We start from the raw sequence: 72,089 nt of genomic DNA, 5'->3' as shown, positions 1-72,089 counted from the left end.
GCTAAAGGCAGTTTGAACATCTGACATTTCCATTTCTATACAAAGCTCTAATATGTGTTGAATCATTCTGAACATTGTGTTGCGAGGATGTGAAATTAAAGATATTGTACAATAGTTTGGTGCTGATATGTAGACTGACCTATTCCAATCTGATAGCCATTTGTCTTCAAATTTGCTGGCGTGGTTTGGCTAGAACCTTCACAAATTCTTCTGCTACTGTTTGTTGTATTTGTGTAGATATTTCATCAATTCCTATGCCTGCCCATCTTAGCACTGAACCAGTTTGAGGCAATGATTGAGGCATCAGGCTAAAAACTGAGAGACTGAGCTTTAGCCCCACCTTAGGCAGAAAGCCAGCTGGGTGACCCTGGGCCAGTCACTTTCTCTCAGCCCTAGGAAGCAGACAACTTGTGAAAAACCTTGCCAAGGAAACTACAGGGACATGTTTAGGCAGTCTCTGAAAATGGAATGAAATAAAATTGAATGGAAGAAAAAAAATCTAAGTAATGACCAGAGTGATGATATAAATTATTGATTCTTGCAAGTAGGGAATATCTTTTAAAGTACCTTGGCTGTTGTCATATATACTACATTTAGAATTTCAATATAGTTCTTTTATTTTTGTTTAATCTTCTTGGAATCACTTTTTATCTGTCCATTAATGTTCTTTAGCATACCAGTTTGGAACATCTGTTTGAATTTGGAGATCTTTTGGAATTTTTTTCTTATTTTCCATGTCTGCTTCTGTCTTTGATGACTTTATACATGTCATTGTAAGATTTCTTCTTATCTCATCTGACAGCTCAGTCATGAGATCTTTGACTTTTTCCTTTTTCTTTTTTCTTTTGGTTTTGGTTTTGGCTTCTGTTCTCTTGTTCTCTTCCTGGCATTTTGCTCCATTTGTTGTGACATCCAGTTTGCTGTCTTGTTTCTTGACCTTTGGCAGTTTCTGTTCACATTCATTCTTAACAACTTCTTTGATTTCACTCTACGGTTTCTTTGTTTTCTATCAATGTAGTTCAGTAATTCCTGGTTCTTCTTGAAAATGCTGGGCATATGCTCAAGATCATACCATGGAAGCTGTTTTGCAGTCTTTTCCCAGTTTAATTTGATTTGGAATTTACACATGAATAGTTCACAGTCTGTTCCACAGCCAGTTTCTTGGTATGCCTTTGCTATTATAAGTGAGATCTTCTACCTCCTTATGCCAATAATATACTAATTTAACTCTGTGTACTCTATCTGGTGATGACCATTGTCCATTTTAGGCAAAATGTTGATTGTTGCAAGACTATATTAGCCACCGAGAAATATTTGCATTGATGGACACCGATTAAGTCATTCTCCTAACTGATTTCTGTTTCCTAAATCATACAGTCCAACTACAGTTTCTTTCATAATGTTTCCTATTTAGCATTCCAGTTTCCATTCACAAGTAGTATCTTACAATAGTCTTCTTCAAATTGCTTCATTCCCAAGAAAATGGGAGCACCATTCTCAATATTCCCAGTTTTCCTGGACAAAGACTGGTCAGGAATTTTGAAAACCATAGTTTTAACACATCTGGAGGGCAGCATATTAGGGAATTTTTCATCTGCAAGAACTAATGAAAAACAGACGTAAGAAAGGGAGAATGTTATATTGTTTAACTTATGGAAAAAAATTGCACAAAACTATTACAGAGATAGCAAGACTGCCAATTGAATGAATGGAGCTATATGCAAGATTTAAAACTCTTCATGCTCTTGCCAAGGATTTCTTCCTTTCATGTTTGTAAGCCACTGATTCCCAGTCTTAGTCAATTAAGACTTTATTTGTTGTATCAAAATGTAAGGTAAATCCTACCTATTTCTTGTCATACACAATTTCTTCAAAGGCATTTAAAACAAAACTATTTTTTCCAGAATTGTATTGGTGGCAGGTTCACAATAAAATATTCAGTTCAGAAAAATTAGATAAGATAACCTGTTTTGTCATATTTTTTACTGCGGGCATACTGTCACACATTAAAAATGAAATTATGTTGCTTCTCTCAAAAGAAAGCATATATCTACCCATACCCATACATAACATACATGCTATTACACACACACACACACACACACAAACATAAATATATACCTATACCCATATGTGTGTGTGTGTGTATATATATATAAATACCCATATGTGTGTGTGTATGTGTGTATGTATATATATATATATATATGTTTTCTGAGGTTTTCGCGGGTATTTGTATGTAGGTCTTTGGTTGTTCGGGTTTTCTCCCGCGTAAAATTGGAAGTGTCTTGGCGACGTTTCGACGAAGTCCCATTCGTCATCTTCAGGCTGGTGTTTTCAACTTCGTGCTTCAAGCAGCAATGTGTGGTCTTAGCTGTTTCTTCCTTTTAACTGCCAGTAGGGGTATGAACTGATTGGGTGGGAGCTTGGCTGTGTTCTGATTGGGTGGAGGTGTGTTCTGATTGGTTAGGGGATTGGATGTGCTCTGATTGGCTGGGGGGTTGGCTGTGCTCTGATTGGCTGGGGGTTGGCTGTGCTCTGATTGGCTGGGGGAGTGTTCTGTTTGGTTGTGCTCAGGTTAGTCTGAGTTGCAGAGGGGTTTAAGATTTTGGGCTGCCTTGCTATTTTTTGGCTTCGCGTTCGTGGTCGTGCCTCCTCTTCATGGAGGGTGTCAGTTTGCTTCATGTATGGATTGGAGGGGTTTAAAGTGGCTAATGATGCAGCTGTGGTCTGGTTTCTGGTTTGTGGTCGTGCCTCGTCATCGTTGTGGCTTTGGGTTTGTTTTTTGCGTGGATGTGTGGTGGTGACCTCCTGTGTGGTTTTTGTGAGTGTGGGTCTGGTATCATTTTTTGTGTTAGGGAGTCGTTTGTCAATAAGGGCGGGTTTCCAAATGGCTGGTAGGCAGGAGGTATCATCTCGCTTGTTCATGCTGTGTGGGCGTTTTTCTATCTCGATGGCTTCTCTGATTATTCTGTTATTAAAATGTTCACTTTTGGCAATGGTTCTGGTATTTTTAAAGTCAATTTCATGTCGTGTGGCTTTAAGGTGTTGGACCAGGGAAGATGTTGGTTCCTCTTTTTTGACTGAGTTCTTATGTTTTTCAACGCGTGCACTTATTCTTCTGTTGGTTTGTCCGATGTATGTGGTGGGACAAGTGGTGCATGGGATTTCGTATACTCCTTGATTTTCTAATTCAATTTTATCTTTGGGGTTTCTAAGGATGGTGGATATTTTTCTGTTTGTGCAGAATGCTGTTTTGATGTTGTGTTTATGGAGGATCTTACTGATTCTGTCTGTGGTGCCTTTTATGTATGGGAGGAGGGCTTTGCCGTTTTCTTGTTCTTTGTCTTGGATTTTAGTGGGGGTTTCTTTTTGGATTAGGTTTGTAATCTTATTTCTATGGAATCCATTGGATGTTAGTACATTGGTGAGAGTGTGTAGTTCGGGTTTTAGGTGTTGTTCGTCAGCTAAGTGTTTTGTTCTGGAGATGAGTGTCTTGGCTACAGAGTTGGTCTGTGCTGGGTGGTGGTGTGAGAGAAGGTGCAGATAGCGGTTTGTGTGTGTTTTCTTCTGGTAGATGGTGTGTCCTAGGGAGCCATTGGATTTCTTGTAGACTAAGACATCCAGGAAGGGAAGTTGGTTGTTAGCTTCTGTTTCCATGGTGAACTGTATTTTGGGGTGTAGGCTGTTGAGGTGTGTGAGGAAGTTGTCCAGTTTTTCTTTCCCATGTGGCCAGATTATGAAGGTGTCGTCTACGCATCTGAGCCAGAGTTTGGGTTTGTGATCCGATTTTTCTAGAGCTTGGGTTTCAAAGTGATCCATGTAGAGGTTGGCAATGACAGGTGAGAGGGGTGATCCCATGGGTGCTCCTTCTGTTTGTTTGTATTTTTGTCCATTATAGATGAAGTATGTGTTGGATAGGCAGTGGTTGGTCAGATCTAAGATGTGTTTGGGGGGGTTATATTTGTTTTGAATAGCTGTCAAGGCTTCTTTGATAGGCACTTGGGTGAAGAGGGATATGACATCGAAGCTCACAGTAGGTCGCTGGGCTGTAAGTTTTGTTTCTTTATGATCTCTATAAACTGGAATGAGTTTTTTACGTGTGAGGTGATGGATTCTGCATAGGGCTGTAGTTGTTTGGCGAGAAATTTGGCTAGGTTTTGTAGAGGTGAGCCTATGGAGCTGACTATAGGTCTGAGTGGGGTTCCTTCTTTGTGTATCTTGGGGAGACCATAGAGTTTGGGGCATCTGGATGATTTCTCTCTGGGAATGATTCTTTGCTGGATCTCTTCGTTAATGGGGGAGGCTTTTATTTTGGATCTGGTGGTTTTTTCCAGGTAGGTGGTGGGATCTGTATTTAGGGGTTTGTATGTGGAGTCTTGGAGTAGGTTGGTTAATTTGGTTTGGTAGTCAGATGTGTTCATAACCACCGTGGCGTTGCCCTTGTCTGCTGGTAGGATTATTATGCTGGTGTCTTCTTTCAGGTTACGTAGTGCTGTCTGTTCCTCTTTGGGTAAGTTGCTTTTGGGTGGCTTGCTGGTGCAGAGGATGTTGGTGATTTCGAGTCTGATTCTGTTAGCGTCGTCGGGGTTGATTTTGGTCAGGCTGGTTTCAACTCCACATATAATGGTTTCAGTGGGGATGTGTTTGGGAGCGACTGCAAAGTTGAATCCTTTGGAAAGGACATTGGTTTCGGCTTTGGTGAGGATCCTATCTGAGATGTTATGCAAACTCAGCAACAAGATCCATCCCGCACTTTGGGACAAATCCAAACAACTCACCGTCTGGAGAGCTGAAACACAGACCACCCTCAAGACAGATACACACACCAACAAACTCCGAAGACTCCAAGAACGCCAGAAACAAACCCCTCCTCCCTCACAGCCACACATGAAACAAACAGTGCATAACATCTCAGATAGGATCCTCACCAAAGCCGAAACCAATGTCCTTTCCAAAGGATTCAACTTTGCAGTCGCTCCCAAACACATCCCCACTGAAACCATTATATGTGGAGTTGAAACCAGCCTTACCAAACCAACAGAAGAATAAGTGCACGCATTGAAAAACATAAGAACTCAGTCAAAAAAGAGGAACCAACATCTTCCCTGGTCCAACACCTTAAAGCCACACGACATGAAATTGACTTTAAAAATACCAGAACCATTGCCAAAAGTGAACATTTTAATAACAGAATAATCAGAGAAGCCATCGAGATAGAAAAACGCCCACACAGCATGAACAAGCGAGATGATACCTCCCGCCTACCAGCCATTTGGAAACCCGCCCTTATTGACAAACGACTCCCTAACACAAAAAATGACACCAGACCCACACTCACAAAAACCACACAGGATGTCACCACCACACATCCACGCAAAAAGCAAACCCAAAGCCACACCGATGATGAGGCACGACCACAAACCAGAAACCAGACCACAGCTGCATCATTAGCCACTTTAAACCCCTCCAATCCATACATGAAGCAAACTGACACCCTCCATGAAGAGGAGGCACGACCACGAACGCGAAGCCAAAAAATAGCAAGGCAGCCCAAAATCTTAAACCCCTCTGCAACTCAGACTAACCTGAGCACAACCAAACAGAACACTCCCCCAGCCAATCAGAGCACAGCCAACCCCCAGACAATCAGAGCACAGCCAACCCCCCAGCCAATCAGAGCACATCCAATCCCCTAACCAATCAGAACACACCTCCACCCAATCAGAACACAGCCAAGCTCCCACCCAATCAGTTCATACCCCTACTGGCAGTTAAAAGGAAGAAACAGCTAAGACCACACATTGCTGCTTGAAGCACGAAGTTGAAAACACCAGCCTGAAGATGACGAATGGGACTTCGTCGAAACGTCGCCAAGACACTTCCAATTTTACGCGGGAGAAAACCCGAACAACCAAAGACCTACATACAAATACCCGCGAAAACCTCAGAAAACATATATATATATATATATATACATACATACATATATATAATTTGACACAGGAGAAAACCCAAATAACCAAAGACCTACATACAAACACCCGCGAAAACCTCAGAAAACATATATATATCACTGTCCATTTTGAATAGATAGCAGAAAGAGGAAGCTTGAGACTTCACAACATTGATGCTATATGGAACAAAACTGTGATTGAATCTGAATGTTCTGCTTCAGATAGCACAAAGCCTTCTCCCAGAAGGTAACAACAAGAACAGGTCATGAAGAGGATGTATAGCAGACATGTCAAACACAAGGCCTGGGGGGAGGATGCAGCCCACGAAGTGGTTTCATGTGGCCCACGAAGCCATCCTGGAAACAGTGAGGGAACGGCCTCCGCTGCCTTGGCCCTGACCCAGGCCGGCCGGGAGCCAATGTACAATTTTGCGGTGGCCATCGATGCTAAAGCGCATTCAGTCTTAGCTCCACAAGGCTGTCTAGAAACAGTGAGAAACCAGCCCCTGCCACGTCAGCCTGCCCCTGGGTGCATGCTGGGGAGGTGTCACCCTTTGTGAGGAATGAAGAAATGGACCATACCTTGGTGCTTGCCCTGGTCCCACCCCCTTCTGCCAGAGACCCTCAGATCTATCCCACTCCTGCCCAGGCCCCCACAGGCACCCTTGATGCGAACAATGTAGAGCTGGCCATGCCCACCCAGTAGGCCACATCCACTCCATCCATGCCCACCCAGAAGGCCATACCCACCCTGGCCACACCCACCTGCCCCCCCCCCAGGGCAACCACAATGCTGATGCGGCCCTCAGTGAAATTGAGTTTGACACCCCTGATGTATAGCATTCCAGATAATATTGCAAACTTTGCTAAAGCATCATTTATATACTCTGACCTGAATAGAAGGAGAATTTCCTGAATAAAAGTAGCATTTCCTTATGCAAGGACTCAAATATCTATTCTTGATAACAGTTCAGTCAAGGAGCCACAGCTAGAGATGATCAAATGGGGCAAAATGAAAACAAAGCAGATTGCAAAGTTTTCAACAACTATTGATAGGGAATAAATTCTGGGTTCAGGGTCTTGGAGAGCAATTATAATGGTAAAGTATCAATGAGTTATAGTATTTCTACACTAGTCTGAATCAGTTGTTAAGTTCGAATCATAGGATAATAGGACTGGAAGGGACCTTGGAGGTCTTCTACTTCAGCACGCTGTCCAAGGCAGGAGACCTTATTCCAATCTAGACAAATGGCTCTTCAATCTCTTCTTAAAAACCTGCTCCAGCTTTTGGGAATTGGACCCAATGTGCCTATTACTATTGATGCTATCTTTGTTTTATTTCACCACAATCATTCTTCTATTTGAAATAGAATTTGAAGGTCTTTGTATTTTGTGATTTTCTCCAGTTCTTCTATTCTGCTATCTCCAGGTGTTTTAGTATCCTCTACCCAAACTTCTTTTTGTTTATCTTATCAATATTGTTAAGTCTGGGATGTCATTAGGCAGATCTGTTTGAATTCTAAAATCCAGGAGCACTTTAATTTCTTCATTTTTTATTACTTTGTCTATTCTGTGGTTCCACTATTCATTGCTTGCAGGCAAATGGTATTTTTAAAAAATATTCCATGTACCATTGTTACCACTTTGACATGCCATTGTTTGTAGTCAGTCTGTGAAATCTTCTTCCAGCAGCTAAGTGATCTGCTGTTTCTTCAGCTTATTTTCAGAGGTAGCATTTGCTGTTGTATACATTTGGCTTGGTCTTGTGTAGCTAGAATTAGCCCTTCTATTTCTTTCTTCAACATTCTTTTTCTTAACCATCGCCAAGTCTGGTTATCCGCTTTGCTGATAATTTTGTGTGTGTGTATGTGTGTTTGTGTGTGTGCGCGCACGCATGTGTGTTTATGTACTGTGGCCATTTAATACTTTGCCTTGCCATGTCTCTTTTCTTCATTTGGTTTTTCTTATAGGCCAATATTCAATAAGCCCTCATGGTGCACAATGTATGATGGTATAAGCTATAAAAATGATATTATTCATTGCTGCTGTTTGTTGGCAAAAACAAAAAGAAAAGGGGGTACATGTAATACTGGATAAGCATTAAATTCATTTCAATTTTCTACAAGCAGAATTTGACATTAAAACACATCCCACATCATCAGGAATAAAGCTTTCTTACTTATGACAGAGGACACTACATAAAGACAAGTTCCATACTTTTCCCAAATGGCCATGCCACCATTTTCTCCCACTTCATTACCAATCAAGAAAGTCATGTGTCAAATGTTATACTCTTTAGTAAATGTGAAAATGATGAAAAATCTCCAAAGCTAGAGAACTTTATACAAAAAAAGTGAAGTATGCTATGTGGTAACTATAAGTGCCCAGATATCTGTTGATTTATACCACCATTCAGTGTCCACTCTGACTGACACAAGGAATAAATACTATAGAAATTAATAAATAAAATCCATACATAAATATAACTCTATTGCTGTTAAAATGTTGGTAAACATTTTAAATAATCCAACTTAAGGGAGCAGCACAATTCATGGAGAATAGAATTTAACCATCATGAAGTATTTACTGCAGGCCTGTAAATACCACAGAGATTTCAGGCTTTTGCTTTGGGAGGACATTTTCCAGTGACAGTGACTGGCAGTTCTCATTGAGTCTGTATATTGGATAAATAGCTAATCTGTTTAGGTTTCTCCCTCTGTTAAGGCAACCAGTTTATTTATTTTTTTAAAGGCAAGCAACAAGATGTGCAAACATAGTTTATTAGAAGCTATAGAAGTAAACTGCTTTCAAGGGCTGCTGAAGGAAATGTTCTAATAAACTCCCCCCCCCCTTTGCTTTTTTTCACAGGCAATAGTTAAATCAGTATAGCATTTCTATATATTAGAAAAAACAACGGCAGAATATACCCACTTTGGATTTCTGTAATCAGAAAGCAGTTAAAAGACACATGCTTCTGATTTCCGGTTTGCCATCATGGCTGCTGGAAGGCGATCTCTGTCTCCCACGTTTGATTTCGCACTGGGACCCTGGAAAAGCAATGAGGGGATCCCTGCTTGATCGCGGGAGGGTGGTAGCCCTTCCACTCGATCCAGGGCAGCTCTCCAAACCGGTGAACAAAAGACTGGCCACAGAAATATGGCTTGTCACTAGGCTGCAGACAGCCAAAGTCAAACTTACCACCAGGCACTCCAAAGCAGTGCAGATGAGACTGGGTGAGATCTGAATCTCTCTTTAATTCCAAGTATTTTTTTTCTCCTGCAAAAGCTGCCTAAAGTATCTTCCTCCCTGTGAAGAGAGAGGGAAGGGAACTTTTATCCCACCCTCTAAGAATAGTGGCGACTGACTATCCAGGAGAATTAAAACACTGAAAGAATAATCTTAATCTAACTTTATTTATATGCATTTAGAATTTGGGGACCAAAAGATTTCTTATCCTTATCGAAGACCTTGGTTTTTATTTACAAAAAAGAAATAAAATTGGAAAAAGGATTATAAAAAGTTTGGACTAAAAAACCTTAAATGGCATTGGTGACATCTTGTGGCTAAGTTTGATATTACAACTTGTTATTGTCTAAAGGAGACTTGTCTGGAAGCCCAGACTACAAATAAGACTTTTTCAACCTTGACAATTATCGGCTGTGAGAAACTCAGCTGTGTTCTATACTCAGTTATAAAATTATTTTCATTCTCTGTCTTTAAAGCTCTTAATTTAACACACTACTAAGATAATATGGATGAAGACCAGGCACAGATTCTCTTTATGTTAAAAGCAATACATGAAACCATTCTTTCAGCTTGTTATGAAATAAGATGCTACAGAAAATAACAAGATGTCAGCTTAGATATACGAACTCAAATTTTGAGTACAACTAAAGAATCAACTACACAAAACATAACAGAAGAAGTGGAACAATTAAATACTATGACAGATGATTCAACTGACCAACAAATACAGTCAACGGAAAGTCCAAAAAAGGGACTGACAACATTGAACATGGAAAAGACTTTCTATATAAACCAGAAGAAACTTGAGAAGCAAGAAGAAGAACAGACCGAAGGGAAGATAAACATACCAGGACAATTTTGAGGATCTGGAATAATAGAGAGACGATTTATTAGCCCTTCCAAAAAAAATGGCAACTGGATGGTCTCTTTTATTTCAAATAATATATATAATAACAGAGGGAGATCTATTTGATGACCTAAAAGCACTGACATGGAGGGCGAGATGGCAAAGGAAGAAAGCTAGAATAAGACTGAAGAAAATTGGGGTTTTGGTTTATCAGCGAGGATTTTATATTACTAATTAAAATAGAATATACTTAAACAGACAAGATGCATACTTTGAATACCAGATTTTGTTATGAATTGAGATAAAGAAAACTTTGGTCATTTAAATATTGATGGGAAATTAAAAATTGGGGAAAACAAATAAATAGGATAATGATTGTTTATAAAGATTGAATGTAAAAGTAATTAAGATATGTAATAAGCTAAAATTTTATTGATAAATGTAATATGTTTTTATTTAATTGAGATAATAAGAACTGTATTACCTTAAATATGAGATAGCAGTTAGCAAGAGAAAAAGAGGAAATATTTGATGTTGAAATAAGGAAATTTTGGTCATTAAATTTAAGACATTTGGAAACTAGTTGAAAATAAGAAATGTTATATTGTATTATTAATTAGATGGTATAAGATGGTGGGAAATAGAATATACTCAAATAGATTAGATGTGTATTTTGAATATTAGACTTTGTTAAAAATTGTGATAAAGGAAACTTTGGTTACCAAAAATTTGGAAATTATATATATCAAATGTTCAATTTAAATATTGATGGGAAACTAAAAATTGGGAAAAACTAACTACAGGACATTGACTGTTTATAAAGATTGGATGTTAAAGTAACTAGGATATGTATAAGCTAAAAATTTATTGATAAATGTAACAATGCTATCTTTACTTAATGGATGTAATAAGAATTATATTAGTTTAAATATGAGACAGCAGATATTAAGGGAAAAGGAGAGGAACTATTTGATGAGGTAGTTTGAGATTTGTACTAAAGATTTTTGTATGTTATTGAATTATTGATTAACCCAGCCGCCACGTTGCTTTTTAAATACTTAAATGTAAAATTAGAAAATCAATAAAATATTACAAAAAAAAAAAGACACACACTTCTGCTCAGGAAAAAAAGGACCAATTTGGAAGGAAGAAGATCATGACTCTTGGGGTGACAGAAAGGATGCATCAAGGCTAATATTCTTGTTGATTGTGATGAGGGTTGTGCAAAACGCTCTATTTGGAGTTCAAAACAAAGCATGTCTTTTGAGCTCTAAACAGCTTGTTCTGGTCACTCTGAAAGCATTTCAGCTCAAAAGAGCTCTATTTCAAGTTTGAAATAGGATTTTTGTAGTTCAAATGCAGCTGTTTGGAGGCTTAAACACTTCCAGAATGATCAGAGGAAACCATTTCAAGCCCATATACCAAATCAAAATTGTTTTGACCTCAGCGTTTCAACATATTTTCAATATAATCTATTTCAAGAGAAAAATGTTTTGCAGAGTTCTAATTGTGATGTGAAGACCTTATCAATCTCAGTAACGTCTGCATTTTATCCAGATAGTCTGAGATTGATTTGTGGCCTGCAGCTGTCTAACTTCTTCAAATTTAAGTTAACAAATACTAACTTGCTATTATGAAATTCTATCCTTACCTAAATTGGATCACTGGCTATTCACTGTTACTTTGGGATTTTTGTTTGTTTCCTTGTTGACCTACTCTGTCAGAAAACTACATTAGCTCAACATTGGTGAAAACAATCCTTATAACAAAATTCATCTTACTGATTTTACTTGGCCACTACGGGGCTGCGAGGCACTCTTTTGATCTTCTGCATACAGTATTCTAATTTTAGGCTCTAATGCCATTCCTATTTTCCTCATCTCTTTAAGTCGAGTTAGCCTAATGAAAAACTGAAACAAGATTTGCTTCTAGCCATAGGGCTGTTTTCTGTAGCTAAACTATTTTATTCTAGGCTGAACAGGATGATTGTGGTCTTTTGTTTTCTACTATAAAATATACTTTATGTTTAATGTTCATCAGTGAACATAATCTTGCTTTCATCAGTGTGTATTTTTAAATCACCATAGGCACTTGATGGGTGTTACTTGGGGGTTCTGATTTACTGATAAATTGCCCCAGTCTAGAAAGACTTCTAGTTCCCTTTCCCAACATGGTGGGGCACAGTGCCTTAACAGCATATGGAGCCCCAGCCCTCACAGTTAAGCACAGCTGCATTCTGGATTGTAAAATCTTTTCTGCTTGATGGGTCCTGCTTGCTTACATAGATTCCAGGAAATGCAGGCATGATGAGTCTGATCTTTTAGACACTCAAGTTCTGGTCCTTCATCGTGGTAGTTGCACTTTTATACACATACTGAGTTGCATCAAGCCATTCAGTTCAAGCCAACTCATCAAGAAGCTCATTTGACAGACCCTCCTAAAACTGATTAGCCAAACCTGCATTGTTCCAGTCCAAATCATGAGCTAATAAACTAATGGTATTGATGTATTCAGCCACCAGGCCTTGCCCTTTCTTCAGTTCATAAATGCACCTATTGGCAGTCCAAGGTTTCATGGGATATGTGTATATAATCTTTAATTGCTATCTACATCCATCAAACTAATCTAGCAGAAGCCTCTACTGTAGCAAAAAAGGTGTGATCCTTTTAGCATCAGCTCCAGTTGGTCATCCATTCCACACATATATAATCATTTTGGAAGTCTTCAAAATATAGGTCTATGAAGAGTATGTATTGTACAAAGAAAGCTGGAAAATGATTGTGCAAGTCATCACATTTCTCTGGCGTGGCTACTAGATATATCCTCAATGGAAGAGGAACAGCTCCTACATTAGCTGTGTCAGTAGCTCATAGGCTATTTATGTAGCAAGTATTAGCAGGCCTAGTTGAGTGCTTTCAATTGTGTCCAATTCTCAGAAATTCTATATTCCAGAAAGAAGCTGTACAATGTCATTGTCTAATGTTGTACAGCTTCTTTCAGTTGTTTATTTTCTGGCTGATGTCTATGATGTCTATCCACTGTGTTTTTTGGCAGTCTTCTTTCCTTTCATTGATGCTGCATAACTGTTTTTTCCAGTGAGTTTGATCACATGATATGGCCAAAAGAAGTATTGGCAGAATTTTGTGATTTTGCCTTCCAATGATATGTCTGGTTTTATATGCTCCTGTACTTGTTTGTTACCTTTGCTGTCCAAGGAATCCTCAGGACCCTTCTCCAACACCACCTCCTGTCTAGCTTTTTCATGGTCCAGCTTTCATAGCTGTAGGTAGCTGTAGGAAGACATGATAGTACAAACTAATCTATATTTAGATGCCAGACTGATGTCTTTGCTTTACCATATTTGATTCATGCTAATAATTGCAGTGTGACCCAGTGCAATTTGACACTTCATTTCTGGACTGCATTCACTGCTTTGATCAATTTGCAATTGTCATTATAACATTTCTATTTCTCACAGTGATCACGAGCTTGGCCTTTTTGACATTCTGGAAGAGACCAAATTTCTCACTTTCTTCTTTTATCCTTTTGATCAAATGTTTTAGGCCTTCTTTGGTTTCTGAGATGAGAATTGTGTCATCAGCAGATTCAAGATTGTTGATGTTCCTCATGATCACTTCAACAAATAGGTTGAATAAGAAACATGAAATATTGCAACCATTAAAACACTTCTATCTGTTGATTAGTTGAGTATTTTCAAGTGTAAATTGTTCCACTGTACTTTCCAAGTTTCTCTTGGGGGTGAGAATGGAAACAAACTCCTAGTTCAGATTTCAAACTCATACACATTGCACAGTTTTCTAGATGATAAGAGTAATTTACTCAAAGATGAGTAAATAAATGGCAGATGAGGAAGGGAATGCAAATCAAAACAGACTCTCTTGGAAGAGTCCCTGAGTTAATCATATTTTCAATGGGAACACTCAAAAGAAAAGTTAAAATCCAGCCCAAAGTTCAGTGAGCCAAGCCTGGTTTGTCAACCAGTCCAAAGATTGGAGTTTCAAGTTTTTTTATGCAAGCAGAATACACAGGAGCAACAGAGCAGGCAATCAGACAGTTATTTCCAATGGAGAAACATGGGTCAGGTTGTAGCCAGCTATCTTTAATTAAGATAGTTACTCCTTTATGTAGCAAGAACTCTCATTAAGCATCTTCACTCTGTTCTCTATTTTACTTGCTGAGTCTGAGCTCTAATTCAACCTGGGCTCATAGCAAGAATAGGACTGATCTTGACCCAATATCAGTTTCTGAACCCACAGAAACATGGAAAATAGGGGCTGGGCAAACCAAAGGGGACTTTATAACTGGGAAGGTTCCAGAGGGATCTGAAGTAGGAGTGGCCTTGAGGGAGACAAAGTTGGCAGAGCTACATGATAAAAGTCTTTGGAAAAGGAGCTACTCATCAAAGAAGCAAAGGGAAATACAAATGAGTATGAACAGCTAAGCTCCATTACAAGAGAGATGTTTTTGCTACAATGGCCCCTCTATGGTATCTTAACTGACATTGCCCCCAAGTTTGGATTGAATTATGTTAGTTACACAGTTGAATGTCCTGCAACCTGCTTCTCTGCTCTTATATGCTAAATAAAGTAGGTAGCCTTCTTCATAATCCAGAAATGTTCCATTATTTTGGAGAAGATAATAAAGTAAATGTATCAGTCTTGGGCACAGAAAAGAAGACAGATAAAATATTTATTTCTGAAAAGGGAAGCAAACTCTGGTTGAGTATGCTTAATAGAGGAAGTGGGACAAGCATGACAAGAGGATAAGAGTTTGTGACAACATCTCAAAGGAAATTAGCTGAGAATGCAACTGAATATGAATGTGAATATGAATCAGGTATGGTGGCACAAGAACTTCAGGTGAAGAAAACACTTTACATCTTGAATATGTTTCTTCAAGATACCTGATATCTGTTGACCCAGTTACTTTGGGGCACATCACCTCAACTCAACTCTGTAAGTTTTTCTCCAAACATTCAGTTCCTACATCTGTTTCTTCCAAGACTCTGCCTAATTGCAAGAGTGTGAAAGGTACTGGCTCATTTTGAGCCCAAGGCACGCTGCCTGTTTTACTTGTCATGCTGTCTGTTTTTAGAAATTACCAAAAATCAATCTCTGTTTAATTTCAAATTCTGCCATAGGGATGAGAATAATAACTGGAAGAAACTGTACGATAAAGTCAAGAGCCAGGAGGTCAGTTCCAGTGTTTGTAATGAAAAGATTTTGCAAATGCTATTTCTGGAGAAGGAGCTAACAGTAATTCTCTTGAGAAGACTATACAGCCAGACAAGAGGTCACTTAAGGTATGGTAATACTTAATAGACATTTCCCTGTATCTGACAGCACAGGATTTTTCCATTCTTAGTAGCCCAACACTCCAACCAAGCTGCAATCAACAGACATATAAACCCAATCTATGGAGCTCTCAAAAGACATAAACAAAAATCCAACTTTACCAATTCAACTTGCCATACAACCTTTGTGACAATGCCCTAAAACAGTGGTTCTCAACCTTTTTAATGCCGCGACCCCCAACCAGTCATAAGTCGAGGACTACTCAACCGGTCATAAGTCAAGGACTACTCAACTGGTGCAGCATCGTTTGCAGAATGGGACTTTTGGCGGGCTCAGCAGGGCAGAGACAGCCTGGACAATTCCTATTGGCTTTTGAAAGCCAATAGAATTAGACTCTATTCAAGAGAGTTTATTCTATTGGCTTTCAAAAGCCAGTAGAATAAAAGGGAGTAGCACAGCTAAGGAAAAGGGGAAAAAATGGCGGACTGCGTTGTTTGGCGACCCCCATGAAATGGTTGTTCGACCCCAAATGGGGTCCCGACCCACAGGTTGAGAACCACTGCCCTAAAAACTGTGTTTCCCTCAGTTATTCATTTGCTTGAGAAGGCTTGTTGTTTTGCCATTATTTATTGCATCAGAGGAAATGAATTTTAGTAACCATAAACTTATTAAAACTGCTTGTGGCCCGTAAGAGAATCCACTGAATTACTTGATCCTTTATTCAGTGAGAACAAACGTGCAAAGGAAATGAAATAAAATATGATAAGTCATATAGGGATTCACAGCCTTACAATTGAGAAAGTAAGACTTTGCTTAAAAATTCATTGGAAATGTAATGAAGCTCAAATGAAAAGTGCAGGATGCTTTTAAATACTATGACTTTAGTCTAGATATGTTGAGAAAAGATCAGACTATTGTGGATATTTTAACAGCGGAGTGTAAGGTGAGGATGAGACTCTGGTGGGCTCATTATATGCATATACAAGTATTTTGTACATGCAAGTTAATCAAAGAATAAAGAAATTTGGTTTATTGTAGTTCGAGCCCTCTAAAAGGCAAGCAGACGTGGCTAGATACCAGGTCTTGTTGTGGAATGGTTTCAGGTGCTGCTGGGCTGAAGACTATCTGAATTCACTACAATCTGCTCCAAAACAGAACATCAGGGTATTGAATTAAAAATAATTACCTAAACAAAAGAAAGTATTCCCATATGGGGTATTGAAAAAGCTACAGAGAAAGAAATCAACAATCAGATGTATCTATTGTTCTCTGAATCTAACTTGTTTGTTTTCATGGCTCTGTGGATTTTCATAATAATTCCATATATCTTTCTACTTGTTTTTCATTGAAAATACTTCCTTTAAGATAAAAGGGGGAAAGTAGTTATCTTAAGATAGCTGAGAAAATTAAGGCAGTATTTTAAGAGCCAATTGCACTGCTGAGAGACTGCCTATCTCCAAGTACATCTAACATCTACCTGTCCCATCAGGTCTGGCAAAAAAAGGCATATTGCAGAACCCATCCATGAAGGAATATCATTTGATAGGACTCAGGAGGAAAGCTTTTTCTGCTGTGGCACCCAAAGATTAGTGTGTGGTTTCAGCAGTTTGCAGCTTCTAACCAACTTTTAGGAGCCCTGGTGGCACAGTTGTTAGAATGTAACATTGCAGGGAAACTCTGCCCTCAGCCTGAAGTTCGGTCTTGATAGGCTCAAGATTGATTCAGTCTTCCATCCTTCTGAGGTCAGTCACTTGATCCAAGAAAATTACTTTGTTTGCTTCGTTGTTGCACTGATGTTTTTTTTTTTAAAAAAAAAAACTTTGCAGAAAACCTTCCTGTTTACTTAAATAGATACATGTACTGATATCCCCTTACAGCTGTGGCAGCTGTCCAATGTCTGTTTCATTCTATTTCCAAGAGTTTCCTAAATCTCAGGAAATCTTTTGGGGTCAGGGGAACACAGGGAATATTAAATACCAGGATTGTATGAATGGCATCCCTTTTCCTTAATGCAAAGTCACACATGGTATGTATTACTGATGGAAAATCAATGTATTTGGAGAATCATACTGCATTTCCCTACCCTGGAAGACAGTATAGGCTGCCAGCATATGCAAGCATATCCTGTCTATTTTAATGATGACATTTCACCTATAAATAACTTATATTGACACTCAACATATCTTCATTCCCATTATGCAATTTCCTTTCGCAGTCAGCAGTTCTGCAAAGCAAGGAAAAGCAATAAGTAAGCAACAAAGGTTAAAGGCATAACAAGAAAAAGCAAGGAAAATATAGTTAAATCTATTTTTCCCCAGTACCATTCCTGAAACTCCTCCACACCTTTTTGTCTTTGCAAATCAGCCATGCTTCTAATCTATCCACCCACCATTTCATAGGCTTTTGCACTTTAAAGTTTTCACCTCTCTCTTTTTGAAGATTTTTATCAGTTCTATCCAATTACAACTTTCTCATTCTTTCCTTTCCTCTAAACTTCTTCAATCCACCTATAAATGAATCCTCATTCTTTATGACCAAAACAATTTGAAACACTTGTTTTGTACCTACGTATTATTCACTTTTGCATTCAGTTTATTCGTCAGTTATTCAATCATTTTTGACCATACCTTTTTTTAATGTATCACACGCTTAGTATCCCATTCCCACTTTTATTCAACTTTCTTTTATGTTTCTCCTCTTATAATTAAGTGGGCAAAGCATCATGTTACGCACACCCATGTTTGCTTCTTTTAACAAACATTCATTTCTTCCAATTAAATGCTAAATATCTATTATCTTTTGCACAGTATTTACTCAACCTTAAAATTTATCCTTTTTTCATCTTTAGTACTCGCATTCATCTCCTTCTCTAATATTTTTACAATTTCTTTTAACTTGCAATCATGATCTGTTTCTGTGTCAACTGCAATTAACTTGATCTTTGACATACTAATTTTGATGTCCAAACTTCTCATTCTATCACGTTATCTGATCAACAAACTGTTCAGGTTGTCAACCAATCACATGATAACATCCCCATACAAAAATATGCATATTTTTACATCTCAGCTACATATATCTAGCATCATCACAAGCATTCCTTGTATACTCAGTAAGCAATGGGATAGCACACCTGTTTGTCTTACTCCTTGCTCAACAACCAACCATTCACCAAGCATTCCATTTAATTACATGCATGTTTTATTCAAGCATATTTTGTATCCATCACATTCAACAACCAGAATTCATATTCATGCCAAGCATTCAATATTTTTAGGTTGTTCACTTGAGTTCACTTAAATCAACAAACATGGAATAAACTTTCTAACATTAGTACACTCAGTGATGTATTGAAGAACAAACTTCTGGTATGCAACACTCTCTGACTGGTATAAAATCTGAAATATTGCTCTCTGTTACCTTTTATACTCTCACAAAGGAAAAGTGTGATACTCATCTTCCCAGATACACTGAACAAATTAATACCATGAGAGATTTTTGCATTTGTGCTTACTAACTTTCCTTTTGTACATGGGGGAATGTTAATAACAACTTTGTTCTTATCATCAGGCACAGATGCAGTTTTTGCATACTTGTTAAATATATTTTTGTTTGTTAAATGTTAACATATTAAAATATGAGTTTCCTAAAAACCTTTTCCCAGTCTTTCTGCAAATATGGAACTATCTGTGCAAAACATTACTGTATATCAAGAGCTGAGTAACATTAGCAGATGCTTAACATGGGTGACAATAGCATAAATGGTAGCAGCTTATAAATGATCCTCACACAAACCTGTATGGACTTGTTCCTTTGTGGAATCAGTGTTGATGGTGGTTTCACATAGAGATTGAAAGATCTTGCCCATTCTTCAGCTACCCTAGTTAAGGAGGCTTGTGTTGCTTTTTACTCTGTGCTTTGACCAAGAACTGAAGTTAAAATGTACAAAACTTTGCCATAGGAAATACAGAGTCAGCTCCATTCTCAAGGTTCCAGAGATCCTATTACTGCAAAAGAGGCCAACCATCCTGTGGCATGCCTTCTCTTTATAGAAGCTCTTGGCTCAGTAAAAGTGAGAGCAGATGGTCATAATGACTTGGCTGAGAAGAACTGTCAGCACTGATCCTCCCATCTCACATGATTTTAAAAATGCCACCTGGGAAGTGCAAAATGTCTTGCCACACGCATACTGAATTACTGTCCATGCCATGTTTCTTGGCTATGGTATCCACAATGTGCGCCTGTTGCACTTTCTGCATGTTATATAAAATAACTTTATATTTTAAGTTAATCACATGTTTTGTTTGCTTGCACCTTGAAGGGTTGGTACTTACAAAGCAAGCAGATTTGATGTTATTTATTTGGCTGCAGGTATAGTTGCATACATTTCTGAAAAGGAAGAATATAAAAAACATGCTCAGTATGAATCACACAACAGAAGCATAAGTTGGAATCATGCATGCATGCATGCATTAATATTTACATAAGAAATTTCTCCCCATTTTAATTAATAAATATTTCCACCAGTTAATTTTATTTATTCATGTCATGCTACATTTGTATGCCACCTGCTCTATTAATTATATAGCACTATCCATAAAATCATAAAAATAACAAAATGAATATTGTAAATCATACACTATGTAACTCCATGCATTCTAGACAATTACCTCCAGTTAGAGATCCAATTAAGTGACATCTTTACCCCCAAATATTAGTTAGAAAAGGACTATTTTATATCAAATTCCAAAATGCCTGCAGTTTTCATCACCTTCCAAGATTAGGGACCATCCTTACTTCAGGAACTGGCATAAAGGGACTGCTAAGGAGAAAGCTTTTTTCCAAATGCCATTCCTTTAATGTCGTGATGGGGGCCTTCTTAGTGTATCCTCAGCCAGCATGTGCTGGGCAAATAGATTTTACTTGGGTCCCCAAACTAATAAGGATCCAAGCTTAAAGCACTTTATAAGTAATAAGTAGAACCTTGAAGTACAATTGGCAATCAATGCACCTCCCACAATATTAATGTTCCTCTGCTATATCAGTATTGGCTATTCAGCCTATCGGCAGCTGCCTTTTATAAAGGCACACCATATAAAGCAAATTAAAATAATTCACCTTCAAGAAAATAAGAACATTGATAACTCTTGTCAGAACCTTTTTTTGTAGATTGCATGCTGGACAAAGGCTTGCAAAAGTCATAAGTTCAGGAAGATCCCAAAGTTGCACAGCTGCTTCTTCAGGGAGACATGACTAAGATAACTAGAATCAAGGGTGTTGCAGTTCTGGATCCAGGGAGTTTCCAAATAAAGAGCTCTCTCATGCTAGATTTTATTCACAACCTGTTCCATCCCATCCAGTCCCATTCATGGATTCCAAGGACTGGATCAGGACTTCTACTGCATTTCCTGCTCAGCAGAGGTGATTATACTTCACTCTGAATTTAAAAAAAAAAAAAAACCTCTCCCAGTAGATTTATGTAGATATTGAAAAAGAAGGTGGGAAAACTGAGCACTGAGGCTCATAATGTCGTAGCCAAGGGCCTGATCTTTCCATCCTCATTAACACTGATTGGATCAACCTTTATGCACTCAAGAAGCAAAATAACCGGAAAACAATACCTCCAATCTGCAACCCTCATGGGTATATAATGATCAACAGTATTGAATGTCACTGAAATATTAAGCATGATTTAAAAAGATGTACTCCCTCCATATAAGTCATACAAAATTGGAGATAGTCCAGTATTGGCTGAATCATTGACTTCTTGAGAAGGGTGACTTATCCTAGTTTTGTTATTATGTTCATCAAATACTACTACTACTAATAATAATAATAATAATAATAATAATGTTGGAAGGGACCTTGGAGGTCATCTAATCCAACCCCCTGCTCAGGCAAGAAACCCTATACAAATGGCTGTCCAGTCTCTTCTTAAAAACGTCCAGTGTTGAGCATTCACAGTTTCTGGAGGCAGGTTGTTCCACTGATTAATTGTTTTAATTGTCAGAAAATTTCTCCTTAGTTCTGAGTTGCTTCTCTCTTTGATTAGTTTGATTAATTGCTTCTTATCCTGCCTTCAGGTGCTTTGGAGAATAGCTTGACTCCCTCTTCTTTGTGGCAGCCCCTGAGATATTGGAACACTGCTATCATGTCACCCCTCGTCCTTATCTTCATTAGACTAGAGTAGACGTACCCAATTCCAGCAACTGTTCCTTATATGTTTTAGCCGCCAGTCCCCTGATCATCATTGTTATATTGTTATATAGAAAATGTTGTGTAGGATACAAGATTGTTTTAGACTTTGCTATCTACCTATGCAATATATAATTTTTTGTTATGTATGTATATAATATGTATTATATTTAAAGCTAGAGTTTTAAGGACAGTTTTAATTACCTCTTGAAAGGACCATTGTACTTAGAGTGATGAGGCTGTTGAATTTATCAAATTAAACACTGATGGATACATACTGGAAAATGAATGTCACATAGAGCACTCATAAAGAAGGACCAATCAGGAACTAGGATTGTCAGACAGTTCTGAAAGGTGATCAATAAGGAGCGAGAAGGAACCGGACAACCTGAATTTAGTTGAAAATTGAGAGGCCTCATCACCTGCTACTCATTCAATAAACATAATAATTTATTAAATGTGTATAGTGGCCAATTCCAGTAACTCAGGCTGGTTTACAAATTGTTAAAGCATTTAAAAACAAGGAAACAGTAAATTCACAAAAGGATAAAGATGGCCAAAATGATGAAACCAGATAGTCACAAAGAAAGGGAGGAGGGCTTCAATCGTCCTCCCCAAAGGTCTCGGCAAGAGCCAAGTTTTCAGGAACCTCCTGCAGGTGGGGGAGGGAGGCGTTTGAATCTCAAGGGCAACCTCCTTCAAGCCAAGCCTTCAGGCCCTTCATTGTTCTATATGGAAGAGTCTCTTCTGGCTGGTCATCCAATTAGATCCAGATTATTTTTGAATAAGACTTTTGCTAAGTGGTATTTCAAGAAGGAATATATAGTGCCTTCTATTGGAGATTGAGAATTTTACCTTGCTTATAAAACTGGTTATTGCCTGTTTTGTTTAGTTAAATGTTTTACTGACTCTTTCATTCCATTCCCACAGCTATTTGAATAGCCTCATACTAATAAAGCAAAGCTGAATTCTAATTTAGGGTTAAAATAGGCAAATAACATGTGCATTTAGTTGTTAAAAGTATAGTTTCAACTGTCATTATAAAAAACATTGACTAAGTCTCAAGAGGGAAATAAATTAAAATATCATATTTTCTGACTATGTAAAGTCGATTTAAGATTTTTTTGGGACAATGAGTGAAAAGGTGTTCTAAAACCTGTTTCAGGTACAAAATGAGGTTTGAACTGGTGCCTGTAAGAAGTGTGTGTATGTGTGTGTGTGTGTGTGTGTGTGTGTGTTTTAAATCATACTACAACTTGAGTTCTGCTTTGTCATCCATGGCTTGTTGAATCATAGTCAATGATTATCTAAATTCTTAGGCTGCTCATGAGTATTCACAAACATAACAATGGAAACAGACATAACCTAAACTATTAGGTTAGTTCCAGTGAAATCCAGCTTGGTGAAAATTCAAACTGAAAGAACTTCTCCAGCAATTCAAAACACAACCATATAGAAGAGACTGTTTTGGAATTAGAATTTAACCAATCTAAATCTAAAGCATATTCATATGTCCATACATTTCAGAAAGAGATTTGGCAATTCTGACTTTTCCTGCATTTTCTTTATAGTCTCTTCTATATAGTTGTGTTCTTTTCCAATCATGTCATCTGCAATTTATTGGGGATTTAGCTGTGCCACACATTGAGGAACAATGCAACAAGAATGCAGAAATAAGTAGAACTAATCATGGCCTTTATATCTCCTGATGTGAAAGTTTTACACTATCTGCTTTCCAATTTGTATGGTATATTACCTTGTCTTATACAGAAGCAGAAATAGCTTTCCAATATTTTATATTGGATTTTATATATATATATATATATATATATATATATATATATATATATATATATATATATATATATATATATCTGAGGTTTAGGTCTTTAGTTATTCGGGTTTTCTCCCGCGTCAAATTGGAAGTGTCTTGGCGACGTTTCGATGAAGTCCCATTCGTCATCCTCAGGCTGGTGTCTTCAGCTTCTTGCTTCTAGGAGCAATGTGTGATTGTAGCTGTTTCTTCCTTTTTAACTGCTAGTGGGGGTATGAGCTGATTGGATGGGAGCTTGGCTGTGTTCTGATTGGGTGGAGGTGTGTTCTGATTGGTTAGGGGCTTGGCTTCCCATGCACTGCTTGTCCTACCACATACATCAGACAAACCAACAGAAGAATAAGTGCACACATTGAAGAACATAAGAACTCAGTCAAAAAAGAGGAATCAACTTCTTCCCTGGTCCAACACCTTAAAGCCACAGGATATCAAATTGACTTTAAAAAGACCAGAACTATCGCCAAAACTGAACACTTTAATAACAGAATAATCAGAGATGCCATAGAGATAGAAAAACTCCCACACAGCATGAATAAACGAGATGATACCTCCCGCCTACCAGCCATTTGGAAACCCACCCTTATTGACAAACGAGTCCCTAACACAAAGAATGACACCAGACCCACACTCATGAAAACCACACAGGATGTCACCACCACACATTCATGCAAAAAGCAAACCCAAACCCACACCAATGATGAGGCATGACCACAAACCAGAAGCCAGACCACAGCTGCATCATTAGCCACTTTAAACCCCTCCAATCCATACATGAAGCAAACTGACACCCACCATGAAGATGAGGCACGACCACAAATGCGAAGCCAAACAACAGCAATGCAGCTCACCATTTCACATCCCCCTGCAACTCAGACTAACCCGAGCACAACAAAGCCCCCACCCAAACAGAACACTCCCCCATCCAATCAGAGCACAGCCAAGCCCCTAACCGATCAGAGCACACCTCCACCCAATCAGAACACAGCCAAGCTCCCATCCAATCAGTTCATATCCCCATTAGCAGTTAAAAGGAAGAAACAGCTACGATCACACATTGCTCCTAGAAGCAAGAAGCCAAAGACACCAGCCTGAGGATGACGAATGGGACTTCGTCGAAACATCACCAAGACACTTCCAATTTGATGTGGGAGAAAACCCGAATAACCAAAGACCTTCGTGCTTGTGCAAACAAAGTGTGATCAGAGCTGCTGTCTCTCTATATATATTGGTGGGGGTGTGTGGAGTGCTGGCTTAGTTGCTGTAGGTAGATTGGTTGGCTATGTTGGAGTTATTGTTTGTGGATTGTTTGGCTGTTTTGTAACATCCTGAGTAGTTGAGGTGCTGGCTGTATGCCCATTAGTCTTTTGTGTTGTAACAACCTGGATAATGGGTTGTGTGATGACATCCTGAGATCTAGTGTAGTGATATCCTGAGTTCTGTGTTGCACCATCCTGGGTGGTTGGCTATGTTGTAACATCCTGAGCTTTAGCGTTGTAGCCTCCTGAGTTCTGTGATGTGATGTCCAGGCTGAAGGCTGTGAAGTAACATACCGGGCTTTGGTTTGGCTCCGAGTTTGCGGTCTAGCTCTGTGTTCATGGCGTGTGTCCGTTTGCTTTGTGTGGAGGTTGGAGGGAGGTGCAGCAGCTGGTGATGTCATTGTGGTTTGGGTTCTGGATGGTGGTTGCATTTTGTCTGAGGGATGGGTTTGGGCTTGGGTTTGGGTCTGGTGAAAATGAATGGTGGTGGCATACTGTGTTGTTCTGGGTCCGGTGTCAGTTTTCATGGCTAGAACTCGTTTGTTGATTAGGGCTAGTTTCCAGATGTCTGATAGGCAGGAGGTATCATCACGTTTATTCATGTTGTGGGGGTGTTTTTCTATTTCGATGGCTTCCATAATTATTCTCTTGTTGTGGTGTTCAGTTTTGGAGATTAGTTTGGGTCCTTCAAAATCAATTTCATGTCCTGTAGCTTTAAGGTGCTGGAAGAGGGAGGACGTTTTTTCTTCTTTTCTGACTGCGTTCTTGTGTTCTGCAATGCATGCATTTATTCTCCTATGAGTTTGTCCAATGTATGTGGCTGGGCAGATTTTGCATAGTGTTTCATAGACTCCTTGGTTTTCTAGCTGGATCATGTCTTTGGGGTTTCTTAAGATGTCGGCTATTTTTGGGTCGGTGCCAAAGGCTGTCTTGATATTGTGTTTGTTGAGAATTTTGCTGATTTTATCTGTGGTGCCTTTGATATAGGGGAGGAGGGCGATGTCGTTGTACTGTTCTATGTCTTGGTTCTTTGGGGGGTGTTTCCTTTTGGATTAGGTTGGTAATAGTATTTCTTTGGAATCTGTTGGAGATTAATACGTTTGTGAGAGTGTGTAATTACACACAATGACATACCATTCCTATACAGCTTGTTTTAATAGGGTGCATGTTGTATATTTTTCACTTGCAGATTTTAAACTTTTGACTACTATACTCAGTTGGTATATGCTTCAAGTTCTGAGCTGTACAGGAATTGTCCTGATCATATTCAGAAAGTCAGATTAGAGATAACAGGTACCCATGAAATTAAAGACATATACCAAGAAATACTTTACAGGTAACAAATGTCCAACAAGTAAAGCAAGCTTTCTGGATATTCCCCTTGCACCTCTACAGAGCAAAGTGTCAGTCAGAAAATGAGAGTTAAAGCTTCCCTTAACAGACTCTTCCAAGCTCATATTACCCTGGAAGTCTTTGTTCTACAGTTGAAGCATAGCAGGAGAGCTGCAGTTAATTTAGTCAGCGTCTTTAAACAGAAATGGAAAAAGCTTCCTTTCCCAGCACATTTAATTGGTGACTTACCAACTTAACAAGACAACTTTATTTGAGATGGCTGCCTTGTAGCAATGTTTTCGGATTGAATTGGCTTGTCAATCACTACAAAATGACTATAATACTGTATACTTCTTGCTAGATCATGACAGTCTTTTCTTGTAATAACAGCAGCAGTGATAATAAATCTTCAAATAATAATTTTATTTATTCATGGTTTTATAAACCATTCTAACTCTGCATGGCATACATCCTAACATTGTAAATAAGGTTAAAAACATAAACGTATATTTTTTTAAAAAATCAAACATATCAACATAAGTAAACATAAACACAAGGAGCATCATTTAATTATAAAATTATATATCAGAGGGAAAGTTTTATGACAACCAAATTTCTGATGCCTCCTGTAATAGCCAAGCTGAATCACCTTTCTGAAAACAAAGAGGAACAATCTGCACTTCTGAGTGAATTATGTTCGACAGAGGTGGTGGGGGCGCACTGATGGAGAAGGATTATTTCCATGACTCCCACAGATAATAATCCTAGAGCATGAAGGGAGCCTGTTTACCACGTCTTATTAGAATGGTAGATACTATTGGGGATAAGTGATCCCACAGATGCCTACATCTTGAGGGATGAAGGGCTTTTAAAATGATCACCCATAAGTTAACTTTCAACCAATGAAAATTTCAAAGTAGCTGTGTTCTATGAATAAATTAGGTAGCATCCATAACCACTTGAGTCATTGCATTCTGGATCAGTTGTGTCTTCTAAATGCTTTTCAAAGGTACTCCATGCAGATTCTATTGCAACGATCTAGATGAAAGATGAATAAGCCCCCTCCCCTAAGTTAAGAGCCCAATTTATATATGGCAGTATGATCCAGAATTGAGAATGGTCTCTCCCTGAAAATGGATGCCTCCAACATGCAGCCATTCCACCTAGATGGGATAGAACCTAAGCTTTTTCTTCCCCATCCAGTCTCTAAGTCAATACATTCATATTATCTGTTCGATGAGGAATTAAAGTTTAGAGTTGAATCACATCTGTGTCCAGATCTTGTGTTGATGCATGTGTTTGTCAAGCACAGGAAATCAGGAGTCCAGGCATTTCAAATGAATATATAGGCTTATTAGAAGCGTAAGCTCTCTACAAGAATCTGAACTACTAACAGTCAAAGCAAATTGACAGTAGATAAGAGATAATGGAATTCAAAGTGGGCTGGACTAAGATCTCCTGTGGGCACAAAGAGACTCAAGACTGATGGTACAACTCTTTCCTCGGGATTAGACTGGTCATCTCCTACAGCAGGCATGTCAAACACAAGACCCAGGGGCCAGATGCGGCCCGCAAAGTGGTTTCATGTGGCCCGCAAAGTCATCCTGGAAACAGTGAGGGAATGGCCCCCACTGCCTTGGCCCTAGCCCAGGCTGGCTGGGAGCCAATGTACAATTTTGTGGTGGCTATCTATGCTGAAGTGCATTCAGTCTTAGCTCCACAAGGCCATCTAGAAACAGTGAGGAACCAGCCCCCGCCATGTCGGCCCCGCCCCCCAAGTGCATGCACCCTATTAAATTAATTTGGATGATATCCTAGATTAGCTATAGATGATGGAAATTATGTGACCTTCTACCATGAATAGGGCACTGCATGTTTCAAAATGGAAGAATTGTGCCAGACCTTGCACAAGTGCAGTACTACTCTGATATTAGTTAAAGTTAGTGTTGCTGCCAACCTTTGCAGTCATTCCAATAGGATATCATGATGAATGGTATCAAACATGCTAAGAGATCAAGTAGGAACAAGAAGAGTGCCACCAAAGCAATAAATGTAATTTATATTCTATGACTAGATCTGAACCCTGAATAGAAGAGGTCAGATGCGTATATATTAAGGTTACATTACAAATTACTGGTTGAAAAAAGAATACTTAGCCTTAGCCAGATGAATATCCAAATTCAGATCTCATGTACTACAAGAAGAGATTCAAAAATGCTTCTTGGATGAGAAGCAAAACATCTTCAAAGAAAAACAAAGACCAGTTGCCTTGTGAAAAAGCACCTTTGGGTCAAAAAAGATGTGTTTAATTCCTGATTTTTGATCTAAAACTAGAAAAAATGAGTCTTTCTGAACCAAGAGTTATAAATATGCCATAATTTAACATTTAGACTGAAGAATTCAATGAGAAGAAAAATTTGAACCCAGGTTAGGCAAATCACCACAGTCTATTCTGTGCCTTTTTCACACAATACAACATGATTACACCTTTAGAAATCAAGACAACTTGTTTGAAAATGACTATTTAATAATTTCATCTTTTTATTCCTTTCAACTCAACAAAGTGTCGTAAAGAAAGGACTTAATCATTAGAATAGCCTTTCGAAAACAAACCAGAACAAGACCACATTTGGTGCAGGAGGAGAAATTGACCAAAGAAAGATTGAGTTAGAAAATGGGCCAGATGTGGCTATGAGCTTTATAACCAAACATTCTGGAGAAAAAAAAGTCCTCTGATTCGTCCATTTGGAAAACACAAATTGAGAGTGGCTTGGAATCCTGGGAGAGTTGCACTCTGGGTTCGGTCTCACTTCCCTCAAGGTCACTGATTCATAGAAAAGCCTCTGCTGCTGTCCTGTGTTATATAGGCTTTTCTATCAAACAACACATCTGCACACAATCTGAATAGCCCTTCGGAATAAAATGCATACTGTGCAAAAAAAAAAAAAAAAAAAAAAAACCAGAAGGATGCAATATACTGCATCCAGTTCTGGTCATCAAAATATAAAAAAAGATGTTGAGACTCTAGAAAGAGCAGAGAGAAGAGCAAAAAAAATATGATAAACAGTTGCAGAAAATGGGTGTCTAGTCTAACAAAGAGAAGGACTAGGGGTGACATGATAGCAATCTTTGAATATTTGAGACAGTATCACAAAGAAGAGGGAGTCAACCTATTTTCCAAAGGACAAGACAAGAAGTAACAGATGGAAACTTATCAAAGATTGATTCAACCTAAAACTAAGGAGAATTTTCTTTACAGTGAGAAAAATTAATCAGTGAATAGCTTGCCTTCAGAAGATGTGGGTGCTCCATCACTGGAGGTTTTTAGGAAGAGATTGGACAGCCATTTGTTTGGAATGGTATAGGGTTTTCTGCTTGGCAGAAGATTGCCTAGAAGACCTCCAAGGTCCCTTCCAACTCTGTTATTCTAATTTTTTTTATACACTTACAAAAGGGTGTCACTAGCTTAAACCACTCTCTTACACAGAAGAAAATGCATTTCCCACAACCATTGCTGGAAAAGGGGCTAGAAAGATTCCAGAAGTTATGCCCCACATACTTGGTCTGCCTTTTTTTTTCCTCCAAAGGTTTTCTTCATTCCTTGTGGAACCTAAGTTATTTAAACCCCTTCCTGTTTACCCAGGATATCAAGATACAAATTGAATGTATATGTAGGATAGATTTATTCATCGTGCATCCTGATAGCTTCCTCTAGTAACTAATGCATCTCCCTGGGGCTTATTACTACCTCGCCCATAAACAACTAAAATATATATCTTTTTCTTTTTTCATCTGAATGTTAAATTTCTTCTTTAAAAATTCAGTCTGCATTCCAGAACAGCAGAATTCAGTATCAGAGCAACATCTTGTGCAATCAGATTAACATACCATGATAATAGACACAAATATCAACAATCCTAGGCATAAATAAACAAGTTCCATTGAATCTGGGAGGAATTATTTTTTCCAAATAAATATGCTTAGGACTAGGCTAAGAGCTGAAGCAACATGATACTTTTCACAAATATAAAATTACAGTATGCAGTCAGAACTAAGGACAAATACAAGTGGAAATGTTTGCTTACTCCTTTCCCTCTTTGATTATTTTTTTGAGGGGAGGAAATTGCTCAAAGTTATTTCCTGCAAGCTATTTCTCACAAGCTACATGGTGAGAGAAAATATGGGTATAATCCTGGTTATAAATGGAACATAAATCATGTAATACAGTTTTCAGTCTATTCTCAGAATCAGTCAAATGTACAAAGAGCTTAATGGGCTAGCAAATAAATTCCGCTGAAAGGTGTTTAAGAACTAGAGTTGTGCAAAACTTCAAAGGAGTTCTTCAGTTCAACAAAATATCAACTGAATCATTCCAGCCAAGCATATTTGTGAATCAAAGCAGAGAACTGTATGAAAGCAGTGAATCAAATCAGCAACTTCAAAGCATTTCATAGCCTTTCGAAACACTTCACAGACTTTATGGCGTTTCTGTTGCATTGAGGAGGGGGACTACAAACAATATTTAATATTGCAACTTAATCCCATATGTGAAGACAAAATAGAGGATCAAGATTTGTGACTTTGCCATTAGTAATTGATCAATGAGTTTTATCACCTTATTAAATTTGCTACCTGTCAGAAAGCTCATTTGAGACAACAAAGCTAACATTGCATTAAGCTTTATTCCCTTTTTCAGCTCTCAATCACAAAGAGAGCCATAACTAACCTCTCTTTTGTGCTATTGGAACATTATACTTCTGTGCTAGATGCTGGGAGTTCATTCATTTTTTAGCATTTTGAACAAGGGTGTCCACTGGATACAGGATCCAATAAGCAACATGACTGACACAGCATCAGAAGCCAAGACTAATTCTTTTTCTGTGTGCATCACTATCATGCATGTGTACAAAGTGATGAGGATTTGATTCTGAAACTTCATCCACTGTTGTGTCAGTTTTGAGGTCTCTTGACTTCGCAGAAGCTTTTGACTAAGAGTTAACGCTCAGCAGTCTAATGTACACTCCTGGGATAAAACTTACTTTGATATTCTGTATGATCAAGTGAGATTTAGGCTATTAATTATTAACAAATGAAACTATGCTAAAAATCTATCAATTATTAACAAATGAACGTACACTAATACTTATAGGCCCTGGGCTAAATGCATATTGCTTTTAAGATGTGGAAAGGCTACAAATGTCTTACTCTGGGACAACCACTTTCTCTGTGGCCTTCCTATCTCTATAGTTTTCTCTCTAAGGCAGATTTACACTTTCTATGTGGTTCGTCATCTATATGAACCTCTTACCAATTCCTTACTGCAGGAATGGAGGACATTGTTCCCGCCCATTCACAGCCCCTTACAAAGGCATCTTGTGGTCCAACCCTTATTTTACCAGAGAAAATTGAGATCAGCCCTGATTCCTATTGGGACTGCAGAATGGGGAAGGTTAATATTTGCACACCTTTTCTTAAATGCACTTAGAAGATAGCACAATACTTTTCTTTTATATACACACTCATTGTATTATGTAAAAGGAGTCAGGGTTTGGCAGCTGTGAAACAATAAATTTCACACTACAGATTATTAGAAAAAGAAGTGGTGATAAAATTGTTCAAGCCTTAATGGTGTTACATAAATCTGTTGTATCACGTTTTTTGGCATACTATATTTATACTCTAGAGTTGGAAAAGGTGCAAAAAAAGAGCAATAAAAATTAAGGTGTTGGAACAGTTTCCTTAACAAAATAAGACTAAAATATTTAAGGCTTTAAGAAATAAAAAAATAAGATAATGTACTAGTAGTTTATAGAAATAAAGATACACGGTATGGATAAAGTGGATGTTTTTCCTCCCTCAAAGTAGAACCTAGAATCTACTGAGAGAAAGAATGAGCAGCAGGATGCATAACAAACAGTCGAAAATATTACTGCACATAAGATTTAATTGACGGATTTGTGATCAAGGCTACCAAATAGCATGATTGAAGGATTAGAAATGTTTTTGGATGATAGAGTATTTGTCATGAGGATCATGTGTGGGGAGAAACTGTGATGGAGGCTGTTGCATTCATGCCCTGCTTGGAGACTTCTGGGAGGGTCCAATTTGGTCCTTATGGAAATGCTGGACAAATTTTTTTAACTTTCATTTAATTATACAATTCTATCCCCAGGTCCTGTGAATGCATAATTGTGAAAAGTTGGTTAAAACTAGTTAATGGCTTTCTGAAATTCTTTGTTCATTTCCTTTCTTTGATTTTTATTTTTCTTGGTTTATGCTTCTGTTTTGTTCTTTACAATTTCCATCATTTCTTCCAACATTTAATTTCTTCTGTTTCTTGGTCTTTGGCAGTTTCTTTTTACATTCATCCTGAAACATTTTCAGTTTCATTCTTTAGTTCCTCTGGTTCTCTATCAGTGAGGTTCAAGACTTTAAAGTAAATCTGATATTCTCCTTGAAAATGGTAGCATATGCTCAAGATCACATCATACAATCTGGTTGGCTTTGTTCTTCTGTTTTAGCTTAAGGATAACCAATTCATGATCTGCTCCACAGTCTGCTCTTGGCTGCATCTTTACTCTTATAATTGAGCTCTTGAATGTGAGAAGTGGTCATTGTTGAGTCCTTGGCGGGAAGCAGACACGAGAAGCAGTTGAAGTTCTCAGTTTCCTTTATTCAGCGTTCAGCTTACAAGTAGATGGCTTCAGCAGCTCCCAAAACCTCCCAGCTTCTTATATAGACGCTTCCCGGGTAAATGTGTTACTTTTCCCGCGCCAGCACCCGCGCATGCGCACGGCGCTGGCGACAGCCTGTCTGGTCCCGGGCAGCTTTGCACCTGCCCGGGACTGCCTGCAAACGCCCGAGCCGTTTGCAAGGCTCGGGACATAACACCCCTTTCCCCCGGGCTAAAACTACTACCAACATATAAACATTTATTTTATGCAGTGTTCTGCTTCTCAGTGCTCCTATCGTTACCTGGCTTTTGTTTAGCCAGCAATGTTATGTAATCCTCTAAGTATTTAGGAGACTTCTTTGCTCTCTGTGACCTTCTCAGCTCTGGGTTACTAGCATGAGTTCCCTGACTGGAGGGAGATGTGAGCCTGTTCTCCTTATTTTGCCTTGGTGCCTTCCAAGGACTGTGCCCCAATGCCTGGCCTGCTTGCTTGCCCACCGGGCTCGTCAGGCCAGGGCTTCTGTCACTTTGTGACCTGGTTGACCTGCCTAGCTGTAGACCCTCGGGCCCCTTGAAGTGATAGCCACTGCTGGGCGTCTCTGTTGAACCTCCTAGGTCCGTCCAAGACCTGTCAGGAGGCTGACCATTCCCTGAACCCCGTTCTGTGTCCGGGCTTGTGTGGGTTCCTGTACTTTCCCAAAACTCAGTTACTCCCTGATTTGGGCTAGAGGTGTTGTAGTCGGGACTTGGTTCCTCGACCACCTCCCTGTATTTTTGACCCCCTGTAGAATTTGGGGTAAGGTCAGGCCAACCTTGGGGATTGTGTGCCAGCTCTCTTGCGGGGAATGATTTGTTGGGATGCCCCCGGGTATCCTCCGTGACTGGAGTGCTGTGTGATGTGTGTGGAAGGTGAGTATGCCCCCGGGGTGACTCCCTGGCTGGAGTAGGCGTGAGTGCCTGTCCTAAGGATGCTTCTTCGCGAAGCGCAAAACCCTACCCTATTCTGGCTGGGGAATCTGGTACCTTTCAGGCGCGGTTCTTCCTGAGGTTGTACCTTTCGTCGGCCCAGACACACAGCTGCAATGTGTCCTTGTTTGCCGCATGCCCGGCAGGTAGCGGAGCGGAACTTGCAGTCGGTTCTCCTGTGGCGACCTCCACAGCCGATGCACTTGGGCGGAGCTGAAGAGCTTCCCTTCTGTTTTTCTTCCGTCGTGGGGTGGAGACGGTCGACTTCCTCATCCGGATCCTCCTCGGAGTTCCTTTGGGCGTCTTCCTGGTGCACGGATGCAACCTCTGGACTGTTTCTGATCGGCCGCATGTTCTTGATAGCGCCGCCTGCTGCTTCTTCTGCGGTGACGTCCCTTAAGGCATCTTGGTAGGACAGTTCTTCTTTAGCGAAAAGTCTCTGTTGTAGATCTCGATGCCTTAACCCGCACACAAATCGGTCCCTCAGTCATTCTTCGAGGTCTTTGAACTCGCAGTGCTTGGCGGCCTTCCGTAATGCGGCGATGAATTCTTTGGCCGACTCGCCGGGCCGTTGATCCCTCTGCTCGAAGGTGTGGCTCCATGCGATGACGGACATCTTGGGGTGGAAGTGCTCTTTCAGTAGCTTCTTCAGATCTGCGTAGCTGACAGACTCTACTGGAACAGGTGCTGCAAGGTTTTCTGCGATATCGAAGGCGTCTTGACCGCAAACACAAAGCAGGGTGGCAGCCTTCAAGCTCTCTTCCCTCACTTGGTTTGCCTTGAAGTAGTTCTCCACCCTGGCTACGTATGACTCCCACCGCTCTGGATGTGAGACGTCGAATTCCGAAAGCCTTCCGATTTTTGCCATCTTTAGACCTTCAGGAGACGGGTCTATCAGCCAGCCTGCCCCCGAATGCGCACCGGATTGGCGGGCAGCTGCCGAGTCGACGCCGTTCCTTTCCGCCGCTCAGGACTCCTTGGGTACGCTTACACTTCTTCCTTTCCAGGTAGTGCAAGGCATCCCACCTTCGTCGCCAGTGTTGAGTCCTTGGCGGGAAGCAGACACGAGAAGCAGTTGAAGTTCTCAGTTTCCTTTATTCAGCGTTCAGCTTACAAGTAGATGGCTTCAGCAGCTTCCCAAACCTCCCAGCTTCTTATATAGACGCTTCCCGGGTAAATGTGTTACTTTTCCCGCGCCAGCACCCGCGCATGCGCACGGCGCTGGCGACAGCCTGTCTGGTCCCGGGCAGCTTTGCACCTGCCCGGGACTGCCTGCAAACGCCCGAGCCGTTTGCAAGGCTCGGGACATAACAGTCATCATAACTTCTAGAGGTTTTCGGTGCCATTATAACTTTTAGCGGTTACTAAATGAAGGGTAGTAAGTCAAGGATTACCTGCACAAATATTTATAGTCCCAAGCTACAGCAAAGTTACTTGAAAAAAATGAGCTGGTAGTGGTTAAAGCTTGGGTTCTCTGTGATCAATTATATAAATTCACATTTGATTAATGAACAAGGGATACAGAAGCACAAAAATATGTAACTATGTGGAACAGTCCTTTACTCATCCTCCAAAAACCACAAGCCAAACATCATTAAACATCCAGCTCTAGATAGAGGCCCAATATATATTTAGAAAGGATTCTTAAGCTAGCACACTCTCTCCCCACTACACTGGCTGGCTAAACTAGGTCAATCATAATTGCTAAACCATATTGCCTATGTTCCTTCTCAGATTTTAGCTGGCCTGGAAGACTGCAAAAAGGATTGGTTGAGACTTCAGCCTTTTTTATGCTTAGCCTGAGTGGGCACTGCAAATTTAATCAAATACACAAAATGTCACAAACATGGGGGAATGCAGATATTGTACTAATGCTGTTACATCTTGGGAGATCTGGTCAGCTTCTAAAGATAGTTGAGATTGCATTGTTAATTGTTTGAGATGATTTGGACAATATCAAAAACTTCCATTTCCAAAGAGCATCCAGATCATTTCTTTCCTTTTTGCTATATTTTTTTTTATTTCGCTGATTTTCTACCCAAACTAGCTCACCCTAAGCCTTGTTTTAAGTCCAAGCATTGGTTTGTCAATCAAGGAGAAATCCTTTTAGGGAATGGACAATTTTCACAAAATAAATTCTCCGATAGCAACAGAGGTATTAGCAGGATTATATGTGGGCAAGGACTTCATGCTGAAAGGGCAGCCAGAAAAGGAAGAGGCTTAAAGAGGACATGATCTGAAACTTGACCCTCCCCTCCCCATATTCTCTCTCTCTCTCTCTCTCTCTCTCTCTCTCTCTCTCTCTCTCTCTCTCTCTCTCTGTTTGGGAAATGGATCCCTGCTGGGATTTCCTTTCAAAACTGACTTGTAACCTGATTTAAGGTCAGATCATCAACAAGATCATCAACCTTCTGCATGTGTTTCATGCATGTATGGGTGGGTGCATGTATTGGGCATAGGGTGAAGCAAAAGGTGCACAGTGTTTGTCCTTAGAGACAATATAATCAGTAGCTATAAGGGAGAAGAGGCAATGATCTGATGGGGACTATGGAGTTTCCAAATGTTCATAGTGCAGTTGCTCTAAAAATGCTTCTTGTAGTCCAATCTGAGAAGAGACACACCACTGCTGTGCAAAAACTGCAGGAAGACAAACAGGGGGGAAGCCTTGTCCTACAGCAAAACCAAGGTAAAAAAAAAAAAAATGCATTGACTGGGGAGTTTGCAGTGAGGGGTTATCTGTACATCTCCCTTAGTAAGTGTTACCTTAGCAGAATGAGGGGATTGGGGAATGAAAGGAAACAAAGCAGGTTGGGGTTTTTTAGTTTGTTTGTTCTTTTGTTTTGTTTTGCATACATATATATATATATATATATATATATATATATATATATATATATATATATATATATATATATATATAAAACATGCAGATAGCCCAGGTTCGAATCTCAGAAGAGTAAGTTTGGCTGATGAGGGTTAAAGGAACCCGAAATAGCTATACCATTCTCTCTTTATTCTTTGTTAGCAAAAACCTATATATATATATATATATATATATGTCTGGATAAACAAGAGTTTAATCAAAAAGAGGAATATTACTTAGTCTTAGCTCCTTTCATTTTTTCCTTTCAGTCTTATTTTTTTCTGCCAGCCTTTGGATGGAGGCTACAGGGTGTGGGGCTGTTTTAATAGTGTGTAAAGCAGCACATCTGTATGGCAATGTTCTCTGTATGACAATGCAGCTGGGAGCAATACAAGCATACAGCAAAACATAGGACTAAGTGCAAAAGAACACATTGAGGCTACTGTTGCAAGGATTATGAATGCAGATAGTCCTAGCTCAATGTGAGATTTTATCAGAGCACCCGGATCTGCACTGTAATTTTTTTCTATATCTTTTTATCTACCAACTGGATTTTTGCAGCATGGGCCTGATAGTCCTAAATTTTATAGCATAAGATTCTATACCTCTAAAGTTTAATCCAGAAATCACTCTTAATTTGCAGACAAAGCCAGTGAGGGAACAGACTGAAATGGGCAATGATTCAGTAATTCTATTTCCAGCTGCTGCTATAATAAACAAAGAGAAGAAATATCTCATGTGTCTATATAAATACGATTGTATTAGCGTGCATAGTTGTGATTAATAAAAGGGATATCAGAATGACACATTTATAGCTTCATTCAAATCAGAAGCCTAGATTGTGTTTTGCAGAGGGTATAAATTTTAATAGTGACTTAGCAGATTTTATAGTTGTTGCTGCTGCTATTTTTTTCTATCTGATTTTGGAATTAGGCAAAACTTGCATTCCTATTTGTATCATGAATACTATTCACTGATTAAGTGACATGCCACTGAAGTTTATACAGATTTTCCGTATTATTGATTTTACTTCATAATAACTTTCCTGGTGAGATAGTTTAAGGTGAGAGAAAGTCCAAAGTCCAAAGTCATCCAGAGAAATTCATAATTGAGCAGAAACTGGAACCTGATTTTCCCTTTCCTTCTCTATAACATTAAGCCACATAGGTTCCTAAAGCTTGTTCTTCTATCCATCTTATTATGGGGGTGTGCAGGGTGTCCACAGGGTACAGTCAAAAAAAGTCTCACTTAAAAAACAGGCAGAGCTTTTATTGCAGAGTCTTAATTGCCATTTTGGCTTTTTTGACCATACCTAGTGGATATCCTGCAGGGGTGATATGTTTTTAAATTAAAACAATTAAAGCCATCAGATGGTAATTCAATAATATCACCAGAGATAATGTTGCTGATGGTGGGATGAAGGTTTGTTTGTTGTTGTTATGAGAGAGACAGACAGACAAACAGACAGACAGAGACGGATGGAGAGAGAGAGAATATTTAGAGAGTGGTGGCTAGTTAGACAAAATGAATTTATTTAACTCAACAGAGCCTTAATGCCTTTATTTTTTAGACTAACTTTGCAAAAAGTATAAATGTAACTTTTTAGAATCAGAGAAACAAGAGCATCAACAATTTGCTGCTGAATTTCATCAACATAATCCTAACAGACATTGGGACTGCAAAACTAAGGTTGGGGCCTTGGGCTGGTCATCCCATCTTTTATTAATCTTTTGTGAGACTGTTCTTAAATCATCATGTACAGTTCCAGACATGCAATTGTGTTTGATTATCAAAAACTGAGTAGAGAAAAGTTTTTCCTCCTTTGTCATCATTAAAATCAGAGTAAGGTGTCTTTCCATGCAGAGTTAAAACAGCTGTATTCCTAAGACAGTTTATGTGATTTAAAGGCTTCTCCAGTTGCTTTTTCTGTTTTGTACAAATATATTATCTACATGGCTAGTCATGGCTTCCCTTGTGGATACAAGTAGAGGCTATATGTGTGGAAACAACTGGAAAACATAGATCTTTCTGAAGGATGTGACTGGTTTAATCGTTCAAAGAGAGTGGTGTGCTCACATCATCTCTTTCAAATTCTTTGCATAGTCCTAAACACTTTTTTATCCAACAGATAATTAAACTGTGGAATTCACAGCCAAAATTATGTCAAAATAATAGCACATGCATCTGTGAATGATATGGCAGTCTCTAAATTTGATATATAAAGGAAAATAAATAATGATGTCATCTTGCAAATGGCGTATTATGTAATGACACAAGCATTGATGATGGTGCTATGCATGTTGATATTTGTTTCCCACTATCCCTCTGAACTGTTCATTGTACCAATAAAGATAATTTTAAAAGCAGACCAGTTAAATTCATGGAGAATAGAGCCATCAATGGCTTATAGTCTTCATAGTGAATCTTATCTCTGGAATCAAAAGCAGCATTCCTTAAATGCCATTTAATAAGGATCAACAGTGGAAAAGAGCCATAACCCTCATGTGAACTTCCTGAATGCTTCTGTTGGCTACTCCATGATGCAGTCTTTCATAGTAGGGATCATAAGCAGGACCCATCTCATCCTGTGGTGATAGATTTATCTGTGTAAGGATGCTTTGTCCTCGGTTTGCCCTGGCTTTCTTCTATGCTTTGCAGTTGGAGAATATTTTGCATAACTCATGGCATAAGGAGGATAGATCAGCCTGGAATAAAATTGTGGTTGCTAGCCATTCCAATGGGGGTGTAAATAACTAATGAATAACTAACTAGTGAAGAAAGGCTCATAGAATGATATAGCAGAAATGTTTTTAGTATATAAATCTACTAAAGTCCTCACATGAGGGGAATTAAAGCAATCACATAAGGATGATTATTTATTCTATTTTACTAGTAAACAGGGAAGCAATATGCTAGCCTTATATAATATGAACAGATTCTGTGTTGGTTTGGGCTGTTGATTATAAAGAAAATGTATCACTTGCAGTGTATCCAGCTATTTTGATGTTCCTTCAGCAGCTGATTCAGCCATCACTCCCAGTGGTCTGCTTGGGTCAGCTGCAGCAGGCAGGATCAATCAAAGTGTGCCAGGCTATGTGTGTTTGTTGCCAAACAAGGAAAAGCCACAGCAATGGACACAGTGGAAGATTTTCCCTTGAGCCAACACGTTTCAGAAATGATCCACTGGGAGATTCTGTTATTGTTGTTTCTTGCCAGCCTTTTCATTTCTAATCCCTTCCAACTTTTTTTTATTATTATTATTATTATTATTATCATTATCATTACTATATATATATATATATGTGAATTTTGTTTACAGTAATAAAATCTAATAGAAACTGAAATTAAAGAAATCATTTGCTTCAGGCATCAAGTCACAAGACATAGGCACCAAATTAATCAGGAGCATTATGTAAGTTTATTTGTTAGTTTGACAATAAGAATTTACATCAACTTCCACTCTGTAAATAGTTTCTAATAATTTTTTGTTGCATAATTATCAGAAATCTTCATGCATTTAGTGGGAAGGCATCAATAAATCAATTTTGGGTATTATGGTTTGATTACAGTACTTGTGAAGTTTGACACTATGAAACAGCCAGTGCTCTTACAGTATTTCTGAATGCTCTGAGGTAATTCAGACTGAGCCATACTGTAGTTAAACAAACACATGACTATCACACACTGCAATGATAATTTATCATTCATGGCCTGAGCTATCCCAGTCATAAGTTATGTAGTACCCAGAATGGAAAATGCATTTTTGGAATGCTGCAGCTTCTCTTTGATGATTATCAGTATACAGTTGTTTGAAAGCATATACTGCTTAATGTATTCCTTTATGGAGACTGAGTTTAGCAATGTTATATTATTCTGTACTTTATTTTGATTTATGCATTAAAATATAAGATTTTAAAACATAAAAAACACATTTTGGCACTTCCCATATGTTCTTCCAAAGCACAGAGAAGGTTTGGGTTCAACTAACTCTCTTGGTAAACTCCCTTGATAGAAGGTCTGGGGGCTAAATTGTATGATGAACAGTTGAGGGAGTTAGATATGTCTAGCCTAGCAACAGGAAGGATTAGGAGGACATAATAACTGTCTTTTTAGTACTCGAAGGGTTGTCACAGAGAAGACGGGGTTATTTTCCAAAACACCAGAGGGAAGAACAAGAAGTAACAGCTGGAAGCTTGTTAGAGAGAGATCCAACCTAGAAGTAAAGAGAAATTTTCTGATAGTGAGATCAATTAATCAGTATAGCTTGTCTCCCGGAGTTGGTGGGTTTTCCCTCACTGGAAGTTTTCAAAAATTAACTGGACAACCATTTGACCGGGATTGTATAAGGGCTCTTGCCTTGCACAGAAGGTGAGACTAGAAGATCTCTGAGGTCCATTCCAGATCTATGTTTCTGTGGCTACCAATTGCATGGATCCATCCTTAATGTACACAATTACATATAATAAACCTTTTCATGGCCATAATTAAAATGCACCTCCATTTCTATGATCTGCTATTTGTGCAACTTGATTGTTAACCAAACCCCACCATTCAAAGAATTTGCCTATATTTGCTCAGCCTAGCACTATCACACATTAAGGAGATTGTTAGTTTTCCATCAGAAAATGATACTTGGAGGAAGAAAAAAAAAAAACCAGGATAATCCATGAATCCTCTTTCTTAACTTGACCCCATTAAACCCTTCGAATAGCATCATCTTTAGCCTTGTGGTTGAGGAGGAATAGAATTCAGCAATTAAAGCAGCAAAATATACATAGCCAGGATAGAACAGCCATCTGGTCTAGTCACAAAACAAGGCAAATTTAAGAAGTATACTCTTTGACTTAACTCCAAAGCAAATCAAATGTATTATTTTAATCAAAGATCAGCATACCACTCTCCCCTGGTAAAACTGATAAAATAAAATTCTTGCAATGAGTTTTGACTACTACTCTAGTTGCACTAGTTGTTGCCATGCTTTCACAGCAGCCACACAAAATTTGGGTTTTGTACTGATCGTAGCATAGTTTGAGCCTCACAAAGAGGATTGGGATGTATTGCATCAGGAGCAATGTGTAATCCTTACACAAAGTGCTTTTTTTGTAAAAAAAAGAAAAAAAGAAAAAAAGAAAAAGAAAGAAAAGAAAAAGGTGCTGGAACTCACACATATCATATAACTCGCCTTGCCTACCCTACAAGGTTCCATCCAAAAAAGGTGCCGGAACTCAGTTCTGAGGGTTCTATGATAAAAAAAAGCCCTGCTTACACAGATCCCCTTAAAAACTGCAGTAAAACATTACATGTTGGATGGTTTCTATTTCCTAAGAGTCATAAGAGCAGATGTGTTCTGTTAGTGAGCATTTGCTGAATATTCCCTATATGGAAATACAATGTGCCTAACTTTAAAAAATGTCTTTCTGAATCCAGGGAAGTTTAACCTGTCTAAACAGTGTGCAGACTGCCATGGGCCTCTCATTATCAGGCAGGACAGTTCCAGGAAGGAGTGCTAACTTTGGTTTGGTATTCAGCATCAATCAACCTTTTAAAGACTGTCTTTTTGCCTGATCAAACCTTATGATAGCAAATCTGTAGTGAGCACAGAACACCCCCGTCTTTGATTTACTGTTAGTATCCATGATGAGAAGTGGTTGCCCTTCCAAATTAACAGAACCAGACCATTAAGGAAGAATGTTACCTCCAGTCAATTTGTAATAACTTCTATTTTGGGCACTCCTGTTCTCAGGCCTACCTACTGTGTCAGTTCAGAAGGTAAAGAAGATGATCTTGACGGAGTGTGTGTGTGTGTGTGTGTGTGTGTGTGTGTGTGTGTGTGTGTGCAGCCTGGCTGACAAGAGGTGAAACATATTTTAAATCTAAATAACATTTGGAAGTGGCTTAGGCAAAGACTAGGAGGAGGAGATGCAGCAAATTAGATTTGCAAGGTTCTGCCATTAGTATAGCCAATCTCAGCAAAAGTAGTTTTAATCTTCCTGGGGAATAGATTTCTTGATTGGTCTACCCAATGGGTAGACTGACAACAGTCTTGCAAATCTGATTGTGTTGGACTTAAAATATTTTCATACTTTGTTGCCCTCACAACAGATCTTTTGTACTTCGATCAAGGTCATCTTCCTTACTTTCTATAGTTGGGGTACACTTTACAGCTGATAGAGTGGACCTTAAACATTTTCTCTGTGTAGACTCAAGAGAATCTTTCTACATAAAAAGTCCCACTTGATCATCATATAAAGTTTGGGCAAGGATTTTAATATTAAAAAATTTTAGGGATGCCTTATTAATTCCTTTGGTTGCTTATTTATTTTAGAGGACTATTCCTTATCAATACAATATTTAGATGCATAGATTTTCTCCAGATATTAGGATGAAAAGTTTTTCCTAAATTTATGTCCTGAAAATACATTGATGATACCCTTCATCCTCCTCCATTGCTTAAATGTCCACGATCACAGAATATTGATCCTCCAAAAGGATCAGTTTTTTTAAAAAAAGAACTGCTTCTGAGGAAAAAAAGTGAAAGCTATGGTTCCAATTTCTCTGTGTAATTCCACAATTTAACTGGTCCAGTTTGACTGAGTGCTTATGAGCCATCAAATCAGTGTCAATCTTTAGTCATCACATAGATAAATTTTGTCCATGATGATCTGTCCCTAAACTGATCCTTCAGATTTTCCAAAAGTACACTTCTCACCACAGTAACTGAGTTCATCCCCTTTGGCATCTTCTTCTTCTCTTTCTTTCCATCTTACCCAAACCATTTTCCAGAAAGCTAGTAGTTTGCATAATATGTCCAATGTCATTTGTTGTCATTTGTGCCTTAAATAAGAATTCTAGGTTGATTTGTTTGATGGTCTATTTATTTGTTTTCTTGGCTGTCTATGTTGTTCTCCACAAAATTCAAAACTATTAATATCCTTTCCAATTTTCACTATCATACAGTGTCACAGGGAATATTATTGCCTGCCCTGTTGTGATCTTTGTAGGTGCAGACATATTAGAACATTTGAATATATTTTCCAAGGTCTTCATGTTAGCATATTCTTTTACCAAGAAAACCACAAAGATAGGAACATTCACACACAAGTACATAAAACTGGAAATAGTATGATTACAAATGTTATTTGTCATCTGATTTGGCTCTTAGATATATAGAAAAATTATGTTTCAGGAGTAACCATTTTGTAATGAAAAGCCAGCTTGTTTCAGCATAGATGCTGAATAGAATGCATTATGTAATATAGTCCTTGAAACTATTCAGTGTGTAACTACTGTATATGTAGCTATGTGTAACTAGGTAATTGTATAAATAATAATAATAATAATAATAATAATAATAATAATAATAATAATAATAATAATAAAGTTGGAAGGACCTTGGAGGTCATCTAGTCCAACCCCCTGCTCAGGCAGGAAACTATACTATTTTGGACAAATGGCTATCCAGTCTCTTCTTAAAAACTCTCCAAGGGCATATGTAAAACCTTGGTAAACCACCTTGTCATAGCAAAAGCTGAGAAGAATGCAATTAAATAGAGTTTTGTCAGTTTGTTTAAGAATAAAGAAGAATCTTATTATACTTTCACAGATCAAAGCATGGTTCAAGAAGGCACAATACTTCAGTTCTTATTAATTTGGAACAAATAATAGATGTTTACTATAAAGTATAAATATAACCTGAAGACTCTGCTTTGCACTTTCTCTTAATGCCTTGAACTTAAACTGCATGAACTTCATTCACCTTGTCCTCATTTCTTGCTAGTTTTTTAAAAATTTCCACATAAACTAGGCATCACAAATAGGAATGCTCAAGAGAGATTTAGGAGCATTTTGTATATACTTCAGTAGGCTTTTTTTTTCTATCTTGGGGGCCATAGGATCTGCAAAGGATTTTCTAATCCACTACAGATCTAAGGACTGGTGAACTGATGCAGTGTAGTTGGAATGCCTTGGTAAAAATAAGTATTTCCAATGGCAGATTCCTGCAAGTTGGAAGAGAATCAGCCTGAAGAGAACATATAAGTAAGCAATTGGTTAAGGAATTGGAAGAGCCTCCTAAAGGAATCCCTGGGAGAGTAGTAGATTTTAAGTGTGGAATGTATGATGTAAGATATTTAATGCTTGGAAACAAGAAACTAGAGATGAGTTTATAAAGTAAGGGCCACTGTTTTTGGTGATTGGATTGAATTGAACTGAAACATGAGAGCCAAGTGAGGTGGCATATTTTATTATGGTTGTTTATAACCAATGGCCACTTCTCTTTTAAGAAATCATGGCTCGTTATTGTCCCCAGGAAAGTTTGCAGAATCTTAAGGTTTACAAAATTAGAAATAAGATTTTACAACAAATTTAGGAAGATAGAAAAAGAGAGAGGAGGCAAGGCAGGGCAGGGCAGGGAGGGGAAGAGAGGTGAAGGAGAGGGAAGAAACAGGCAGAAATGAGAACTAAGCACACTCAGTAATCATTAAATGTGGAACATAGTTATGAGGTGACAATATACACCAAAATTAGGTCCAGATCCTATTTGTTTCTACTCACCTAATTTAATACTGCTTCTGTCATTTAATGTTTTCTTTTTTCCTCCAGGCTATGCGGTTCGCAAGCAACAAGTCATTACAACCTGCTCACCTCAAGGTATGTGGCAAACTAGCAAATGAGCTGATGGTTCCCTATGTTTCTGCAATTTTTATTCTCTAGAATAACATAAAAATTGTGAAGCACTTAAAAAGCTTTGGAAAGCAATGGGAAGGTCTGTAAAGGCACTGAATTCTGTTCATATATTCTAAATGAAGTGGAATTAATTTTGTGTCAAAGAGATGGGGTTATGCTTCCTGATTTTATTTAATTAGTTCCCAAGCTTCCCTATCCAGCAGGAAATTAACAGAGAAAGACATTTCTGTTGAAAGGGAAATTGAAAGGAACCTGCTGACAGAAAAATAGTGCTATGACCAGATCCTGGATCATGCAAGATTGTATTGGCATTCAAGCACAAACAGGCAGAACTTCTCTTAAAAGCTTGCTGGAATGATCAGGCCTGATAGATTCCAGTTCACCTTTAAAATGTACTTTTTGAGTTCAAAATGTGGACAGTGGCCTTGTCACCCATATTTAAAAAAAACCCAAGAGCTTGAAAGAAAATTGGAAATTAATCTGTTCCTATTGAGTAAAACATTAAAAGGAAATCCTTTAGATCTGAATTATTGAAGTAACCAGAGCAGGTCTACCTTAAACTGTTTTCTATTAGAGCTTATTTTTCATTCCAGCTCGCATCAGTTATGAATCTTATTTTCATGCAAATGGGAGAATGGTCTATCTTGACCAGAATAAAGTCTCATTTAATCCAGCATTCAGTCTCCATCACTAGTTAACCAGATGCCTCTAGAAAGTAGAGTTTCATGAAAATTATTTTCCAGGCCTTTGTAATAGAAGAGTTGTAGCTCAATGATACATGATGCTTTTACAAACAATACCCAGTTCCATTTCCAAACTCTTCAAAAGAGCTGGAAAAGACTCATGGTGGGAATCTTGGAAAGCTCCCACCAGCCATAGAAATCGGTACCTGCAATGCTCCCAGATTTTGAAAGTATAAAAAAATATATATAAGCTGACTGGGAAAGCCAGGAACTGCATATCCAAAGAATGCCCAATTGGGGCAAGAGGATTACAAGCCCTAATAACATTTAAAGAGGTCTTGAGGAAGAATGCTAATTGAAGCTCACTGATTTCCTTTCTTCTTTTTTAGTTCATTGAAATCAAGACACAACATTAGAATAAAATTCTGTCTGTTCTGTGGCTGAGTAAATGGATAGAGGATGCCTCTATCCATTAAAGAGGAGATAAAAACAGCAAAAAAAAAAAAAAACAGCTGTCAGAGGTAGGCTACCAGGCTAGGAAGCTAAGATGGTAGTACTTATAGTAACAAAGGGCTTTAATTGAGGAGTATTGGACTTTGATGTGAAATATCTTAGATGTGTAAATTGTTGTGTTTCTGCCCTGAGCACATGTGAAGTCCAGGAGAGGAGGATCCATTTCTTGTTTTGAGGGGATGGGGTGGTAAATCTCTTCCTTAGTGTGGTATTTTATTAGGGGTCTGGCCTCAAAGTGAAGTATTGTGATTTCCCTTATCTTGAAGAGGTTCCATTTTATATTTGCTTGTCAGTGCCAGCTGATTTCCTGGAGAAACTCATTTAATCAGTTGCAACCCAAGTGTCAAATGCCAGCAAAAAAGCTTTTATCTATATCTTTATTTGAGGTTGCTGGTAGATGAGAGGTGGTTGATGTTGATGTGTGACCTCACTAAGGGAGGGGTGGTGTCATAAGGGCTTTTATTGTTCCAACAACATAATGCATCTTCCTCCATTTGGAGGAGATTAAGAGGCATTTTCCCATTTTGTCTCTAAAAAATTCCTAATCCCATTTGCAAAGAAAAGAGGGGCAAAGATATTGCACACTGTGTAACCAAAAAGTTTTCCTGCATTTGATATAAACTTTATTGAGGCCAATGAACCAAAGATCAGAATTGGTAGCACTACCGCATGCAATTTACTATAATTTTTAAGATTTCATATACTTCCAAATGGATATGCTACCAAATGGAATAAAGTGAAGCTATTACATATCTCTAATCTCATTTCTTTTCTGGAAAGATGTACAAATGGAAAATAGTAATGTCTGTACCTTAGATAAAATTCTATGTATGACAGGATGTTTATACAGTAAAAGCCTACTTACTGTGGACAGAATTGATAATTGACCTTTATTCCCTTTTCCAATTTATGAACTTTCAGGCAATCTACCCTTTGTTCCCTGCTGTCCTAATCTCCTTGCACTTTTTCAGCAAACTTTTTGTCCAGGAAACAAATTTAATAAGCATAATTAAGCTATATCTCAAAGAGAATGAACAGAAAGGATTCACCTGTAATAGAAAGAAGAAGAAAAAATACCCCTTCCTTCTTCAAAAGAAAAGGAAGGACTGTCAGAGCGATTACTTGGTTTCATTGTTTGCAAAGAGACTACAAGAAATCCTAAAATACATCAGTAAAGGCCCAGAGGCTCTCAGCTAAATTTCCCTGTTTGTTGAGGAAATATCAAAGGCAAGGAGACATAGCTGTCATAACATGTCTTTACTTCTTGGCAGCATTTCATCCTTTGCAGCTCAATTCTGGAAAAAAAAATGAGCTGGATTAAAATTGATCCATCCCATAACCCTAATATAACTTTTCTTGAAAAGAAGCAGAAAGGTGGCATAGATATACAAGAAATCAGCTTCTGAAAAGTAATTCTATGTCTTTTACTAAATGAACAGATAAATGAACAGTAATGGAAATAATAGAAAACAAACAAGATCTGAAGGAACTTAAAACAGTTGAACAAAAAGTTGATGACCTTGTAAAATGAAGAGGTGAACCAGATATAAGCTTGCTGAAGTAACCTAGTTTGGGTAATGAAATGTCTGCAAGAAAACAGCTGGGCTCAGAGAGCACCGAGGACCCCTCACTTCAACCCTGAGCTACAAATATTCTCCTTGATTGGTACTGTGAAAATCTACTCGCTGAAGGCTTTCATCCTCCCCCCTCCACTGTTGTCTTTATTGTTCAAAGGCTGGAATGTGTGATGACAAACTGAGATGGAAGAAGAGAATTATTCAGTATTGAATGGAAGCTGATTGAATGGAAAGTTACTCACACAAGTTTATGCTGCTGCCTAGTTGTTGCCAAGTTTGTTCACAACCCTGCCCTTTCCTGTAATTAATTGACCTCAGGTTTGGAGGTTGCATAGCAAATTGCATTGGGAAAAAAGAGACGTGGAACTGCTTTTTCTGTATAAGTTTTCACTTTTTGTATCTGTGGAATAGAATATTTGTATGCTGTACAATCTGAAGTGTCTTTCCCAAAATTCACTGACTACAAAATTATTATTTATTTTAGGAACCCAGGTGGCAGTAGAAGTTCATAGTAACAATTCTACTCCACAATTATTCAAGAAGATCTCCTCTGACAAAGGTATGTGGCTTTTTAAAAACAGACTGCTTTAAAAAGAAAGAGAGAGGTTAGATTAAATCATACCATATTAGGCAGTGGGCATTACTCAGGGTTGCATCAGTAAATCCCTATTTTGTATCTGCATATCGCTATAAAATCACTAATTGGTTTTAGGCAAACTACTCTCTTTCAGCCTGAATTCCCCTTTCTGTAATATGAAGCCAATAATGATTTACTTTATAGACCAGTCATAAAGTTGACAAGAAGTAATGTACATGAAATGCTTTCAGTAATTGGGAGCACTATATAAATTAACAGAGTGCAGCACAGAAAAGGAACTAATTCTCAGCAATTCCTTGCTTAAAAAAACATTCTGGTTGTAAAGATTTATAGGTAGTCCATGTTCCCCAATTAAAGAAAGCAAATTAGCCTCAAACTAATTTGCAAATAGATTATTAGGGCTGTTCCTTTCCCCTTCATTAAGAAATCAATTCTATGAGATATGAGCATGTTCTTCATAATAGTAAATTTGACTCCTGGTAACTATTCAGATGGGTCTATGAAGGTTGGGGGTCAGGTTAGAGCTGTTTGTTTTAGGAAGTAATTTACTGTTGCCTTCTTCTCAGGTTTTTTTTTTTTTTTTACTTTTCCAGACTAGTGTGCAACCTTGAAAATTCCTTAAGGTCCCCCATCATAAACATTAGCCAAGTCTGATCATGCTTTCTTCATAAAGATTGGCCAAGATTGATTAACTACTGCAGCCTACAGATCCCTAATTCAATAAATAGGTTGCTTCAATAAAAGGAAAATAATTTTTTTTTATTGAGTTGCATAAGAAGTGCCTTTTTACTTAGCAAATCTTAAATGGACACTACCAAAAGTCCTTGTTCAAGCAATACTGTTAGATACTTTTTATGGGGTAGAAGAAGTAATTGCAGACATAGTCAATAGTAAATATTTTCATTAAAACTTCCAGTTCAATGGAAAAATGATACAAAATGGATGAGATTAAGCCTAAACATTATTGTCAATTCTCCATGTTGGTCAAATCTGCTTTCAGCTATAGTAAGTGATACTTAAATTCAAGATCAGTTTTTCAGATGTTGTATCCAGTATCTAATCATGACAGAGATTAATGTCCTAGATCAGGGGTATCAAACTGCCTGCCGCAGGCCAGATGCGTCATGCCAAAACCGTGCCCACCCCATTGCTGGCAATGAAAAAAAAAGTCATGATATGTTGCGACACGTCACATGATGTTGCGAGTTTGACACCCCTGTCCTAGATTCCCCACATCCCCACAATATTTATTGTAAGAGGAGATTTACAATTGATTCTGGTTTTCTAATTTTGATCAATTGGACATTCCAATTACATCCCATTTACATCCAATTTCTCTAAGCTTTCCTATTGTAATACTTGATAATTAAAAGAAAGAGTTGGATAGATTGAAGAGAGAAAAATATCGAAAATCATCTAGGGTCTAAGTAAAACAATAGGCCCATTTCAGATGAAAATTTTGCAAAGCTATGATACAAATAATGATTACATCATCAACTCCTTGATATGCATACTCATGAAAAAGTATATATGTTTGTCCCGAACACTGCTCAACATGTGTTATTGTGGTGGGGAGACTTGACTGTAAAGACTTTCTAATAGCAAAGAACTCTAACAGGTTCTCCAGCCTGATGTTTTCCAGTTGTGTGCTATCAAAACTTCCACAATTTTTCAAGCCAGCATATTAGAGTATGCATTTTTCTGTCTATCTAATTTGTTCATATTTCTTTCACAATTTCACAGCTTTTCAAGTGAATAGAAAGAGCAGACCCCGCCCACCCGGACAGAAAGATCAGCATGGTAACTACATTATATTGTCTGTCCCGTTTTTTCCAACCAACTGTCTGTATATATGTCTATCTGTGTACCAGCAAGAAAACTCTCTGAACACAAATCAGAATGGGATCAAATATGGCACAGCAGAAAATGTCAGAAAAAGAAAAAATGAGTTTGTAAATGGGTCAGTCCAGCCAGGAACTACAGAGAAGAACACTCCAGCAAATCCATCATCAATTCAGCCTTATGTCAAAGGCTCTTGGGCACTGAATTGGAATACTGCCAAATGCTCCGTTCTAAGCTCCCCTCCTCCTGGCATTTGCATCCTGCTCTGTTTTTTTGTTTTGTTTTGTTTTGTGCACGTATATGTGCACAAAACAAAACACAAACAACTAAAGAAAAAGCAGAAACATGCACACACTCACAGGAGGCCAAACACTTCATAATTACACTATAGAAAAAAAGAAAATGCCTCCTATGGCTATTTATTGCTGGTAAAGGAATTCCATGTATAATGATCTACATGCTTTCCCTATCTTGTTGCAGATAGAGACAACATCCACTGTCTTCCAGTTGTCTGGCATTTTACCAGTTTTCTGAGATTTCTCAGATAGTACATACAGCTTCTGCCAGATCATCTGCAAATTCCCTCTCTAATATGTTGCTGTTGCTTTAAGGGCAACTCCCAAGAACAACTCTCAAATCAAATAAGTTATGTATAAAAATGGAAAATGTTCACAGCTTGTTGTTCATCTTTGAATGTTGCCTGTGTTTAGTGACAATAAAAAATCCCCTGATAACCAATGGATGTATATTACTTACAGATAGAATGTGAGATTTAAACTCATTAAGAATAAATGAATATTCCCTGATTATGTTTTTCTCAATCTTTAGCCTGTTCTTCCCAAATGTCTGGGGAAAGATATAGTAATGGCACTTAGACTGCTCCATATGTAAGTGTGTTTTACAGCACTTTCTGAGCAGCTTACAATGTCAGCTTATTGCCCCCAACAATCTGGGTTCTCATTTTACTGATCACAGAAGGATGGAAGGCTGAGTTTACCTTGAGCTCATCAGGATTGAACTCCAGACTTGGGCAGAGTTAGCCTGCAGTACTGCATTCTAACCACTATGCCATCATGCCCCGTTGTTGATGAACACAGAGTTAAAACCAGAATTGTGTGCTTCTGCCTTTTATTTTATTTATTTATTATTTATGTTAGGTTTGGTTAAGTTAATTTTTAGTTTGTAAAACTAGTAGCATTTTGCCACTTTATTCACTGAACAACTGTTACAGTTATTTTCTTTCTATTTTTGAACATACCTAAAAAAGTGTTTTTTGTGTTTGTTAGCATCTTTTGCCAACATGACTTCGTTACGAACATAGTACAAGCACTGTGGGTCACAACTGCAGATTACTATCTATTCAGTTGCATTTTTATTTTTTAAGACATCACCAGGAAAGGAATTTTGTTGCTCATTTCTCCATTCCCAGGTTCTCAAATTATTTATATAGTGTGATACACACACACACATATAATTAATCATTACCCATGGTTAATTTAATTTTTTCCTGAAAAGAGGTCACCAGAAATGGAAAATGAATTGTATAATTTAAGTTAATTTAAATTTCTGTACAGGCTGAGCAAAAGAGTTTTATAGTATTAATAACAAATTTCCATTTTCCACTAAAGAAGCCACAGCGCTTAATGGTAAATGTCAAACTTTTCCCTTATTCTTCCAGTTTTATTAAATATGAAAAGAAAAGTAGATTAGCCTGGTCCTTTTCCTTCACTAATCGTTAGAAGAGGATGGCCAAATTTCATCCATTCAATGTCTGAATAAGAATTTTAATTCCTTTTGGTTTTCAATAGAAACACATTCACAGTGACTACTTAAAATCAAGAGGTAAGATTTTTGGGTGCTCACATAATAAAGTTGCACTCAGAAGCCTCTGTAGCCTTCAAGAACGACAAAGCAGAATGGTAGCCTTGAGGCATATTTAGATTAACCCCAAATCATGTCAATATTCTCAAGACTAATAACTTGGCCTCTTTCCTCTGCTTGCCTATAAATCTCTGAGATTACAAATGAACTCATTTATAAATGAATAATGATGTAAAAGAACATCATACTCCCTGTTGATTAAAATTGCCATTGAAATATAAAAAGGAGAGCAATTAGATTTTTTAAAAAAACAAAAAAGGCCCAAGTGCATCTCCAGCTAAAAAAACTGCAACAATTAAAATAATGTAAGAAGTGTAAGCTAAAGACTCTTTCCCTGCTCTCTCTTACACACATATACACAAATGCTCTGGCAGCTACAGCCATCAGATTTGTACTGCTAATGTCCAAGGACATGTAGAAAATGCTTTTCACAATGACTTAAGTCAATGTTTCTCAACCCTAGGAACTTTAAACTTCAGCTCCCAGAATTCCCCAGCCAGAAGCCTGGGAGTTGGAGTTCACACATCTTAAAAGTTGCTAAGGTTGAGAAACACTGACCTAACAGAGAGCATTTTCTGCATGTCCTTGGACTTTTGCAGTACAAATCTGATGGCTGTAGCTGCCAGAGCATATTAAAAAAAAAAAAAGACTATAGTAGTCATCTGAAATTTTGCAGCCTTAGGTCTGGTGTAGTTCTACAAAGAAGCAAACCAGATTTTAAAAGGCAAACAAAAGTTGAGTCTGTCAGAGGAGCAACCATCAAAAAACTATCTAGATACTGTTATAATTCCAAACGTTTTGCAACCCTACTGGGGATCGAGATCCAATGTAGAACTTAAGAGAGCTTTTCATGTTCCTAACCTGATCTTTCCTAGTGCTAATTTGTAGAATTAGAATCCTTTACATTTGGTGTACTGTATATTTTAGCTGAGATAGCAAATAGTAAGATGGGTTTTTAATGAAGTATCGGACACTGGGATAGACAGTGCCTGCCAGAACTTGATGTAGCCTTTGTTTGCTAAAATGGAGCAATGCACTTATTAATTTAGAATATGGCATATCATCCATGGACTAGCAATATATATTAACATTTCACCTAGATTAGTAAAACACAATAAAATATAAATTTTAAAAAGATCTATGTTAAATACCTATATCTAAACCAGCTAACCACTGAAGCACAGCATCATTTATATTTAAAAAAAAATGCACTAGCAATGCACTAGCAGCCTGGTACAGAATTCCAGCTATTAGTGGTATCTTTATATCATTGTATGACTTCTTGTGAATTCTGTTGCTGTTTGGAGCCTTTTCAGCCTTATAATCTGACAAAGAGCAAAACAGACCACCAATTTAAAGAATGGCCATGCTTCCAAATTTGCTTACTTTTTAGTAATTTTCAGAGATGTGCAGAGTAGGAACCTCTTAAATGCATAAATCTGCTTTAGCTCACTTTAGGTTACTGTAATAGCCCTTTTCAGTAAAAGGCCATATATACAAACAAGCTTATTAAAGAGACAGATGTCTGGTGCTGAATGCTGGTTGAGACAGACCGATGGCTGCTCAGTACATTAGGCTGCTGACAGGTACATCCTATCTTGCCTGACATTTTGCCTTCACTCACTGCAGCCTAGAAATGAGGTTTAATCCTAAAGTATCCTGTAGCTGCTATAGCTTCTGACACAAGGCTTTGCTTTGGCAGCACCTGTCCTTCCCTGTAACCTCAGGTACAGAAGAAAGTTTAGGAACAAGATACTCCCTAACTTTAAAATATGGAATAGTGTAACTATGGGAAGCTCCAGTCTGGAATAGTATATTATTGCAGTTTGCTCTACATAGGGCTGTCACCTGGAAATTTCTGAGTAAATTATCTAAGTAAAGATGTTTGAGAATATGGAAGTTCACCCAAGGAATATCTCTACTTTGAAAATTGCAGTGGTTGCCAGGTGATTGTCAGCAACCCAAGGTGCTGAAAGCTCTACATATCTCAGGATCAAGATTTCTATGGGACTGTCTTTTTCCCAGGGGCTCTGCCTGTCCAATGAGATCAAATATGGTGAGCCTACTCTGGTTCCCTTCTTTTAGGAACTGCCATCTGCAGAACCTAAGGAGTTGAACCTTGGGCTCTCTTTTTTGGAATAGTTTTCTTCTAGATCTCACCCTGCTGAGTTTTAGGATAATCATAAAAACTAGCCTTTTTAAGATAGCTCTGCGAGGAGACTTTGTGTTAGTAGGGATGGAGTTTGTCGATGGACATAGTTTTCTTTGCAATGTTTGACTACTATGCTTTGTGCTGTTACTTATGTTTTTTTGTTATATTAATAGTTAATATTTTATTTAAAGCAATATGAGTTACTTGGAGGTCATTATATAGGAACAGCATATGACCCTCAGGCACTAATCAACTAAAATGGGTGTTTGGCAATGCACAATCTTGCTTAAAGATCAGCTACCTCACAACCTCCCCAATACACAACCAACCATTTTTTATATTCAGTCCAAATTTGTTGTGATAGTTAAGATTCATATGGGAGGACTGGAATTTTGCAACAATTTAAAGTTATTTCACAAGATCTCAGAAAAAAAACATTAAAATGGATAATTCTCAGGATGGGTACTTTCTAAAAATAGTGTGGATCCTAACTGCTGGATTAGATTATGTGCATTTTTACAAATCCAACATAGGCTGAGCTATCTCTGCAATAGTGCCAGCCATGCAAGGTGATTAAGCCCCAAGTGTTCAGAAGAACACATGTATCAAACAAAATTCCTTGCTACTCAGAAACAAAGTAGTTAGGTGTAAAAGAAAGCAAGGTCCCTGTCTTCTTTATAAAGTTGTAGAAATCATCTGATCTGAGGAGTAGGTGTTTTCATACTTTTGCATATAGTACCTATCTAGAGTAGCACTTACTTGATGTAATATTGACTTTGTATTAACATTGTAAGACATAACTCTCATCACCTGATTCAATTCTGCTTAGTTGACATCTAACCTGAATGAATAGGAATGATAGTATTTGCAGACAAAATCTCACAAGTATGTCAGCTTGGGAGAAAGTTACCTCATCTACCTTGTCCTAAGCAAGGCTGCTGAACAAGAAATTGCATACATATTAAGTAGAAAACAGTATACATTTGCTTCATTGCCCTTATTGCCAGCTTGACCCAAACATATCATGTACCCTTGCTTGGTCATTTGTGCCTAATTTTCTGCTATTATTGCATCTTTAACATTTATTAATTGTGTTATTTAGGATTTTGCATAACATTTTGTTGTGTTAACATAATATAGTGAGCTAAAAAAACCAAGTCTGACATAGAGAAGCCCTTATTATAGTTCTAAATTAATTTTTACTAGGTTATTGGCTTGTTCTTTCTAGAATAATTAATCTAGGGAGATCAATTGAAGAAGAAGGTAGTATCCGGTCATCCTAATTATTCCTGATTGCATATTTATTTTTAGCTTATCCATGGGACAAATCATGCTTAAAATCTATGCCTTTGGACCTGAAGCAATTTGAAAAATTGGATGCATATGCAAAAAAGGTAAATAAATTCTGAAAGTAATAACAGCATGCCTCAGACAGAGTTGCGACCCTTTCTAGAGATAACCCATGGACCCAGATATATTAGTGTTTACCATATTGCATAGATTCTGGAGTTAATTATTTCCACAAACATTATGGAATTCATATGGAGTCCCATTATTTAGTTTTCTAGCTATTTTAAATTATGCTGATTTAGTTATCCTATTTTCCTGCTTTATGTACAATATATTGTTATTTCAATAATTGTGTTGTGTGTCCAAATTATTAGCATGTTTGACAGCCAAGAGCTAGAGAGCTGCTAATAAATAAGCTGATAATCCAGACACATAATGAATTAAAAACTACACAATAGTGTTGATTTAATACGTACTTTCCTCACACATACTTTCCTCACACAACTATTGTTTGAAGAAAGATAGAAGTAAATTGAACTGCAGCACAAATTTATAATAGTTAGATCCTGGGAATTATATTATATCTGATTTGTAGAAAATAGGTGCTGCAGTCATCAGACTTATGACAAATTATAAAGTACAGTTTGCTAAGATTTGATGGATGCAATCTATTGCTTCAGACAAGTTCCACTTGAACAGACTATAGTATACAAGTGATCCATTTGAGAGCTTTACTTTATCTGTATTTGTGCTCCCATGTTGTATCTTCTATTCTATACTGATCTCATTCTTTCACAATTATCTTAAGGAAGCCATTTCCTCTTCTTGAAGAAAAATGCAAACTTATTCAAGTCCTAAAGAGGAACAGGCAGCCCAATGGAAGCTGGATTTCCATAGAGAAAAACTGCTCAAAATATACCCAATATGCATACTACCTTGAGTGGTCCAGTTGTTTTAGAAGTGTGAAACAGACAGATAGAATAAATGTTCCATTGGAAATTTGATGGATCTTGGCAAACTTTCCCATCTGATGCTGCCTAATGATCTTTTCCTACCACTGTTCCTAATAAAAGTGAGCAAAAAGTGTTTACAAGAGTTGATGTCCAACTTGTTTTACACTCATCATCTTTAACAAAGGCATTTTTGAAATATGTAAGTTCAGATATAATTAGGTAAAATATCTATCATTTCCCAGTAAAGTTGCTAAATTTTAGAAATACAAGAATCTATCTTACAACAAGCTAAAATTCTTTTTCCATCTATCCTTGTGTAGACTGTATTGACCATCAGCAAGTCTCCAGTTTCTACTATCTTGAGACTGGAAAGCTGAAGAACACTGTATATCAGCCTCATCTGTTAGCAATACACAATAGGAAATTTTCCTGCTCTCCAACCTTTTAACTGAAGATGCCAAGAATCAAACATTTTTGCTTTTGTGTCATATATTCTGCCATTCTGTTCAGGTTCTTCCCCTAGATATTTTTCTGATCTTACTGCTTAAGAATTTTGAAATTTGCATCCATTTTTATCATTAAAGTCACAAGACTATAGAAGCTTCTAAAGAAACATCTCAAATCTTATCAAATACATTTTATTTTCCACTAAATTCCTTAGATGTCTCACTTTGGGACTACTCTCAGGATTTATTTCCACTTTTGCAAAGAAAATCACATTGGCAACTCAATACAAGTTGATGAATATTTATTACAAAAACACTCACCCCAAGATAGATACCAATAAAGGAGAATATTTATAGCTCAGGTTTGAAATGAGGGGTCCTTGGTGCTCTCTGAGCTTGGCTCATTGCAGTGCGGGCTACCAATGAGTTTGGATCTTCTTCATCTGACCGCTCACGTGTTCTTGCAATCTGATGATTAGCTTCCTCGCTGTCTGTCCTATATAGTCACAGGGACAATCCATGCAGGGGATTTGATAGATTACATTGGAAGCATCTCCCACCTCCAAGCAATCTTTACAATGAATAATTTGTCCTTTTATGGTATCTTCTAGGTGGCATGCAATGCCTATTTGCAGATCTCGGAAGCTGCATTCTACAGCTTCCGAAATGTTTTTGATGTATGGCAGGGGTGTGCCATGTAATTGGTCTTGTACCTTATTTCTTCCTTTCTCTTCCCACCGTGTTGCGCAGACATCTTGTAACAAATGATTGTGGGTACCCATTCTGCTTGACTGACCCAGTTTAGATCTATGAGATACTTCTGATTATGCAGCTTCCAAATTTTTAATATATGTATAGAATATAGAATATAGTCTTGGTCGGTTGGTAGAGAAAATTACACATAAATGCTTTGACCTGATGACTGAGTAATTTCGGCTTTCAATAAGGAAACATTGTGAAAGTAAATTATTGAATTGTAATCAGTTATAGCTACTCCCACCTGAATTAACTGTACACATATAACAGTAAAGTAATCCTTCCTAACAGTGTCTTTGAAACTTAAAACATGGGTGGCAGTCAAGTACAGTACAGCAGGACTAAGGGAAACCCTGCTCTATCTTAAACTTTGATGATTAATTAGGCTCTTGTACAAGTATATCATCTTGCCCTCTCCCTCCAATCACCTAAACCAGAGATGTCAAACTCGCGACGTCACGTGACATCGCGCAATGTATCAGAGCTTTTTTGCCATTGCCTGCAATGGGATGGGCGGGGCTCCGATATGATGAAACTGGCCCAGGGCCGGCAGCTTGACACCCCTGACTTAAATCAAACTATATACTTCAGAGTTTTCTTTGACAGAAGGAAATCAATTATGTAATCAAATGTGCTGCAGCAACAGAGGGGAAGTATTTTGCCAACTGTTTCAAAGGTCTGGAAAATAAAGGATTGAACTGAATTGGATCTTATTATCTTCTTTCTGAGCATGGACCTGACAAATAGAGATGCATGGATTTTCTGAACTGAACATTAGGGAAAGAAAGCCAACTGACTGTCGGTTTCAAATTAGACAATACCTTACTATTTAACATCCTCAAATTACAGGTGAATGCCAAAAGCAGTGTGGAAGAATTAGTGCAAACCTTGCTTCGTGTAGCACATACTGACCTGGAGAAAGTTAGGGCCATTTGGATGTGGATATGCCACCACATTGGTAAGCAGTTTCTTTCTATGAAATGTGTGGGTAATGTGTGCCTTGTATTTATGCCTGCTGTTCTGTTCTGACAGCCTAGAATGGGAATATGTGATTAAGGGTATAGTCTAGAACAAGGTTCTAACCCATTTTTGCTTGTGGTCCTCTTTTGAGACCCATGTATCTGTGACTGTCATGGGTTCTTTTTTAAACTATACCAAATTTGATTGACCCATACTCCAAAGATCTAAAAAGCACTGGAACCTGGACTGGTGCTTATTTATATCTGTGTGTAAGTTCTGGGGAGCTGTTGTATTTTGAAAAAAAAAAACAAGATCTATAATTGAAACACACAAGTGCTTCCTATTGCCTCTATCTTATCCTATACAGTAGTTCTCGACTTACAACCATTTGTTTAGTGACTATTTGGAATTACAACACCGAGAAAAGTGACTTATAACTGGTGGTCACACTTACAACAATTGCAGTATGCCCGTCATTATAGCATCAAAATTCAGGCACTTAACAACTGGAATATATTTCCAATGGTAGCAGCATTCCAGGTTCACACGATCGCCATTTATGACTTTCCCAACCAGCTTCCAACAAGCAAAATCAATGGAGGAAGCCAGATTTGCTTAATGACCATGCAATTCACAGTTAACAATTGTGACAAAAAGATCATAAAATCAGGTGCAACTTAAATTACTTAACCACCACCTTGCTTAGCAATAGAAATTCTGACCCCATTTGCGATTTGTGGTGCTGCCGCCACTGGGGAAAAGGTTCAAATAGGAGGGAAGGAAGGCAACACAGGTGCCTTCAATTTTTCTAAGCAGCCTGCTTTCCTACAGGCTCCCTCATAGTTGCTGTTAGTTGGTATTTATTGTAAACTGTAGTCATTTTCAATTATTTATCCTGCTGAGATTAGCATAATATGAGAGAATTATGACAATTTGATCACATGTCTGGTAGTTGAGTGGCCCTCTCAGAAACTTACTGTGGCTCCCTATAAATGTAGCATGATCCTGGAAGGGGGAAGTCATATGGCTCATGTTGAGAGTCACTGATCTACAATGGCTCTCTTCTGGGGAAAAATATAGATATTATCATTCAGAGGTATCTCCAGATACCTTTCCAAGAATTGCCTATCATCAGGAAACATATATAAAATACTACTTTTCTTGGATATTCCAACTTCCTTCTCTCAGCTGTTATATTTGTTTTGCAAAACTGACAAAAATCTATTTTTTCAGGAAAATATTTGGAATAATGAGTTATGAAAAAATATGTGTAAAAAATCTTTGGAAAAATGCATACAAAAAGCATATATATAGACTAAACTGAGCTGGAAATTTAAATAAAACTTATTTTACATTTATATTTTACATTGTAGCTTTTTATCCGCTTACTGTTTAGGATAGGTCTACATGATCTACAGTGGAATGAGTACTAGCAGGTAGTTCTAGGGTACAGAAACGTTTGTAACTTCACATTGCTTGCTTTATATATTATTGTTCCATTGTTCTTCCAGAATATGATGTTATAGGTTTCTTCAATAAAAAGAATCAGTCTTTCAGTCCCCAGGATGTTCTGCAGAGTGGAAAGAGCATCTGCGAGGGATACGCTGGCCTTTTTGAACAAATGTGCAGGTACATCAAGTTCAGAAATATTTGACCATGTTCAGTTGCTTTATCATCTGTGTATCTATTCCACCTCCATTTGCACGTAATAAGAATCTCATTTTGAACCTGTGTTATTGAATGGCAAGTAGTCCTGGAAAGGTTAATTTTGCTTATCATTCTTGCCCAATATAATTTATTTTGCACCATCTGCTGAAATTTACATTGTATTAACATAATGGCAGATGTGAATATGGGGATAATTTAGTTAGAAAGGTACTGTGTTTTTCTGGATATCTGAAGGTCAAAAAAAAAAGTCTGAAGGCTATGGAACAGGGTTGCCTACAAGAAAAGAATTGTGAGCCCACATCCACTCTCCAATTTATGTGTAAGGCAGAGGGGTAGAATTAGGGTATGCAAGTTAGTGTATAATGGAAGAGACCAAGCTACCTATATGTAGAACTTTTCTAATAATTTTATTTTATAAAATTGAATTGATGTTAGACATAGCTGGAAGTAACTTGAAGCTCTGTATTTCAGTACTGTCATCAGATTCTTAGTTTAATATTGAATGAGACTTTCTTCCAACAGTCTTTATTCATTAGAAATAAACATATAATTAATAATTGACATCCAAAGTCTGGAAATATATTTACAAAAATATCTCAAGACAAAATATCTTGCACTAGAAAACAAATTATGAAATCTCATTCAAAAACCATTTTGATCAACTGAGTAAATGAACTCTTGATAAAACTGAGATACCTGGAAGTTAAATAACTACTTACAACAAAATGTGATTGAAGACGCATATTGAGGTGTTAACATTCTTACAATATATATTAACAACTGTAACATTTATAGGCATGTTTGAATGCAAGTGCATTAACTAAATAGATCTATATTCATATTTTGCCACAAGCATTCACAAGCAACAACTCTCCATGTATATACATATACATATAATCTTTTATGATTGTAAGTGAACCAGACTTACCTTGATAGTAAGATGGGCAGCTAATAAATCTTATAAATAAATAAAGTCTTAAAATTCTCCAAATCAGGGACATATTGGGGCAGAAACAAATGCCCCCCAAACTATGAAAGACAATTATATATTTTCAACAGGTTGCACTTGCATGTCTACTTCTCGCTCAACATGAAATTTAGCAATGCACTGATAACCTTTTCATGAGAAAAAAAATTGCTATGTTTAATAGATTTTTTTCCCTTAAATTGAGGCAGAATTGGGTTCTTCCCTGATGATTTCATTTTAAAAAAAGGTGAAATAGAGCTACTCAACTTTTTTTTCCCATACCAAACTTTAACAAATGGCACTTGAAACTTTATTCCTTCTGCATGTCAAAGTACATATAGTGCCTCCCATCTTAAATTAGGAAGGCATATGGAGAAAGAGAGCATTGCTTGCCCTCTACTTGATCTTGGATACTATGACATTTGTTAGGTCACCAGGATTCTAATTGGGGTCATTGTAGAACCTCACCCATAATGACTGTAGAGTACTGACAACAGCAGCATGCTTAATTGTAACCATGATCTATAATTGTAACTATAATTGATTATGGAGCGAATTCGGTGACACAAACAAAGCTCTCTTCTTTTGGCCATTTATTATATAATAGTCAATGGAAAGCATAACTTGTCTGATTTAGTAGAACTTAGGTGAAGGATGTTTAATGTCCAGACATGAGTATAATCTTTTCTACCTAAGATTTTGACTATCTATTAAATTTCCTGATGTTTAAAACTCTCATGGATTTTAGCTTAAATGCTGGATGAAGTCCAAGAACATTTACACTGTTTCTTTGCTGAAACAGCTGCTTCATTTGGCAGGCCTTGCAAGACTACAGTTGGGAGACAAAGAACAGTCAGGGAGTATAATAAATTTTCTGAAGAATCCAAGCCCAAGCCTTAGAAAGCAATTTACTGCCTTGTTCCAGTAATTGGTAATGCAAAAAATAGCTGTGGAAAAATACAGGATTTATAAAACACCATCAACTTCTATTGTTGATGTAAATATTATAAATTTCCTTCTCTAGCTCATTATAATACTGGTTTTGTTTTTCAAAAAACGTTCAACTGCCTGTTTGCCATTTGAAACAGAAGGTGCCCTAAATTCCAGAGGTTTGCTGATGCAGACGCAATTCTACAATTTGCTATAGCAAAGTTAATTGATTAAGGGCACCTCTAACTGGCAAACAAACTACCAGCTTGGCAAAGGAAAGTGGAAATGGGTAAAAATGTTTGTATCTCAGCAGTTTAATCCTAAATCAGTTATGACTCTAGCAGTGACCCAAAAGGAAGTATTATAGGAAAGAACCAGCCATCCTATTGTGATTCCTCGCTAGCCTGTGGATCTGGCAGCTGAGTCTGAGGAATCAGATGAGGGAGGCCTGGAGTGACATTAGAGGAAGGCTCTGAAGAGCTCCCAGAATTACAATCGCATGAGGAGTCTGGCCCCTCTACTCGTGCTAAGGCTGAAACACTGTGCTGGGAGCCTCAGTTGGACAGTGATGAAGAACAGTTGGGAAACATCCAGGATGCACGTAGGGGCAGGCAAGAGAAGTGAGTAGAACAGAGGAATGCAATGGGACGGCTCCAAAGGCAAAGGAAATGGCATTAGAAAACCATTATAAAAGGGGAGGTGTGGGAGGTGCTGGTTGCCGAAGGCAACCGTTCGTATTGAGGATCAAGTTTATGTGAACTGCGTTTGTTTGCCTTGGACATTGACTCAGGTCTGTGAGAATAAAAAGGGGTTGGTTTTTTCTTGTGATTTCTGGCTGCTTGTTGGAAGAGGGGTTTCTCCTTGTGAGCATAACAAAGACTCTCATAGGCTGGGACAGAACAGTTTGCCTTTGGTCTCCTACCCCCTACTACTATGGAGAAGTTACTTGCAAAGAATGCCCAGCTCTCCCAGCAGCTGGCTTTGCTGGCAGCTCAGGTTGCTCAGCTTCAAGCCTCCGCTGCTGCTGCTCCACAACCCCAAAGGAAGTGTCCAGTCACAGTGCCTGACAAATTTAATGGCACTCTGTAGATGTTTCCAGTTTTGGGGGGCCAATGCCAGCTCTTTATCAGCCTGAGAGTGGCTGACTTCCCCACTAACCGTGATAAAGTGGGGTTTATGATCAGCCTTCTCTCTAGTCCTGCAGCTCGTTGGGGCACATCCTTGCTAACCCAGCCAAGTCCGTTGTTGGATAATTTTGGGGGGTTTGTGACTATATGCATCTAATGTACGAGGATCCCATTAAGACTGAGACTGCTACCCAACACCTGAAAGCTCTGAGGCAGGGCTGATGCCCTTTCAGGGATATATCAATGAATTTCGGCTGCTTAGCAAAGATTCAGCCTGGAACAAAGCTGCACTCATGGACGCTTTCCAGGATGGCTTGTCGGAGGAGCTGTTGGACGAGCTGGCCCATGTCGATGTTCCCCCAGATCTCAATGGGTTGCTCCACCTCTGTTTGTAGATCAACGCTCAGCTGCAGCAGCGTAGGAGTCATCATGCCACCCCAGAGACCTGGCCGGCCCCAGTTGTGCATAAGACTGCAGTTCTTGGGGAGGAGCCTATGGAGTTAGGTGCTGCCAGACCTCACCTATCGGTGGCAGAAATGAATAGATGACATTCGGGTGGGGGGTTGTATTTCTACTGTTGGGACCCTAGGCTTTTGGCCTTCTGTCCCAAGAAAAGACAAGGGGCATCAGCTACTGAATCTGCCCCGCGAAAGCAACCTCATCTATCAGGAAACGCCCTGAGCCCGACCTAAAAGACGTTTTGGGTTGGGCTTCCCCAACTCACCAGTTCCTGCAGCTAATGAATATCTGACTGAGTTACGGGCTATCCATCAATTGGTGCAATAACAATTAGACAAGGCCAAGGCGGATTACAAAAAGGTTGACGATCAGTCAAGGCAAGATATGCCTACATTAACAGTGGGAGATCAGATGTGGCTGTCAACCAGGAACCTGCCATCAAATCGGCCTGCCAAGAAACTACACCACTGGTATGTAGGACCATTCCCTATCAAAGCTGTCATCAACCTGGTCGCTTATCGGTTAACTTTGCCACAGTTGTATGGGTACATCTGGTCTTTCACTGGTATCTGTTGGTCCCAGAACAACTGACGTGTCCACTCTGATGATCAGAACATCCCCCACCAGAACAACATGACAGTGACAGCCCTCCCAAGTATGAGATCGCCAGTATTCAAGATTTTTATTGGCTGAAAGGGTGATTTCAGTATTTGATTGAGTGGAAGGGCTATGGATTGGAGGAGTTCACCTGGGAGGATGTGCCCACTGTCAATGGTCCTGCCTTGGTGACAGTGGTCCACGAACAGTTCCCTTAACGATCGCATCCGGCCCGGCATACCCGGGGGAAGGGTCCTGTGGTGCAGGATAGTGTTGTGATTCCTCACCAGCCTGTGGATCCGGCAGCTGAGTCTGAGGAATCAGATGAGGAGGAAGGGCCTGGAGTGACATTAGAGTCAGAGGAAGGCTCTGAGGAGCTCCCAGACTTACAGTCGGATAAGGAGCCTGGCCCCTCTACTCGGGCTCAGGCTGAGACAAAGCTGTTCTGGGAGCCTCAGTTGGACAGTGATGAAGAATAGTTGGGAAACATCCAGGATGCACGCAGGCGCAGGCAAGAGAAGCGAGTAGAACAGAGGAATGCAATGGGGCGACTCCAAAGGAAAAGGAAAAGGCATTAGGAAGCCATGCCTTGGCTGAATTATAAAAGAGAAGGTGTGGGAGGTGCTGGTTGCCAAAGGCAACCGTTTGTGTTGATCAAGTTTCTGTGAACTGTGTTTGTTTGCCTTAGACATTGACTCAGATCTGTGAGAATAAAAGGGGGTTGGTTTTTTCTTGTGGTTTCTGGCTGCTTGTTGGAAGAGGGGTTTCTCCTTGTGAGCATAACAAGGACTCTTGTAGGCTGGGACAGAACACATCCAATCAAGTGACCATTTGCTTCTTTCATTGATTATACACACTTATCTTGTTTCCAGCTACATGGTTTATCAGTGCCAATTGTCTCATTTATTCCCTAGCCTTGCTGAAATCTATTTCTCTTGCACTTTTCGCAGGCCTTTATAGTTTTGTTCTCTCTCTCTCTCTCTCTCTCTGTTGTTGTTGTTGGTGTTCTCAAATTTTTTTATGCAGCTGAAGCAACCAAACTGTCTACAGTATTGAAGGGAAGGTCATGCCATTCATGTAATATCATTGTAATCTGTAGCATTTTGCAGGTTATTTTCTATTCCCCATTGAAACATAGGCTAACATCTTATTTGCTTTTAATTATCTCCTTGCATTGAGCAGATACTTTTACTGAACTGTCTGCAGTGATTGTTATCTGTCTGCAATCAATTCCAATTGTTTCTTTCAATCTATGTTACTGCAAATTTAATTTCATCTACCATCACACTGCTCAAGCTACTGGCTTTGTTAAGAGCTGAGGGACCTCTTCCCATCCCTTTGCTAGATACTAGTTTCTTACTGATGAATGTCTAACAGCAAAAAGACAAGAACTTAGGTTAGGTCAGTTATACACATTGGGAACTTACAGACTGTGTCATTCTTTGGTTTTCCACCTTGCTCCTTCCTTAATCAGTCAGTATTTCCTGAACACAGAACATACACAATCCATTGCAGGATTGTTGATTTTTGTTCTCCCTTTGATTGGGTTTTGGGGGGGGGGGTGAGTCTATACACCTTTGGCTTTCTTCAAATCTGATGATCATTCTGTCTCTGCAGGTTATGACATGAACAAGCTTTGAATGGATAGGTTCCATCAGAAACCTAACATCCATGTTCTGGTTCAGCTATAGCTTCCATAATACTTGCAAAGATAGCTCCAGGGAAAGCACAATATAGGGATCTAACCGGGATGTTGTATGTCAAAAGGAATATACTATAATTATTAAAAAATGTGAAGTGCATCTTTGCATACTGCACTTGAACTCTCATGAAGAAAATTGTTACACTGGAAAAGGTTTACAAAGTATTAGGTGATCAATATGTAAAGTAACTAGATCATTTTTCACCATTAACAGATTCTTGGACTTTCTTGTTTTTTCCTTAAAAACAAAACAAAAAAGAAACAAACACAATTTGATGTCAACCAGTAGTTTTCACATATTTAAGCATTTAGGAACAATTGAATGATGCATCACAAAATAGTGTCAAACGTCTTAATACAGTAAACATATCTTCCTGCACCAACATTCCAGCTAACATACTAACAATATGCATTATTGTACCAATAATAATGCAACAAAGGAACCATCTTCTTGGAATGCTTCATGGAAATTAACAATGATTATAAAAGAATGACATTATTCCAAGATGCACATGTTTAGTTCCCGAGGACTCATTCTTATCTTCTTTCAGGATTGCAGGGGTACAATGCATGAATTTATCTGGTTATTCTAAAGGCTATGGCTACAAAACAGGGCAGACCTTTGAAGGAGAGTATGACCATGCCTGGAATGCAGTTTACCTTGATGGAAGGTGGCATTTGGTGGACAGCACTTGGGGATGCGGCTCAATTGATGAAGGTTGCAGCAAGTTTACCTTCAGGTGCATGTCTCTGGTTCTAGTGTGCTGCTGGGTGCAGGGATGGGGTGAGGGCAGGGAGTAATTATGTACATTCTCAATAACATTCTGATCTCTTTTTGTTCTAGATACAATGAATTTTATTTCCTCACCCATCCTGCACTCTTTATTAATAATCATTTTCCAGACAACAACAACTGGCAGCTACTCAAACCAACTATGGCATTAAAACAGTTTGAAAATAACATGCTGTACAAGAGTGACTTTTACAAGATGGGATTGCTGGTGGCCCATCCAGAAACATCTATTATTCAGACAGGTACAATCATACAGCTTCTTGCCCCATGCTAGTATTATTAGATATTTCCAGCTTTTGGAAGAAAAAAAATTACAGCAAAATTTAAAACTGAGGGCGATTTTTAATTAATTTTTAAAGATTAGCTTGGTAGAAGTAACCTGTGGTTCTTAAATTTCTAGTCATACTTACTTTTGCACTTATGCCAAGTACAATTTACGCCAAGTTCAAAATGCCACTATATAATTAGTCTGAAAAGAATTGTTTGTATATTTCAGTTTCAAAAGAAGGCACAAAAAATGAAAGGTTAAGAATACAAATGCCTCATAGGTGCAGGCTAATAAGCCTGATATATAAATAAATGTAAATAAATATTAGCTCATTGGTTTTCTGATGTTCCCAACTATCACTTCAGTGTCAATTAGCAGTTTAACTAGACGAACATTTTCATTTTAGAATTCTATCTTTGGAACTTTCTTAACTTTCTCTGAAATCCAAAAGCTTCTACGCTGCTGAAGTCAGATCAATTATAAGTAAAAGCCACATATGATTTTATCTTACTTCGGAATGATGAACAGTTCTATTACACTAGTAATAAAATAAAAACAAACAAGTCCCCAAATCTCCCTGTCTTCAACCCTGTTGCTGTTTTATTCTGAATTTGAATGTGACAGAGGTTTTGAACAATTTCTAATCACTCAACTACATTATTCTCTCTTTCTTTGCCAAAGTGACTGACAGCAAAGCGAGTTCAGATCACTTTCTACAAGTTTTTTTGATTGATTTGTGTTTCTCAATAATAAGACGTATTCTAACCAGCTTTCTTTATTTGCATGTTACAGTAAATGGAAAAGTCACAATAGTAGTGGAGAGCAGTTCTCCAATGCTGTTCATGTTTGAACTGAAAAGAGCAAAAGAATACAGCTTGATGACTTTGAAGAGGAATGGGATGAAACTGGAACTGTACCCACAGAAGATGGGGAGTCATAAACTCCAGATTTATGCCAAACCATCTAAAGGTCTTGAAGAAATTTACATGTGCGTCCTAGAATACAACATTGAATGCAGTTCTATAGACACAAAAGTTTGTTTCCCAAAGGAACTCCATCAACCAGTTGGGCCCAGCTGGTTCACAGAGAAACAGGGGATTCTCAGACCTTCACAAAAAGGTCCAGTTATTCATACTAATGATGGCTGCTGCAACCTCAGCTTCATCCTCAGTAAAGACTTGAACATTTTAGCCTCATTGCATTCAGACAGCCTAAGCCTCAGCGAAGAGGTAGGAAGACGACATATCTTACAACAATGCCAAGGAAACCAAATAAACTTTAAGATCCATCTTCCACATGCTGGGAATTTTGCTTTCAAAATCTTTGCTAAGAAAAAGTCAGATCCTGGTAACTATAACTATATCTTTAATTACCTCATCTGTTGTCCAAACACTAAGGTCAAATGGCCAATGTTTCCCCAGAAGTATAGTAAGTGGGCAGAAAGCTATGAATTAGTGGAACCTCTGGCTGCATTTCTACCAGCCAACTGCAACATTAAGTTCAAACTTAAACTTCACAGCATTGCCAAAGCATTTATTCAATGTGAAAAAACCTGCCCTTTGTCTCTTAATAAGGATGGTTACTGGGAGGGATCCTGCAGTACTTCTGGATGCAGAGAGATATATGTGATGGTGTTGGAGAATGCGAACCACAAATTTTACTCACATATTTTGAAATATGAAATTGAATCACAGTAATAGGCGACTTGAACTTTTCCCATCTGCCCACACGCACAATATGTGATCTAACTATAATCCATTTCACTCTGAATAATTTATTTCATGCTGTTGGATGACAATACTCATACTACTGAAGCAGCAGCAAAACAGTTTAACTTGATCAACCCCCATCCCTTGAGACTTTTCACTGATATTATATGATGCATGAAGTTTATACAAAATGTAACTTACTCATTGAAAACCAGGCAACATTTTTCCATAAATAACAAAATTATTTAGGTAATAAAGAAGCAATTATATGCATCTTCCCACCCATCTTGCGATAATTTTGAGATGTGACCACTGTTTCTGAAAAGATACGTTCAACATTATCACGGATAATAAAGGAGCATTGTAGAACTCATGTTGGGCCAAAGAAAGAAAAAGACCCACATTTTGATTATCAATACAACAGTGGCTACAGAATTGGAAGAAATATGAAGAAATATGCTTTTACAAGACTATATTGTAAGCTTTCTTGTGTGCACGCCATTGTCTCACAAGTATAAAATACTGAAAAGTTTTATACCAGAACTTAAATGCAATTAAATGCTCTTTTTTTTTTTACTGGGCTGTAACACCTAGCTAACATTTTAATAAGGATCACTTATCTTTCTGTAATTTATATAAAAAAATATTTGGGGGAAATGCTACTTCATGAACTACACACTGAAGTGCCTCTTAATAACATAAGACAAACGAGATTACTACACAATTAAATACAAAAAGTTATTATTGAAACCAGTGCTCTCTTTATATAGAAATCCTTTTTAATTTATAGTTTTGCTGAATCAAAAAAATGAATATTTCAATATAAGTTATAGCTTATCCAATCTATTTTACTATCAAAATGTCCACATTTTGCATATTTCTTTTCTTAAAATAGTTTATCTAGTGAAATATGGTGCATAAGCTTATTTAAAATGATCCTGGAGATATTGCAATTCTGTATCATTAATTAATTTTTGATTATGTGTTTCATTCATACAGAGAACTGTGTGGGTTCCCTGTCTCAGCCGGAAAACATTAGCAATTCATTTTATAAATGCCACTTATCTTACTACTGTTTTATTATAGTTTTGCAGAACTATAGATTCACACAAAACCCTTTTGTCAAATAAGCAATTTTTCCTGCTGTTACTTAAATATCAGTAACAGACATTATCAGTGTTTCAAATGATGCAAGCCAGTAGACCCACTTGCAGTTCATGTTCTGTAGATTCAGGGACAGGGCAGATGATCATTGCTATGGAAAAATACCGTCACTGTTATCAAACTGGTTCTCACTACGAATTTAACAAGTATTTCCTGACCTGACATTCTTCCTTCATGATGCAACAATTTGAAAAGCAAAGAATTTGTACTATGTGGAAATTCTGGTGCTTATCTTAAAACATATTTAGAAGACACTAGGTCAAGAAAGTATTTTTCTAACTATAATACTTGGTGCATAACCACAGAAAGTAGTCTAGGAAAATAGCACAGCAGCCTAACTTTAAAGAGTAATAGAACCCTATGTAAGAAACAACAAATTTAATTTGAATTTAATTAGATGAGGTTGACAGTATTTAAGATACGTAGCATTCATCTATCAAAGTTTTAATTTAAAAATACTTCAAAAAGTTACTACAGAAAATCATTCTACAGGGGTTCATTTTGAAGATTTTGGCTCTTTGCCAATGAACTTTCAGGAGTGTGATCTTGTAGTGTAAACGAAATAGGGACAGCATATAAAGAATTCCTGGAATTCTTTCTATCCCCATTAATAATGCTGGCCACAGGAGAAAGTCTTTTTTTTTTTAATCCTGTGAAACAATGCTATATTTATATTTTTACGAATGTATATGTATATATACCAGGAAGCACAGAAAAGGTTGTTTATGAGCTGTTGAGTCACATGACCCACTGCCCATCTCCTCTTCCATAGAGGTTCACAAAGAGTATTTTCTGAATTTTTGTTTCTTCTATAGTCCCCAGTCATATCCTACAGTGTTTGTGTGCCTGAGACAATCTTGATTCTTAGCAATTGCCTGAACATGTCCCTACAGTTTTTTTGGCAAGATTTTAGAAATGGTTTGCCATTACCTGCTTCCTAGGGCTAAGTGTTCATGCGAGCCTGATCCAGGGTCATCCAACTAACTTTATGCCTAAGATGTAACTAGAACACAACCTCCCATTTTCTTAACTACTGCACAAAATGGTTCTCTTAGCCATATCTAGGCTTCTTTATATCACTTCTTGACAATATTCCACTGGATTGAAAAGAAAAAAAAAGGGCTGGGTGGGGCCCAAGGTTATATCCTATTCTAATTCTGACAATATACTCAAATCAGTTGTGATGCATGAAATATCGTAAAACACCAAGGATGATTAATATGTATGCTTTTCTTTATTCCTTGTATGCATGTCTTGAGAGGAAACTGCAAAAACTGTTGTTTGCCAATGTAGGATTGGAAACAAGATCTAATTGTTACATAAATAAAGGCAGGACAAGAAGCAATGGATGGAAACCTATCAAGGAGAATCAGCCTAGAACGAAGGAGGAATTTCCTGATAGTTAGAACAATTAATCAGTGAAGTAATTTGCCATTGTGTATGGTCTAAAACTGGAGGTTTTTAAGAAGAGATTGGATAGCCATTTGTCTGAAATGGTATAGGATTTCATGCCTGAGCAGGGGGTTGGACTAGAAGACCTCCAAGATCCCTTCCAAACCTGTTATTCTGTTAAATTTAACACATAGATTTTTCTAGTACAAAAGGGAACTCAGGTGAAAAAAAAATGCTGGGTATTCCAGAGTCTCTCCCAAGGATTCTCCATAGCTTCTTTAGATTCTCTCGCCCCCTCCCATTTTGCTCGATATAATGCATTGTAATATCCAGAGAATATTTTCCATTGTCTTCTGACTATTTGGAGTCCCCCCCAAAAATTGGCCCAATATTATATTATGATTTTCAGCAGCAAGATTTAATATTTTTGGGGGGAAGAGAATCAATTTGGGACTTGTTTTGAGATTTTTCTAAGGTGTCAAGTGTGGGAGTAG

The 72,089-nt window shown here is 38.1% G+C and overlaps 1 protein-coding gene and 1 long non-coding RNA gene across 5 annotated transcripts; one reads left to right on the top strand and one right to left on the bottom strand.

Annotated features, from left to right (window-relative positions):
• Positions 1–17,476: 17,476 nt before the first annotated feature.
• Positions 17,477–19,352, bottom strand: LOC120315565. The gene is made up of 2 exons (XR_005558714.1): positions 19,160–19,352; positions 17,477–17,588 (listed from the first exon to the last, which is right to left on the bottom strand). It is a non-coding gene; the product is annotated as an uncharacterized LOC120315565 (long non-coding RNA).
• A 16,549-nt stretch (positions 19,353–35,901) lies between these two features.
• Positions 35,902–69,789, top strand: KY (kyphoscoliosis peptidase). Of its 4 annotated transcripts, XM_039360098.1 has the most exons (11): positions 35,902–36,002; positions 45,085–45,132; positions 48,426–48,500; positions 50,283–50,339; positions 50,862–51,027; positions 55,726–55,808; positions 58,709–58,817; positions 60,331–60,448; positions 66,821–67,009; positions 67,114–67,304; positions 68,123–69,789. In XM_039360098.1, exons 6-11 carry the CDS (start codon positions 55,758–55,760, stop codon positions 69,025–69,027), a joined length of 1,563 nt encoding a protein of 520 aa, XP_039216032.1. In that variant the 5' UTR covers positions 35,902–36,002; positions 45,085–45,132; positions 48,426–48,500; positions 50,283–50,339; positions 50,862–51,027; positions 55,726–55,757; the 3' UTR covers positions 69,028–69,789. The 4 variants fall into 4 exon arrangements, with proteins under 4 accessions (XP_039216032.1, XP_039216031.1, XP_039216029.1 ...); XM_039360097.1 differs by lacking the exon at positions 50,862–51,027; XM_039360095.1 differs by lacking the exons at positions 35,902–36,002; positions 50,862–51,027 and adding an exon at positions 36,023–36,306.
• The last annotated feature ends 2,300 nt before the right edge of the window (positions 69,790–72,089 follow it).

The sequence above is a fragment of the Crotalus tigris genome, unplaced genomic scaffold (genome assembly GCF_016545835.1).
Source record: "Crotalus tigris isolate CLP2741 ecotype Arizona unplaced genomic scaffold, ASM1654583v1 scf7180000019154.1569036, whole genome shotgun sequence".
Lineage (NCBI taxonomy): Eukaryota > Metazoa > Chordata > Lepidosauria > Squamata > Viperidae > Crotalus > Crotalus tigris.
Note: the sequence above shows the minus strand (reverse complement) of the source record. Positions and strands in the feature narration are given on the sequence as shown.

Excerpts from the sequence above, each read along its gene's own strand:
- KY (XM_039360095.1), top strand. The coding sequence starts at position 36,159 with ATGGGGACTATGGAGTTTCCAAATGTTCATAGTGCAGTTGCTCTAAAA. Across the intron at positions 36,307-45,084 it reads TGTCCTACAGCAAAACCAAG|GCTATGCGGTTCGCAAGCAA; the intron begins GTAAAAAAAAAA and ends TTTTTCCTCCAG. Across the intron at positions 48,501-50,282 it reads GAAGATCTCCTCTGACAAAG|CTTTTCAAGTGAATAGAAAG; the intron begins GTATGTGGCTTT and ends ACAATTTCACAG.